Here is a 72,089-nt window from a genome sequence, read left to right on the forward strand (position 1 = left end):
AAATGCAGCATCTTGCCTTATCCCCCCAACAAGATTCTGCCAGCTCTGTTTCTACCAGTGTAACAAGCTCCTAGCCACCGGACTACTTGCCCCCACCTGGGACAAGTCTGCCTTCCCTCTTAAAGGGCCTGCTCACCTGCGGACAACAAAACCAAACCCCTTCAACCAACGGACCCTTGTCGAAATTCCCATTGTGGAATGCTCCGAGCTGAGAAGCGAGGAGGTCGGTTCATCCTGAAATACAGGTGGCCAAACCGGCTCTGGTCTTGATACAGCTTAGTCTCTATGCCAATCCTCTATGTGTCCTTCTTTGAGACAGACCTGGACCAAAACACTGGATCCAAGCCGAGCCGTGCTCTGGGAAAGTTCTAATCCACACCAGACCTCTGCAGCCTTTTGTTTCTAGTCTTTTTCTGGGAGTTTAAACCAGGAGCACGCTCACACCCCTTTCACACCACGACTGCCCCCGATTTGCACGGAGATTTTACATCAAGAGGTGGTCTAAATCCCCCAGAATCCATAACAAGATACTTCTCAGCTTAAACTCCATCAGACTCTGCTACTAGCTGTAAATATATATATATATATATATATATATAGTTTTAAAAATCACATTTCCTCAGGGTTGCCAGAAGCAAACGTAAATACAGAAGTTCAAAAGAAGAATCTAGTTTTTACAGCTGCATCTTCGCTAAATTAAAAAAAGAGAGAAGCAGAAGAAGAAGAAAAAAGGCAAATTGACCTATAACTTTTACAACAGAACAGGGCAGGCACAAGTAATTGTTCCAAAGCTGTTCTGGATGTTTTAGGAACTCTATCATTTCCAGATTTGACCAGCCTTCCTCCTCCCCCCTTTTTAATTGCATCATTTTAAAGGCAAATACCAGGGTTTTTGTAATAGCACCTATATGAGCATGGAGTGGCAATAAAATATATACGGAGCAGTTAGAAAAACATGCCATTTCAGCCATAACGTGTGACTAATTGATTTCTGAGCATTGCCTAATTGTGGGACACTGGTTAACTAAACAACAATGCATTTTTTTCACTGGCTCTGATATTAGCTCAGACTGTTTTGTGACTTTCCCCTCCTGAGAGACATGCTGTATTCTTAACCCTAAATCTAGGTGGGACGCTGACAGGGAGAGGGACTCTTGCTTAGTTTTCAAATTTTTAGTCTGAACATTCTGCTGGGTGTTATTTATAGAGCACAATATATTTTACGGACAGGTGCATCTTGGTGATCCAACCGCTGACTCCTTTATTTATTTAAACACATAAATAGGTTTTGAATTGTGAGTCCTTACGCGTATCATTTTTGGCTCTGGTTTAGTAGTGATGCATTGTGCATTGGAGAGAGAAAAATCGTTTGAAAAACTTGTAAATATGATGCTCTTCCAGGAGCCACTAATGAAAGAAATTCTACCGGTGGTCAAAATATCTCTTCTTCCATCCCCATAACATGGATCACCCGAACTGAGTCACATATTCAAGAGGGGCCAGTTATAAGGATTTGGAGACATTATCACTTTAGAGGAGGGTCTGATGAATTTCAGAACAAACACGCTTAGCCCTGTGGGTCTAGACCATAGGCTCCCAAACTGGGGGGCATGCCCCCCTGGGGGGACATGAAGAAATTCCCGGGGGAGGGGGCGCGAGGCAGCCCAGCCTCCCCCCGCCATCAAGTTTTGCTGTGCTGATCAGTTCCTTTTTTTTTTTTTTTTTTGCTCAACAGCTGTGTCTAGACTGGCAAGTTTTTCCACAAAATCATTTGATTTTGCGGAAAAACTTGCCAGCTGTCTACACTGGCCGCTTGAATTTCCGGAAAAGCACTGACAATCTCCTGTAAAATCATCAGTGCTTTTCCGGAAATACTATGCTGCTCCCATTCGGGCAAAAGTCTTTTTCCGAAAGACTTTTGCGCAAAAGGGCTAATATAGACAGCATGGTACTGTTTTCTGCAAAAAAGCCCCAATCGCAAAAATGGCGATCGGGGCTTTTTTTGCGGAAAACCGTGTCTCGATTGGCCACAGACACTTTTCCGCAAAAAATGCTTTTATGGAAAAGCATCCTGCCAATCTAAACGTGCTTTTCCGAATATGCTTTTAACGGAAAACTTTTCCGTGAAAACATTTTCGGAAAATCATGCCAGTGTATATGTAGCCAACAAGTTTTGCTGTTGGGGGGGGGAGGGGAGGGTTTTTCAAAAATCAAAAGGGGGCGTGATGCCGAAAAATTTGGGAACCACTTTTCTAGACAGAGCTTTGTGACACCGTTCGACCAATTGGAAGAGATACTCAGATCGTTTGCTGTGGGTTAATGATCTGATGGATCTAACCCACTTTTTTTGGTCATCGTTTTCTACCGGAGCCTGAAATCTCCAAATAGATTGGCTATTCTCCGGTGCTCATCAGATGGTTTGAAGACACAAATTCCAACCGCTGGGTTTTTTGCAAATGGTTCATTTAAAGCTCAAAAACTCCAGCTCTGGGGTGTTTTAGTTTAAGGAGTCAAGCTGATTTTCTGACACTCTCAGAAGCCAAGGCAGGCCCAAAGCATGTCCAGTCGCACATGCAGCACCGAAGGCACGCAACATAGAGACAGTCTTTGGTCTTGTAACTATTTAGACCCAGCTCCAGCTCGCGGAATTCGGAGGAATCAGTCACATGACACGGTATTGCCATCGGGGGTGGGCCATAATTTTTGCCAGGGGGCCACCTCACAAATTGTAGTAGTGGTTGTGGGCTGGGTCGTGTTCCCTGGAAAGGGCGGGGCCTCAGGCAGAGGGGGTGGAGCCTCCGATGGAAGGGGCAGCTCCTTCTAGGTGCCACGTGTCTCTGGTGGGGGGGAGGAGATTTTGCATGCTCCCCCCACCCCCAGGCCAATCACGACCTGGTGAGTGCATGAAGCCATTCGCTGGTCAAAACAGCTGGTGGCTCCTTCTAGGTGCCACACGCCCTGGCAAGGGGAGGGAGATGCCAGCTGCTTTGAATGGCGAATGACTTCATTCTGTCCCCTCCCCCGGATCTCGATTGGCCTGGGGGTGGGCGTGCAGCAAGGTGGGCCGGATCTTGCCCACCCCTGATCTACATGCAGTAGCTCCTCCCACTTTGACACCCCCGTTTCGGTGCCACCAGCGATGGGGTTTCGTCTGACGTTCTGGGCGGGCCAAAAAAGACGGGGGGAGGGGCCAAGCCTGGCGCCTCTGCATGTGAATAACAAACCAGAAGGGTCAGAAGAGTTACCCAACCAACCAGCCCATCTCAGACTAGGCTCATGCCCCACAGCGTGCAGTGTCCTCGCTGTGCATGGGGCTGGTACATTTTTGTAGTCCGTTGCTTGACCACCCTTTGGTTCTCCGTGAAACAGATCCAAGGGACCACACAGCTGACCTCTGGCAGGTTTATGGCGCTCAGCCAACAACAGGATCACACAGGAAAGTCCGTGATACCAGTGTCCAAGGAGCGTTCTTACGTTCCTCTTACAGAAAAGGTGGGCTGTCAAAATGACACCCCAACCTAGCTTATGCCCTACCTGGTTACCAATGTAAGGTACTGTTCACATCACCTGAAATTAGATGGAACCCATCAGCAGCCTACCTTGTTTTTTGGGTGCCATTGTGTTCCCCTTGTATGTGTGTTTGGAAGAATGAAGGAACCTCCTCGTCTGTATTAGGGTAGGACAGTCACATGTCTTGTCCTGTTCCTTAGGGACAGGCGAGGACTGCTAGGCCCAGCAGAATTTTTGGTGGTGACCAGAATGGGTCCAAGTCCTGTCCACGCCCCACCAGCCTGAGGTTCTGGGAGTTTGGGTGGGTGAGGGAGGTGGGCTCTGGGAAGGTGGCTTAGGGTACAGTTTGGGTGTTGGGTGCAGGCAGAGCCAGTCTTAGGAGCAGGCGAGCTGGGCAGTTGTCCAGGGCCGCGATTTTCAAGGGGCCATCGACAGAGATGGTCTTGTCCCTTATTTTTTTCTTAAACCATCTGGCAACCCTACGGGTGAGCCAGGCAGTCGCCCGGGGGTGCCAATTGGTTAGGACTGGCCCTGGGCACAGGCTCTGGGCTGGGGCAGGAGACAGGGGTAGAGGAGGGTGTTTGGGGTGCAGACTCTGGGAAGGAGTTTGGTTGCGGGGTACAGGTGGTAGTCTGGACCGGGGGTGGGAGTGCAGGAGAGGCTGAGGGGTGTAGTGCTTACCTGGGGCGGCTCCTGCAGTGACCCACACCCCCCTCTGACCAGAGGACAGGGGATTGGGGGCAGGGCTCCATGCACCACCTCTGCAGCTCCCATTGGCTGCGGGGAAACTTGGGACGGGGGCAGGGTGTGGAGACACACACAGCTTCCCCACACTTATATTAATACGACGCCTAACGTGTACGTATGGGCTAACGACTTACCAGAGCGTTCACGGTTAACTCTCCAGAGGGAAGACTCCAAATACCGAGACAACCCGGAATTCGAGGCGCTCCGGGTTTTCTTGTTATTGCTTTGCCATCTGCTGATCTGCCTTGGGGGAGGCGGGCTGTCTGTCCGTCCGTGTGCTGTCACTGCTTGGTGCGTTCTCAAAATAGCACGCTGGGAACAGGCTAGCGTCGATGTTAATAAAAGCACACGGCTGCATCTCAGGCTCTGCTTTGGAAATGCCCCCTAAGGAAGTGCCCTGGCTCCTTTCCAATTGTTTCCCTCATTAATACGGAGGAAGAAAGAGAAGACTATTACTAGAAATTGCAATATGCCAAGTGCACAGTGCGTTGTGCCCGTCGGCAGTTGCCACACCATTCGTGGCATGAACGTCTGTGGATTTCAATTTAATAGCCTGGCCAAAGAGAGAAGAAGCCATAAAACACCCTTGCAAAACACTTGTGTAAACACGACTTTATTTGATTCAACTGAAAACATATTTTGACTCGTCATTAGACAAACAAAGACTAAGAGCGGGTTATATGTTGATTAAGCTGAGAGTCATTCAAAGAGCCAAGAGAACATCTGCTGGCTTGAAGATCTAACTGCTGAAGAGAAATAAAATGTTGTTGCGGGTTGATTTTGGAACCCATCGGTCATTATCTAAGGGGTTTGTGATTGTGACTTTGCTTCAGACCATGGCTATTAAGATCTTCAGGGCAGCAGTAGGAATAGAACTATGATCCTCCTACTTCTAAAGTGCAGACCTCTGCCAACTGAACAAACGGAGAACTCCCACTAGCAGTTAGCAGTATAGGGCCTATGAAACACAGCTGAGCACTTCTGATAGCATCCGCTAAAGGGCAGTGGTTCACATACAAACTGGTCAATTCATTACAATGGCCACTTGCTCTATAGTCAAACTATGCCAGACAGGTCAATTTTTTCTTGCAAAATGCTTGAGATTCCTGTTTAGGCTAAAAATTTCACTGGCTGCAATTCAGAAGAAGCGGATGAAATTTTTCAACCAAAAAATAATTTCAGTGAAACTCTCAGCTATGGTGGTACCGACATATTTAGCAAATCCATGTCTTTTTCACCAAACTGCTTAACAAAATCCTCCAGGAATCCCAACCCGCACCCACCGAAAAACCAAAACATGTTTTGTCATTTTCAGAATGAAACATTTTAGTTTCTCTAAGCGACAGATGGTTCAAAATGTCTTCTTTTAATCATTTCTAAACCATTTCAAGGAAGAAATGAAGTCAAAACAAAGCATTTTCATTTGGATCAAAGGACACATTAGGTTCAACCCCCAACTGATTTACTTTTATTTTTAGAGTCATCAACAATTATGAATGTTTCTGGTTTGGGTCAAATCTGACACAAGTTTTTCCCCAACTTTTCAACATTGCCAATGAATTGAAAAATCCACGATTTGCCTTGCTCGCCTCAAAAGCGACACCAGGCAAGTCTAATTTCATTGCCTCTGAGATCTCCCGGGAACACCACTTTTCGGTGACGCCTGTTTGGAAGTAAACCCAACAAAGATGCTTATCCAATGGGAGCTACATACATGTTCCACCTCCGAGGACTTGTTCAGCGTCTCACAGCCCAGCCCCCGAGTGCTGTCTGGCAAAAACTTTGCACGCCCCAGAAAAATGTATGAAACAAGCATTCTGGCTGAGTTGCCTCGTGCGCTTCATTGCAGCTTCTTTTGGCCAAGCGAGCCGTGATGTCTCCATGCTGCCTGCTCTGATTTGCACCTCATACGTCACCCACGACTGTCAACACATCCGCCATAATCAACAGACTAATGAAACGTACAGACAGTATATCAGCATCTCCTTATATATGCGTTATGGGACTCTCAAACAACACGCTCCGTGGGAGCATATAAAACGTTTCCTGCTAGTCCAAGCGTCTCCACACCTCTTTGATTCAAGTTGTATGGCTGCAAATCAAGACCCGCCGCCCTCCTGAGTTTTAGTATTATTATTTGTCTCAGGGCGGAGGTCAGGGCCTGTTGTGCTGGGCAGGGAGCAGACGCACGAGATCTGTTTACGCTGCAGTAAAATACCCGCAGCATAGATGTTCAAACTGGAGCCCGGCGCTTCCGTCGACACTGCAATTTTGAGCCCTGCAACATGAGCCCTGCAAGTTAGTGGATCCAGTCTCGGTTGCCATGTGAGATGTGTCCTAGTGAGAGACGAGCAATGTTCCCTCTTCCCCCCCCCCATCCATGTGTTGAATAAATTTTATTATATGCACTGAGGCATGTGTGATGTGCACCACCCATAGAAACACATGCTGCCAGCTGTGGGTGCTCTGAGAATCAGATAGGCAGCACTGAAATCGCTCCTCGGTGGCCGCCAAAGAGCTCAGCTTGCAAGGAACATTGGAGACAGGCCCTGTCCCAAAGAGCTTACAATCTGAACAGACCTAGTGGGACAAGGGGGGCAGAGGCTCATAGAGGTAAAGTGCTTTGCTCATGGTCATTGGCAGCCCCAAGCTTAGAGCCCCTGGTGTCCCGACACCCACGACCATCCCTCTGCAGCCTAGCAGCACCATGTCACAGTCAGGTCATCTGCCCCGTACGCTGGACCAAATTGGATCTCTTTCAGGGCTAGCTCCTCCCCACTGAATCGAAACCGTCTGGAGGAACGTGTCAGGAGCCAGCCATGACAAAGGAGTCTGGTGTTCAGCCGATGTCCGAGTCACTACAAAGCTCTGGGTGTGTGTTGGGACCCAGCACCTTTGGATTTCTTCCGTCGGCTCCATGTTTTCTCCAGATAGCTAGGAAAAACTGGCCTGATCCAACCCTCTCCCCTGCCTTGGGCCAATCGTGGCTCCAAATCCAAAATTCATGACTCCGAATTTACCATCTTTTAGGGACTAGCTCCAACCCCCCTTCGAGCAGGGAAAGCAACAAGCTCAACGTTCTCCTGTCTGAGTGACACCAGAGCGAATTAGGTCATGGGAGTTAAGCTGCAGCACGGCTCCTTCCTTGCAATGCAAGGCCCTATCTAGCAAGGTGCCAAGCACTCAGGCCCTGTCTGTACTTATCATGCTGGAGAGCGATCTTCTGGTGTTTGATTTAGCAGGTCTAGGTAGGACCCTCTAAATCAAATGCCGAATGTGCCCCCAGTCAGCGCCGGTACTCCTTGATTCATGGGGAATAAGGGAAGTCCAAGGAAGCATTTCCCCCTTCAACCTCCCACTGTGGAGATGGCACCAAACTCGGCTTAAGATACCTCAGCTCCTGTTACATTATTAAAATAACTGGAGTTGTTAGCTTAGGCTGATCTTCCGGGTCTAGTACAGAATCATGGACTCATAACACACTAGAACTGGAAGGGACCTCGAGAGATCATCAAGTCCAGTCCCCCGCCCTCACGGCAGGACCAAGCACTATCTAAATCATCGAACATCTAAATCATCAAAAGCCTTTTAAGACTGCACTTGAAAGAGAATCCTCTGAACTGTTATTCATGCTTAAATTCAACACTTTACACCTGAGTCTGAATAAACAATCTAATTATCTTACCCATTACAAAGATAGCTTCCCCAATTATCACCTCTAATATCATTAGCTCACAGACATTTACCTCCCCCCGCATCCTCCTTCTGTTCTGAAATTTGATTTGTCCTTTTTATATGGATTCACTTTTTTCGATTGTATCCCTTTGGTATATATGGCCGTGCCAATTTTCTTCCACTATTTGATCTGAGGAAGTGGGTCTGGCCCACGAAAGCTTGTCACCTAATAAACCATCTTGTTAGTCTTTAAAGTGCTGCATAGTCCTGTATTTTGTTTCATCTAAATCAGTGTTTCCTAATTGGTGCTCCTTGGAACCCGCGAAGCGAAAGTAAGGGTTCCACGAGAACTCGGCACTCCCCAACCCCCTCTTAAAGAGACAGAGCCTTTTTTTGCTCGACAAATTGCATGGCGGGTCTTTTTTTTTTTTCAAGCTGAAAAGGGTTCTGTGGCCAAATAGAATTGATAAACACTGATCTAGCTCATCCCTAACAGATGTCTGTCCAATCTGCTCTTCAATATCTCCAGGGATGGAGATTCCACAACCTCCCTAGGCAATTCATTCCAATGTTTAACCACCCTGACAGTTAGGGATTTTTTTCTAACGTCCAACCTAAACCTCCTTTACTGCAGTTTAAGCCCATCACATCTTATCCTACCATCAGACGTCAAGGAGAACAATTTTTCTCCCTCCTTCTTGTAACAACCTTTTAGGTACTTGAAAACAGCTCTTATGTCTCTTCTCAGTCTTCTCTTTTCTAAACTAAACAAACCTACTTCTTTCAGTCTTCGCTTATAGCTCATGATTTCTAGGCCTTTCATCATTTTTGTTGCTTTTCCCTGGACCTTCTCCAACTTCTCCACCTTATTCTTGAAACGTGGTGCCCAGAACTGGACACAACACTCCAGCTGAGGCCCGATCCACACAGAGCAGAGGGGAAGAATGACTTCTCGTGTCTTGCTCACCACACTCCTGTTCATGCAGCCCAGAATCACGTTGGCTTTTTTTTTTTTGCATTGACCTGGCTTCAGTAGGATTTAAGGGCCAGCAGCCTCTTGCAGGACAGAGCTGCAAGGGAGAGGAAGAGGTGGCTTTGCACAACCCTGTGGCTTCCCCAGCATCTCCTCTCCTGGGGCGAGAGGGGACAGACTCTGGAGCAGGCCTGGCCCTCAGGAGCGATATGTAAACTTCATTGCACTCACGTGTCCGACCCAATAGAACTGAAGCGGCTGCCAGATGTCCTCGTTGGCCACTGATCCTTCACCGGCCAGTCACAGGCAGGGCTGTTGCAAAAAGGGAATTTCCACGGCTTGCATTCCTTTCCCCGTCCCGGCCCACACGCTCTCGCTCCTGGGGGAACTGTGGTTAGGCCAAAGAGTTCAGAAAGAGTTTTCTAATGGGAGACAAATGAAACAATGACATCAAAATAAACAAAGTCAGAACGGGCTGGGTCACCCGTAGAATTTGTGGGGCCCTACGCGATCCCCCCCATCTACCCACCCCACATGACTTGTTCCATGCACTCCCTGCCCCCGCACTGTGTTCTCCACACCCCCTCCCCATAGCACCTCCCCTGGGACAGTCCAGCAGGGAAGAGGTTAAATGCCTGGCTGCGGCCTGGGAGTTAAAACCCCTCCAGCGAGGGAGAGAGGAGCCCAGCTCCGGATGCCTAAGAGTAGGAAGAACAGGAGGCAGTAACATGGGTGGTGGGTGAAGGTAGGGCTGGGGAGGTGACCCCCGGCTCCGCCCCCAAGACCTCCCCCTCTGCCCAGGCCCCGCCCCCAGCACCTCAGGCAAGTGGGGTGGTGCAGCCCCAGCCCAGAGCACGGGGAGGGCGGGTGCTCGGGGGAGCAACTTTCTGCCTCCTCCAGTAGGCCTACAGCAGGGGTTCTGGGGATGGAATGTGGGCGGGGCAATGCCTTCCCTTGCCTACCGCACCTGCCACTCATGGGCGGTAACCAAGTAGGTAACTCCTCCCCCCCAGCGTTCGTGTGCTCACATCACTATAATTTGGGACAGCAGGTAAAAGCAGGTCGGCTCCTACATGACCCACTCTTACCTGCTGTTTCGATGGTGTCCCAAAATTTTAAGTACCCATATGTGCCGGAATCGTCCCGAACATGTGGGGCTCCCCACACACCAGCCTCCCTTCAGGGCAGGGAGAAAAAAACAAAGCATTGCATGTATGGAACACATCTGGGAAATTCCCCTGCCCTCCAGGCATTATTCCTCTCTCTCAGATGGGGGAAACTGAGGCGCAGAGCAGCGCCTTCCCCAGGACCGCACTACAAAACCTGTGGCAGGGCCAGAAGAGACTGAAACGTGACACCTCCATCAGTGCCTTCGCCTGTGCTCCCTATTCCTCTTTTAAACGAAGTCGAGGGCTGGTTTCACAGAGGTCAATGAAAGGACGCAGTTTAGTTTAGATGAGAGGGTTGATTCATACAGAAACTTATTCATGGGCTATTGCTTTCTCTTTCCCATCAGAACGAACACGGAGGGGCTGTCAAAGGCAAGCCATTTCAAGTGCATGAAAGGCAGTCCTCCTTCTAGCCCGTGTGTTACAAACAAGCGCTGGAGGCTTTTGACGCAGGCGATGGGGCAAACAATAAAACGAGCGGCCAACTCATACTGCCGGGACCCCCCCACTCTCACTGTGCTGTTGTTCTGTGGATGTTAACTGGGCAGATCGCGCAGTGAGATTCAACAACGGAATCACTACTTCTATGATCTGGTATACTTAGGGGTACTTTCCACCTCCAGCGGCTCGGGCCCAGAATCTGAAGCTATAGGAGCTGAGATAAAAGACAGCCTTTCCCTCCCTCCCATGCTGCACATGCTCTAGGACACAACACCTACAATGGTTCTTTACAGACTGCAGCATAAATGACCAGGTGCATTGTGGGAGGATCTCATAGGCCAGTGATGGAGAGCGGCTGCTACTCTAGAAGGCTGTTTGCATATAAATAGTCTGTGCATAAATTTAAGCAGGAAAATTAGAAGTTTCTAACCACCAGAGGTCAGAAGTTCTGGAACAGCCTCTGAGAGGGGACCAATAGCCTAATTAGTATTAAGATGGAGTTTGATAAGCATATTAATAATGGGATTATGTAATAAGGTTGCTGGCAATGTTCCCTCAAATCTTTTCCATCCAAGTGCGGAATAAATTTTATATTTATTGAGGCATGTGTGAATGTGCACCATCCATAGAAACATACACACCCAGCCAGCTGTGGGAGCTTGGCTAATCAGCTGGGCAGCATTTGAATCTCCTCTGCGCGGCCGCAAAAGCGCACGGCTTACCAAGAACACTCGTCGGAAATAGCGAGGGACTGAACTCTTTGACTGCCAGCCCAAGTCTTATGTTGCTGTGCTCATTTTGACAGGCAGGGTAGGTGTTTCCCATGAACTTTTCCCAGACCACCCCCTGAGTAGGGAGGAGACCTTTGGCCAAAAATATCTCCCTGTTTTCCTGGAGCAGGGTCTGGGTTGGGATTTAGGGAGGTCCATAATAAAATCAAGTTAATAATAATGATCATTTGTATTGCCTTATCCAGACCTTCCCCCTCCCCACCCCGCCCCCCCCCCCCACACACACACAAAAAATACTCTAATTCATCTTCCACAGCCTCCTGTCGGGTGAGTGGTTTTTCCATAGGGTGGCCTAACGTCCTGTTTTTAACGGGACAGTCTCATATTTAAGGTGTCCTGCAGATGTCCTGACTTTTCCATAAAAATAGGCAAATATTTTCTGCCACCTTCGCCCGGCCTCCAGCCATGCTGGCACATTCTGCTGCTGTCTGGAACAGTAGCCATTCACCCACCAGCAGTGTGTAGGGGAGTCCCAGTGGGTCCAGATAATGGGGGTGTCGCAAACCTGGTGGCAAGGAGAAGCTGCAGGGCTTGGGACCAGGCTGCTTCCTTTGCCCGTCTGTCAGTACCTCCCCATTGCATGAAGGCACTGGTGGAGGATAGGGCCCGTGGGCCATAAGTTCTCCACCCCGATCTAATCAACCTCTTACGGCCCCGATCATAGTTCCCTGTAGGCTGAGCACTTGGGCGGAGCAGAGCACCCACAACCGCCAGCATGTGTTCCTACGGGTGGTGCACATCTGCTCATGCCTGGGTGCATGCCACAAAATTTATTCCACACATGGGTGGAAAAATTGAGAGGGAATTTTAGCCTGAATCTATATGAAATGAAGAGAGGGTGTTTGGAGAGCGTCACACTGCCCGGAGTGGCTCACGACCATCAGAAACAGACACCTCAAACTGTGTTCTATAATTAGATTTCACGTAGACAGACTGGACTTGGTGAAAAATGGTCACTTGCATCAACAATCACACCCCACTCACACTGAATTAGTCACGTCCTTCCCGGGATCAATTGGTACCTTCGCTCTTACACCAAAGACAGCACCGGTAGCCAATTCAGCAATGAACTCGAAGGGTTGTTCAATAGGAAAGAAAAAGAAGAGAGTTATTTACAGGCGAAAGCAAGCCAACCCTCCCCACACACACACATACACATATGAGTTACTGGCTTACTGCCAAGAGTGACAGTGTTGCAGTGACCTGTCAATCCCAGGGCAGATGCGAGTGACAGCCCTGGGGGTTTTCAAGCTACAGTTTGGTGTCTCTGGCCCTTCAGAATCCAAACAGCCAATAGATGCAGTTTCTTCTTGTCAGGGATTTTTGTTCCCCACCTCCAGAGTTCGAGATCCTAGAACACCAGGGCTGGAAGAGACCTCAGGAGTCATCGAGTCCAGCCCCCTGTCCAAAGCAGGACCCACCCCAACTAAATCAACCCAGCCAGGGCTTTGTCAAGCCAGGACTTCGAAACTTTTAGGGACGGAGATTCCACCCCTCCCTAGGGAACCCATCCCAGCGCTTCCCCACCCGCCTAGCGAAATAGTTTGTCCTAATATCCAACATGGACCTCCCCCACTGCAACTTGAGACCATTGCTCCTCGTTCTGTCACCTGCCACCACTGAGAACAGCCTCTCTCCATCCTGAGATGATGCGATAAGTCCACACGCAGGTCTCCTTTTCGTCAGGGCAAGAAGGGATGGGGGGCAGGCTTGCGAGCAATTTTGTCCTCTGATGCTCCATAATGGTTTGTCTGGTGTCTATGGGCCTTCTTGTGTTGGCCAGGAGATAACACCTCCTGGTAGCTCACACTTGGTACCGCCTGGCTCATCACTGTGGGGGTGAACAGTTTTCAAGCACACACTTAACTATTGCCTCGCGACATAGGACGTGGATATTGTACGTGAGAGTCGTGCCTGGGAACACCGTGCAGGCATCTCCCAGAGTCCCTATTCATTCTTCCCAAACTAACGCCTATTTTGAGTAAACCTAACACTCCAATGGCCTGATCTGGCTAGGAAATTGTACATAGCGACGGCCTGCGTCTGGCCTGCCAGCATCACAAAGGGGACAGAGCGTTTGCTTCTCAGATCGCTGAGCCGGGGCAAAAAAGTTTGGGTAGGTGGCTGTCTGGCTGCGTTCACCTGAATTGATATTTTCCCGCTGCTCCGTTTGATGTGGAGACAACATTCAGGAGGCCTCAGGCTGACTAGCGTGTGAGTAGGTGACTTTTTTATTACTGAAATCAGACTCAAGCGGTCAGGTTTGCCTCTCCAACCCCCAGATGTTATTCCAAAATGACAGGCTTCCATGTTACCCCAAAACATCTGTCAATGGAGCTGAAAGTTACATGCGTCCCCTATCGTGAATCGCTCCTGCGCCTGACCACACTCATTTTGCCACACACAACAACCACAAGCAACGTCCTTCAATATAAAATCATTGATTTCTCATCTCACCGGAGCTTCCACTTTCCTAGCCCGGCCCTACCGAACAGGCACTGGGTCCCCTCAAAACAGCCAGTCACCACCGTTAAATGCAAGTCTCATTAAATGGGAGCAATTTGATAAAAATGTTCTTGCACAAGAAAAAAAATGTTTTGTCAAGTCCCTGGCAAAGCTTCATGCTAGCCTGACAGGATCCTGGCCCGAGCCCAAATGCTCAGCAGACGTTTCCTTCAGACGGCGCTGGGTGCGGAAAACAAGCGGTCCTGCCCCGTGGATATTTTAGGCAGACAGGCCCGAGACAACACAACCACACGGGAATCTGGGGACCAGGGTAGACTCTCCTGTTATCTTCAGACACGCCTCCTCCCCAGGTCCGGAGGAGGCCAGGGTCTGAGGTTAGCGCAGGGGAATGCTTGTAAACATGAGCCCCGTTAACGCACAGCATTGTTTACATTCAGCAGCTCATTCACGAAACGGCCCAGCTGCCAAAACGTTCCGTTTTTTGATTAGGGACGGGGAAGGCCATGGGCCTAAGACTCAAGGGGCCCAAATTAGTTTTGATAGATTAGAAACAAGAGGACTCACCCCTGGATGGTATTAAAGAACCTTTTATTATGGGCAGGGCAGCCTTTTCATGGCCTACGGCACTGGACTCTCTCTCTCTGCGCCAACCAAAAAGCTGCCAGTCATACCATCTGCAGGGCCTCTCCGTCCCATTGGCATGACATCAGGGTAGCACTGACCAAATCCTGCCAAGTGCTGTGCGCCCTCAGCTCATCTCCTAGTCAGATACATTCGTTCTCCATTTAATTTCTTCTACATTACCAGGTGCTCTAAGAGCTGCTCTCTTTTGCTAGCAGGCTATTAGATTGCTGTCTAGTCAGTCTGCTCAAGTGAAGGCACATGTGTACCCACCGAGGGACGACATTCCCTATACATGTTTCCATTTGTGTGCAGAATAAATTTTGTTATGTGCACCGATGCATGCATAGATGTGCACCACCAACATATACCCAGGTTGGTGGGTGCTCTTCTAATCATCTGGGCAGCATCCTGGGTGGCCACCCACATGCTCAGCTGACAGGGCACACTGCAGAGGAGTGTGAAATACAAGGCTCAATTCCAGAGTGTAAAGCGGGCAAGTCACCCCCTGGCATGACTTCTGGAGAAAGCTCTATTTATTGTTCTGCTGGGGCCCACTCCCTTGCTGGCTCGGGCAGGGGGCAGAATGCCAGGGGAAGGCGTTTGAGCCATCTCTGGATTGCAACCCTTTTATCTGTGGACACAGATGCGGCCCCATCACGATGGAGAAAGGCATCCCCGCATGGTACTCAGCAACCAAAGGCCATAACATCTGCCAGTGAATCCTGCCCGTGCACCCTTCTCCCATGCCACTGGATGACAGTCGCAGATGAGCAGTGAGGTAGCGGCTCACAGATGTCTATGTGCAGAGATGCTAAAGTCGGAAGAGACTCTTTCGCTAAAAGGCTTCTTCCTCGTTGAAAGAGGAAGACCAATTGCACAAAAACCCCTCTGTTCTTTCGATTCTCTTGTGTAAAAACGCGCTTGAGGTGTGGATGCTCTACGAGTTTTTGTGGGAAAACGGCTGTTTTTCTGCAAAAACTCTGAAGTGTAGACATAGCTTGAGAGTCAGAGTAAGCTTGACCCATCACACTGCATACACAAACCCAGATTGATAGCAGTCATGGTCAATACAATCTACTATTCACGTCTGATTAGGCCAACAAATAGCAAATTGCAAATCAGAGGTGAAGAAAAGTTTGCTTCTCTTTGGATCTCTAAATCAAGATAATGTTTAAAAGGGGAGTTAAGTGGAAAATATCTGGAAAGCAGGAAATGTTCAAAGCAACCCCAGTGTTCCCCTAAATCTAACTCTTGTTTTTTGTACTCATCAATGAGATTTCTGAGTTAATATTTCAGGGTTTGTCCCCTAGATGCCACAAATCAGTAGAGAATCCAATTTTGCCCTGAGACAGACACATGTGGGATCTACACATATTCATCTCCAGGCAAAATTTGGCTCACAAATACATATAAGTAAGCCTAAGAGATTAAGCAAATCCCAATACCCCTGCACATGTTTCAGAGGAGGAATAAAGTTCTTTGCATGTTGGAACTATAATAAATTCCCTTTCCAAGGAGATAGACACTTTCTAAATACCTGTGACAGATGGAAAGGAAGGAATGTGCAGCTGTGGTCAAGTGGCAAACAAGATGTTAGGGTACATGACAAATGGAGAATAATACAGAGAACATCTAGGCCATCAAATAAATCAATGATATGGCCTCATCTGGAATATTATGTGAACGGCTGGTCTCTGCTTCTCTCGAAGGATACTGAAGAACTAGAGAGAAGAGAGGGCAATGGAGAGGAGCAATGAGAATGATCAAGACCCTGGAAAAACTCTCCTAAGAGGAGAAGCTGGAAAGATAGAGGCTGTCACCTTAGAAAGGAGACCCATAAGAGGGGACACTTTTATGAAAGGATATAAAATAATGACCGGGGCAGAGTGAGTCACTAAGGAGAACAGAAGCGCCGAGACTCCTAAGAAAAGATGAATGGGACATTCCATCACATTACAAGGTGAGAAATTCAAAACCAAGACAAGGAAACACTTTTTCACACAATTGATAAATAAACTGAGGAACTCACTGCTACAGGATACCACCAAGGCCAAGAACTTAGAATCATAAAATCATAGAATACTAGAACTGGAAGAGACTTTGAGAGGTCATCAAGTCCAGTCCCCTGCCCTCATGGCAGGACCAAGCATGGTCTATATCATCCCTGACAGGTGTCTGTCCAACCTGCTCTTACACATCTCCAGTGATGGTGATTTCACAACCCCGCTGGGCAATTTATTCCAGTGTTTAACCACCCTGACAGGTAGGAAGTTTTTCCTAATGCCCAACCTAAACCTCCCTTGCTGCAATTTAAGCCCATTGCTTCTTGTCCTGTCATCAAAGGCCAAGTAGAACAATTTCCCCCCCTCCTCCCTGTAACACCCTTTTAGATACCTGAAAACCGCTATCAAGCCCCTTCTCAGTCTTCTCTTTCCAAACTAAACAAGCACAGTTCCTTCAGCCTCACCTCATAGCTCATGTTCTCTAGACCTTTCATCATTTTTGGTGCTCTTCTCTGGACCTTCTCCAGTTTCTCCACATCTTTCCTGAAATGTGGTGCACAGAACAGGGCACAACACTCCAACTGAGGCCTAATCAGCGCAGAGTCGAGCAGAAAAATGACTCCTTGTGTCTTGCTCGCAACACTCCTGTTAATGCAGCCCAGAATCATGTTTGCTTCTTTTGCAACAGCGTCACACTGTTGACTCATATGTAGCTTGTGTTCCACTCTGACCCCTAGGTCCCTTTCTGCAGGACTCCTTCCTAGGCGGTCGCTTCCCATTCTGTCTGTGTGACACGGATTGTTCCCTCCTAGGAGGAGCACTTTGCATTTGTCCTTATTGAATTCCATCCTATTTGCCTCAGACCATTTCTCTAGTTTGTCCAAATCATTTTGAATTACGATCCATCCTCCAAAGCTCTTCCAACCCCTCCCAGCTTGGAATCATCTGCAAACTTAATAATTGTACTCTCTATGCCATCATCTAAATCGTTGATTAAGATATTGAACAAAACTCGTCCTAAAACAGACCCCTGCGGAACCCCACTTGTTTTGCTTTTCCAGCATGATTGTGAACTGTTAATAACTACTCTCTGAGAATGGATATCCAGCCAGTTATATGCACCCACCTTATAGTATCCCCATCTAGGTTGTATTTCCCTAGTGTATTGATAAGAAGGTCATGCAAGACCGTATCAAATGCCTTAGTAAAGTCTAGGTATACCGTGTCCACCACTTTTCCCGTATCCACAAGACTTGTTATGCTATCACAGAAAGCTATTAGCTCAGTTTGACATAATTTGTTCTTTACAAATCCATGCTGCCGTTACCTATCTCCTTATTTTTTCCAGATGTTTGCAGATCAATTCCTTTATTACCTGCTCTATTATCTTTCCTTACCGAGATTCAAAGGCTAGCAGTACATTTGCATGGACAATAGGACAATCCGGATCCACAATATTTAATGTTTTGGAAGACATGTCACAGCTCAGCCTTCGGGGCTGCTTAAGTTGATCTCTGACAAAGGGGAGGTTTTCCTAAGGCGTATCTGATACAGAAGACCATCAGAGTCGAGATCCCGGATTAGATGGATTTCAGTCTGAGACAGTGTGGCAATTTCTATCTTCCTCCAGAGAATTCCCCTTAACCAGTCATCAAGTGAGAAGAGAACAGTGGGTGTAATTTTCAGTTGTGATTTAGAGATATGCCTTGAGACAGGACTAAGTTACATGTGAGAGCCAAGAATAATTCCACAGAAAGGGTGAATCAGAGGCGTTCATCTGAGCACCCAGGGACCATACAAGACACTGTGCCAGAAATAGGCCATGGCTTTGCAGGCCTGGCACTAACCATTGGACCACAGTGCTCGATAGAGCTTTAGACAAACGACTCCGTATAAAACACTTTGCACTCTCTGACAGTGAAAGTCTAAAGGATCAAGACAATCAGATGAAGGCGTTAGATCCTATTTGGCTGGAAGTCTGAGCCCAAGATTTTTACTTGTCTTGAAACAAATCCAGTGTCTCTTAACAGCTGCTTTGCCAGGAAACCTCAGGTGTGTGAGATGAGTCAGGTGTAGAGAGGAAGGTTGGTTGGTTTTCTCGAGGGATGATGTTTGAATTGTATCAGCACATCGCAGGGCTCCGGTGAAGACGATCCCACCTCCCACGAACCATTGTTGACTTGATCTCTTCTGCCAAACAGTTTGCTGAGTAGAGGAGAGCCAAAGCCCTCCCTCTCTCCCCCACACATTCTGGTTTCTTGCGAGATGGGTTTTTTCGTAGGAAGCCCGCCTGCTTTTTCTGCGCTGGATCATGGCCTAGCTCCATTTCTGGAATCTCCATGAAGCAGATTCTTAGGAATTTACTCACCATCCGTAGCCACAGGCCAGCCAAGCATCCCAGCTGCTCACGTGACTTTCCAGCATTTCAGGCTGGTGTCAATGCGATGTCATAGAATCATAGAATCCTAGGGCCGGCAGAGACCTCAGGAGTCATCAAGTCCAGCCCCCTGCCCAAAGCAGGACCAACCCCAACTCAATCAACCCAGCCAGGGCTTTGTCAAGCTGAGACTTAAGAACCTCAATGGATGGAGATTCCACCCCCTCCCTAGGGAGCCCATCCCAGTGCTTCCCCACCCGCCTAGGGAAATAGTTTTTCCTAATATCCAAGCTAGACCTTCCCCACTGTAACTTGAGACCATTGCTCCTTGTTCTGCCATTCGTCACTACTGAGAACAGCCTCTCTCCAGCCTCTTTGGAACCCCCCTTCAAGCAGTTGAAGGCTGCTCTCAAATCCCCCCTCACTCTTTTCTTCTGCAGACTGAACAAGCCCAAATCCCTCAGCCTCTCCTCATAGGTCATGTGCTCCAGCCCCCTCATCATTTTGGTTGCCCTCCGCTGGACCCTTTCCATTTCATCCACATCCTTTCTGTAGTGGGGGGCCCAGAACTGGACACAATACTCCAGATGTGGCCTCACCAGTGCCAAATAAAGGGGAATAATGACTTCTCTGGATCTGCTGGCAATGCTCCTCCTAATGCAACCTAATATGCCATTAGCCTTCTTGGCTACAAGGGCACACTGTTGACTCATGTCCAGTTTCTCATCCACTGTAATCCCCAGGGCCTTTTCTGCAGAATTGCTACTTAGCCAGTCGGTCTCCAGCCTGTAACAATGCCTGGGATTCTTCTGTCCTAAGTGTAGAACTCTGCACTTGTCCTTGTTGAACCTCCATCAGATTTCTTTTGGCCTCCAATTTGTCTAGGTCACTCTGGATCCTATCCCTACCCACCAACATATCTACCTCACCCCCTAGCTTAGTGTTATCCACAAACTTGCTGAGGGTGCAATCCATCCCCTCATCCAGGTCATTAATAAAGACGTTGAACAAAACCGGCCCTAGAACCAAACCTTGGGGCACTCCGCTTGAAACTGACCGCCAACCAGACCTCGAACCGTTGATCACTACCCGTTTTCCCAGACAGTCTAGCCAGCTTTCTATCCACCTTACAGTCATTTATCCAATCCATACTTCCTTAACTTGCTGGAAAGAATATTGTGGGAGACTTTATCAAAAGCTTTGCTAAAGTCAAGGTATATCACATCCACCACTTTCCCCACGTCCACAGAGCCAGTTACCTCATCGTAGAAGCTAATCAGATTGGTCAAGTATGACTTGCCCTTGGTGAATCCATGTTGCCTGTTCCTGATCACTTTCCCCTCTTCCAAGCGCTTCAAAATGGATTCCTTGAGGATCCCCTCCATGATTTTTCCGGGGACTGAGGTGAGGCTGACTGGTCTGTTGTTCCCTCGATTGTCCTTCTTCCTTTTTTTAAAGATGGGCGCTACATTTGCCTTTTTCCAATCTTCCGGGACCTCTCCTAATCTCCATGAGTTTTCTCCTTGTTTGGCATTGGGGGCAGGAGCACCGGCTAGCTGGCTCTGCTCCTCAGCCTGCATTTCTGTGGGTGTAATACCCTTCCGGGTCCTGTCCACGAAGATGCTAGGGGAGGATGCGAACAAGGGGGCCCATGTTGGTCCATTTCCTTGGCCTTTCCTTTCATTTTCTTCCTGAGGGGCCCCCAGAGAAAGCCTCCCAGGAGCTGCAGGATGGGATGGAGATGGGGGAACTCAACCCGACCTCTTCATCTTCCCCCTGCTCCACTCACAGGCCTTCAAGGGCCTGCACCAGCCTTCACCGTTCCACCTCCCACCATGTGAAGCCGGAGCAATCCACAGCCCCACGCAGGACAGCGAGCTGTGAGGGAAGTGCCCAACTCTGCTCAGGAACCTGTGGGAACCTAAGTCAGCCCAGGGCTTTCTCTTGAAATGTGAAAGGGAGCACCCATGCATGGCCAACAGCCCAGCAGCCAGGGCACTCAGCTGGGGCAGAAGAGGCAGGGCTCCCGTCCCTGCCCCAAAGCAGGCCATGCGGGGATGTGAAAACGGGCCTCTCACATCCCAGAAGCCCTAACACCTGGGAGGCAGGATGTTCCAAGGGACACACCGGCTGTGGTGGGATGAGCACGGTCTCCACTGGCAGATAAGCCAGCAAACGCCTGGTCTGATCATCTCACCAGGCTGCAAGTAGCTCTGAGCAGCACTTCGCTGTGGAGTGGGGCGAGGACTTAGGGAGCTAAGTCACAGGTGAAGCTACGCAGCAGCCGAGTGTAGAGTGTGAGATTGGTGGGGACAGCTTCATGCTGGACTTTGGGGCCTCAGTCCCCTTGGGAATCCACCCTTGAATCCCACTGAAATCCCCGAGGCTCCTCTGACATGTCCAGCAGGGTTCTGCTTTCGAACTTCCCCGAGCACTGGGCGAATCCAGGTGTGCGTGGGAACTGATCTGCTCTGAACGGGTTCCCCTAGTCCTTGCTGCAGTGAGGAACATGGTCCGAAGGGGGAAGGAGCTGGACAGGTCTTCAAGGGACGATCATCACCGAGCACCGTGCTATTCCAGTGACAAGAGGGAATGCAGAGCATTTGAGCCCAGAATTCTTGGTGAAGAGGCCAGAGAATTTCACCCAGTTCATAGAATAGAATATTAGGACTGGAAGGGACCTCGAGAGGTCATCGAGTCCAGTCCCCTGCCCTCACGGCAGGACCAAATACTGTCTAGACCATCTCTGATAGACATTTATCTAACCTACTCGTCAATATCTCCAGAGATGGGGATTCCACAACCTCCCTGGGCAATTTATTCCAGTGTTTAACCACCCTGACAGTTAGGAACTTTTTCCTAATGTACAACCTCAACCTCCCTTGCTGCAGTTTAAGCCCATTGCTTCTTGTTCTGTCCTCAGAGGCCAAGATGAACAAGTTTTCTCCCTCTTCCTTATGACACCCTTTTAGATACCTGAAAACTGGTATCCTGTCCCCCCTCAGTTTTCTCTTTTCCAAGCTAAACAAGCCCAATTCTTTCAGCCTTCCTTCATAGGTCATGTTCTCTAGACCTTTAATCATTCTCGTTGCTCTTCTCTGGACCCTCTCCAATTTCTCCACATCTTTCTTGAAATGCCATTCCCAGAACTGGACACAATCCTCCAACCGAGGCCTAACCAGTGCAGAGTAGAGCGGAAGAATGACTTCTCGTGACTTGCTTACAACACACCTGTTCATGCAGCCCAGAATCATGTTGGCTTTTTTTTGCAACAGCGTCACACTGCTGACTCATATTCAGCTTGTGGTCCACTATAACCCCTAGATTCCTTTCTGCCATACTCCTTCCTAGACAGTCGCTTCCCATTCTGTAGGTGTGAAACTGATTGTTCCTTCCTAAGTGAAGCACTTTGCATTTTTCCGTATTAAACTCCATCCTGTTTACCTCCGACCATTTCTCCAATTTGTCCAGATCATTTTGCTCTGGGATTGACAAAAGGAAATCGTCCAGAAAGCCTGGCTCTGATGATGTCAAGAAACAGAGAATCTGCCTTGGCGTAGGGAATTGACTCCAATGGTTAATCAATCCCCTGCACCCGGAAAAATGTGCCTTCGACATTGGAGGGTCTAATTATTCTACCTCTGTAACCAGCTTCGTGAAGAAAGGAGGTTATTGTGCAATAGTGTTTCACTGGGATGTGTGTTCAACGGTACACCACTGCCTTGTCAGCACAACACGGAAAGGTTACGTACTCTCAGCAATCCTATGGCTTGGAGGAATGAAGATGTTACTTTCCCTCATCAGTCATGCTCAGAGCTTGTGTCATTTTTAGTAAATTAGATTAAATTAAGGAACTAACTTCTGGCTGATGAGGCACTCGGGGAGAGAAGTTAGAAAGAGCCTTCTTGCTTGCTACCCACGTTATCCTAATTGCCTAATTATTCTTATCACAGTAGCAAATGAGGCTGACTTTACAGCTACCCTTGTAAACAAACTGCGAGCTGTTACAGTCTGCAGCCAGCTGGAGAGACATGTGGGCCCTGGAACTCTTCCTGGAAAAGTGGACTGAGGACAACCGTTACACCGAGGGAAGAACCGATAACGCTTCGGCCAGAATGCAGAGAGACTGGGCAAGCACAGTGAATCTGCACGACCAACGGTCTGAAACAACCCAGGAGGTGTCCATGTCTAACCTCAGCCACCCGCATAAGGACAGGCTCAAATTCCCAACCACAACCCCACTCCGGAGAACTTTCCCCTCTTCTCCTGGAGCAAGGGCCGGTTGACCATGGACTATCAAAGGAAAATATCCCGGGCTTCTGCCACACTGAGGCAGGGGATCTTGGAGCAATGTGTCCTCTCCAATGCTCTAGGGTCAGAAAGGCTGGGGCCACACGCCACCCACCCTCCCCATTCTCCAGAGCCGGGGAGGTTCCCATGGGAGGCTGGAGGCTTACCCTTGTGATGGGGAGGGGCTTGGTTCCTGTAGAGGGCGGGGCCTCTGGCAGAAGGGGCGGGGCTTGGGGCATGCCTTCCCCAGCCCTACATTCACCGGTGCTACTCAGGTGCTACGTGCATGTCGGCCCATCTGCTAGCAGGTGCCCAAGTGGAAGCCTGTCTCACTCCCTGGGTCCGAATTGGGAAGGCGAGCCCAGTGTCCACATGGCTATTTTAGCCTGCTAGCTCCGCGGAACGAGCGTGTGTCTAACCAGGTGGGGGCAGCCTGCCAGCAGAAGTGCAGAGCTTTCTACAGTGTCTTTGCTGACCAGGGGACCAGACTCACTGGGTCCATTATTGCAGAGCCTCGGCTAGCGTAAATCGATGTCACTCCGCAGCCAGCGACAGGGAGCCCCTCGAATGTGATGGTGCTCGACTCTCATCCGCATCAGTGGGAAAACATAAGTCCCGAGGTGGCCAAATTCCAGCCTGAGAGCAGGACAGCTCAAATGCCACTGCCGGGGGCTGGGTTATGGAATGGGGGTGCCAGGCAGCTCTGAAATCAAAATACAGGTTGAACCTCTCTCATCCAACACCCTCATAAGAACATAAGAGTGGCTAGACTGTGTCAGACCAAAGGTCCATCTAGCCCGGTGTCCTGTCTGATGACAGTGACCAATACCAGGTGCCCCAGGGGGAGGGAACACAACAGGGAATCATCAAATGATCCCTCCCTTGTCTCCCATTTCCAGTCTCTGGCAAACAGAGGCTAGGGACATCATTCCTACCCATCCTGGCTAATAGCTATCAATGGACCTAATCCCTATGAATTTCTCTAGTTCTTTTTTGAACCCTGTTAAAGTCCTGGTCTTCACAACATCCTCTTGCAAGGAGTTCCACAGGTTGACTGTGCACTGCATGAAGAAAATCTTCCTTTTGTTTGTTTTAAACCTGCTAGTTCTTATGTTCTTAGGTTCTTACCCTTAGAACCTGACCGGTACCGAACCAGAGAATTTTCAGACCACAGGATATCAATACGGTCCTAGCCACATTACCAACGCTTCCACTGCTTACTGGGCTCTGAGAAGACATGGAGGGGTAAATTCAAGCTAAATAACAGCACAGCACACTGGGAGCCAGGACTGGTAGCTGTAACGAACTTTATGGGACTGCAGGAAACTTGACCACACCCATGATAAGCGGACATGCAGCTAACTCAAATCATCCTGGACCACAGATGTTTCCAGACCAGAGAGTTCTGGATTAGAGAGATACAACCTATAGTTGCCATGTTCTATTACAGGGGCCTTCCATTCTGGGAGTGAGAGAAATGACTTGCAAAGGCTTTGACATCCTTTGAGATGAGAGCTTCCCCATAAGCATAAGATCTAGTGTTGTTAGAAGTCATGCCTATTACTCAATCTTGGCTCCCAATAAGAAAAAGGCTCATTGAAGTCCAGAATCTAAACAGTCTGACACCTCTCAAGTAGTGTCCTTTCCTGTTTCCGGCAGTGGAAGAACTATCTGTTTCTGGCATTTGCCTTTGCCAGAATGAATCAGTTGACGGTAAATAAAAGTGCCTGCATTTTCCTGCTGAGGTAGGTCTCCAGTTGTCGGCGATTTGAATTCCTGTAAAAGGATTTCCACTTCTGGAGGGATGTTTAAATAGAAAGCAGAAATACTCTCCGAAGGGCAACGGACACACAATTCAAAGGCAGCCCAAAGGAGTTGTCTTTTTTTTTTTTTCCCCACAAAGCTACAAAAGTCTGACTCCCCTCATTCCGAAGGGCCCGGTTTGTCTGATGACCTCCGTCCCCTCTTGCCTGTTTCCTGACAGGAATAAACTGTCAAGTATTCAGCCACAGCATGCAGAATCGCAGGCCAAACCGGGCCGAGAGCAGCATGCTCCTTCCTGAGTGAATTCGCCCTTTTCCCGCCATGCCTGAGCGCCGTTTCCTGGCTGGGACCCGAGGTAGCAAAAGGATGCTCCTTAGCACAGAGAGCTGCTGGGCTTCCAGCCCAAGATGGCATGGCTACTTTAAAGTGGCAGCTTAAAGTGACCTCAGCAGCCTTTCACAGCACCTCGTACTTTCGGAAATGAATAGACCCCCACGTTTGTTTCCTTAGCCGAGTACAGCATGTGCCTCTTTACTTCCTACGCGGGGATGTTTTCAGATGCGCCGTTTCCTCCTGTAATGCGCCCCGCTTAAAGAAGTATTGCAAAAGAACGGTCTCGCCTGTCGTATTGGTTACACGTTCAGAAAGGAGAGGCCTCACGTTTCTCTTGTATACCGAGTAGCTTCCCAGCCAGGCATGCCCCTGGTCAGGTTGGAACTAATCAAATGTACATATCCCCCTGGTTATGCTCTCTGGTATGGATACATGCAGGACAGGTTGAACCTCTCTAATCCAGAACCAGAACTCTCTGGTCCGGCAACATCCATGCTCCAGCATGATTTGAGTAAGCCAGATGCCCACTTAACATGGGTGTGACAAGTCTCCTGTAGTCCTATAAAGTTTGTTTACAGCCCCCCAGTCTTGGCTCTTAGTGCTCTGTGCTGTGATTTAGCTCGAATTTACCCCTCCGTGTCTTCTAACAGCCCAGTGAGCTGTGGCTGTGTTGGTAACACTGCTAGACCATATTGACCTCCCGTGGTCAGGAAAACTCTCTGGTTCAGAATCGGTCAGGTCCCAAGGGTGCCGGACTAGAGAGGTTCCACCTGTACATGGAGCAGTTTGCCATGATAGGTGGGCTTGGAGTTGTGTAGTTTAATACTCACCGAAGTGCTGAACGGGAAAGGCGCGTCAAGGGCTAGAAAGCCCCAAAGACTGAGCAATTCTAGACACAGCTCAGTTTTACCTGGTGGTAATTTACAGAGGGTGTCAGGTTACTCTGTGTAACTTTCCCCACTGACTGGCGGGGAGCACAAGAGGAACGGGCTGGCCCCTGCAGCTCCTGCTATCCCCGTTCTTAGGGGTACCGAGGGCTCAGAGATCAAGGGGGGGGGGGGGCTGAAGGGAGCTCAGCATCCTGCAGGAGGCTGGATGGAGTCCCTGCTGCCAGGGAATATGCCAGGAGCTGGAGTAGGGCAGCCAGACGTGACCAGCAGGCCAACACAAGGGGAAAACACTTGGCTGTCACTCCGAAGCCCTTTGCGAGAGACAAGATGGGCCAGTGGGGGGAAGCGCAGGGTACCCCACAGAGAATGAACAGAAGAGGGAATCATCAAGCAATCCAACCCCTGTTACCCCCAGTCTCTGACAAATAGACTAGGGACACCACCCCTGCCCATCCTGGCTAATATCCATTAATGGACCTAACCTCCATGAATTTCTCTAGTTCTTTTTTGAACCCTGTTAAAGTCCTGGTCTTCACAACATCCTGTGGCAAGGAGTTCCACTGGTCGACTGTGCACTGCATGGAGAAAAATTTCCTTTGGTTTGTTTTAAACTGGCTGATTATTCATTACATTTGGTGACCCCCAGTGCTTATGTGATGGCTGTGCCAGTTAGCCTGAACCTAGCACCATACCTTGCTTTCAGTGGTGTACGCACTGAGCATGCTGGTTCTAAGCTCCCACCCCAGACTCAGCATTTTGTGCCCGCCCCACATTCCCTCTAGCATTTTGTGCCCGCCGCACAGACCCAGTCCCCCAGGAGGAGGTCAGCTCACGTATCCCAGGAGAGCTGACTTGCCCACAGACATCCTCTCCCTCACCCAGCACTGCCCACCCACAGCAAATCCATTTCTTTTCCTCTCTGGCAGAAAGGACCACGCGAGAAGTTTTTTGCCTTATGGCCAGCTTCCCTACTAGATCTGCTGACACCCGGGCAATGCCAGGCCACACGCCAGTCACCGGGTGTGGGATGAGTTTGCAACTTCGCACAGCTCGGACTTTTGCAGTTCAAAGCAAGATAAGATTGTGCCTCATTATTCAGTTCCCATTTTTTTCCTCTTCTCAGCCACAAAACTCACCCTGCCCTACCACTACCCCGTTAGGCCTTTGGAGCTTTTAAACATTTCCTTTTCTTTTTTAATTGTACGACACTCAAGCCAGCTAATGTCACTTACTCAGAAGCCGGAGTTGTACTTCCATGGAATCCAGGCTGTTGCACACAGCTGTGGCTTGGGGAAACCTACCCACCACTGTGGCTGTCAGCGTGTTGAAATCAAAAGTGTCGTCCGTTTCAGCCAAATGCCTCAGACTGTAGCAACACACAGCGTGGCTGCCATGAGTCTGCCTGTGTTTTCTCCAGTCTACGTTACCCGAGATTTTCCAAAGGGGGAACCTAATGTTATTTTCTGACACACCACGTAGGACTCTAAACATGGCTAACTTTCACAAGTGCAATGCACCTTGCACCTTCTAGTAAAGCCAGCGGGTGTTGCCAGGAGCTCATTTTTGTTTTGTTTTTTAATTATGCCACTTAGTTATGAGCCTAAATATGGACTTGACGACTTACCTCTAGGGTCCTGAAGCTTCAGGGGGTAGCCGAGTTAGTCTGTTACAGAAAAAAACAACAAATGGCCTGGTAGCACTTTAAAGACTAACAAAACATGCAGATGGGATCATGAGCTTTCGTGGGCACCGCTCACTTCTTCAGATGACCGGAGTTATGAGTTTAGGATGCGCAGACCCAAAATAAATAGGAGAGCGGAAGGGGAGGTGGAGGGAAAAAAGGGAAGGATGGTGGGAGAGGGAGCTAGAGGGAATCAATAAGTATCTGAAGATTGGGTCCTTAAAACAAAGGCGATAAGAATCAAGGTCAATTGACAGTATCCTTCCTGATCTAGTCCTGTTTGGTAACATTATGCCCTCTCTGGGTACAGCTACGCCCCCCGCTGGCCTGGGTCAGCTGGTGCAGGGGTTTCATTGCAGGGTAGACATACTCATAGTTTCATAGAATCCTAGAACTGGAAGAGACCTCGAGCGGTCATCAAATCCAGTCCCCTGCCCTCACGGCAGGACTGTGTACCATCTAGACCATCCCTGACAGGTGTCTGTCCAACCTGCTCTTAAATATCTCCAGGGATGGAGATTCCACAACCTCCCTAGGCAATTTATTCCAGTGTCCAACCACCCTGACAGGTAGGAAGTTTTTCCTACTATGCAACCTAAACCTCCCTTGATTTTTGGGTTAGGGGCCACTTGGGGGCTGCACACAAGTGAGAAGCAACCACTCCACCCCTTCCCTTCTCCTTCCCCTCTCCCGCCGAATTCCTGGCTCACCATGAATTCCATCCTTCCCCTTTGCAATTTCCCCCTTGCCTCCCAGAGCTCGAATGCTGCGAATCAACCAATCAGCACCCCAAAAGGGCCGGGGGGGAAAGGGAGGAGTAGGTAGGTCTGAGGGTCCCAGTGTTTGAGAGGCATGGGGGTAAGGGGCAAATGGGGGGGGAGTTTGCAGGCCTCATCGAGAACCCTGAAGGGTCACATGTGAGTTGCCCACCACTGCACACCAGCAAATCGATTGACGTGTCTGAGTAGGGACGGCTCACAGAAGTCACAGCAGCAGAAGCGCGGCTGGATCAACTTTGATCCAACTCACCACGCCTCTCTGAGTCTAGCCACGCGCAGGAGAGGGCATCGTGTCGGGCGCCCCTGCTCAGAGCCGCTGTCATATCTTACCGTGGCCAGACTGACGACAGCCCAGGCGAGAAACAGGCGTCTCGTCTCACATATGGTTTCCTTTAATTATTGCACAGCTAGATTTGGTTTTTCCAGGCCATTTCAGGGGTAAAGATTGGGAGATACTGCACATAATGGGATATATCCCTTGAACGGAGGCCAATATTCCCAAACAAATTCCCGATCCTCAGAAAAAGGACTTTCTCCTGGGGATAGCACTATCTGCGGTTTCAATCTCTCACATCCTACCCAAACGTTTCCTCATTACCAGCTCCGGTTTCCTTGTCACCACACAGTTTATCCAAGCTCAGATTTAATCAGTAGCAAAACATTCATCCGCATGAGCCAGGGCAGGGTGGTTTTTTTCACCCATTCTCAAGAATACCTCCAAGTTTGCTAAATATTTGCTAAACAGTTCCCAAAACATTTCCTCACTCCTTCTGGCCTGTTGCAATCTTTGGCTTCTTCCCTGGGCTTATATTTATTTATATTTAATCGCAAGGTTTGAGAGATGTGGTGGAAAGCTATTTTTGCCCTTGGGCTGGAGGCTGATGAGTTCGAGACCGGGCTATAGAACAAAGCCGGCCATTGTGTGTTCACTACCACCCTTTATTGGTGCGAGGGAGCATTGGGCTGGTAAAAATATTTAACCTATGCTCTGCTCTTCAAAGGCAGGAATGTGCAATCTCCTTCACTATCTCATTTGCAACTCTGTGGCTTATGAATACCACTCTGTTAGATTTCAAAGTGCTTTACAAACATGATTTCATTAAGCCTTACACCACCACTCTGAGATAAGAAAACAGCCTCATTTCACAGGAAGGGAAACAGCATACAGAACAGGCCAAGATTATCCACCGATTCAGTGCGCCAAGCCCGGGAATAGAACTTGGAATTCACAGGTTCCTTCTCTAACCACTAGACCCCACTGCTTCTGTTTATGACCTACATCTTCTCTTGTGGTGTCTGCTTATCGCTCTTTTGATGGTACATTTGCACTGTCAAGTGTCCTTCAAGGAAAATAGTTTGTAGCATCATGGTTGGACTTTCTTGAAGTAGCAGTAGCATCCGCTTTTTCCAAGCATTCCCCTTAAATATTTCCAGGTCTGAAATGAATAATAGAGTCAACAGTGCCAGTAATCCATTCTCGAGCCTACCACAACAACAGCCGATAAGCAAAAACCTTCTGAGACTCTAGACAGAGGACTGCTACAGTTTTAGAGATTTTCCCAGAATGCATCTTGGTGTGTGGGGTTTGTGGAATACCACTGAGTTTTGTCTGAATGAACAGAGCGGTGCTCCCAACGCTACAAGTTGCATCCACATGGTGGTTTTTTGTTCGTTTGTTTCCCAGAGTTTTTACTCTACCCCAGATCTGAGGAGAAGTTGTCAAACGAGAAGTTGGGTAACATTTTTTAGCCAACCGTTTTCGATGAAAAAATGCAGATTTGTGAAGCAAAGACCTCCCACAAAGTCTTGTCAGTTTGGCTGAATTGTTTCCGGTGGGGGAAAAACGCAGAAAAACCAAATGCTTCATTTCGACATTTTTGAAACAAAATATTTTGCTTTTCCAGTTTAAAATTAATTTGCCTTGGAGTCGTTCCTTTAACTGTATTTAAAAATAATAATAAAAAAATTCAAAATGGCTAAAATCTAACCAGGGGGAGGGATAGCTCAGTAGTTTGAGCATTGGCCTGCTAAACCCAGGATTGTGAGTTCAATCCTTGTGGAGGCTGTTTAGGGATTTGGGGCAAAAAAGTTTGTCAGGGATGGTACTTGGTCCTGCTGTAAAGGCAGGGGACTGGACTTGATGACCTTCAAGGTCCCTTCCAGTTCTAGGAGATAGGCAAGCTCTATTATTTTAATTTAGTTGACAAAAATCAAGCCCACGGCTCGAACAGCAAGTCAGTGCAATCCGGGAGGATCAGCACGTTTCACTAGGCTGTTGCTACTTAGAGAGTCACGTGTGTGGCCACGGCTGCACCCCAGTGCTAGGTCACTCACATGCTAGGGTGACCGCTTTTTTCAAAATGCAAAACCCATGAAGGAGCCCTTCCCCTAGCCCCGCCCCTTGCCCCGCCTCTTCCTTGTGACCCCGCCCTCTGCCAGCCCAGAAGCTGGGCAGTGGTAAAAGCCGCCCAGAGACCCCAACCCATTGTGGGCAGGGAATCGAAGGTTTCAAGAGCAGCCCCCAGCTCACGTCCCTGCCCCCAGATTTTTTTTAATCTGGCCCAGCAGCGGATGATGTCCCCCTCCCGAGTAAGAGTGGCACAGAGGAAGGTGAGGAGGCAATGGGACGCACGCATCTGGAACAGCAATGCTGCATTGGACCAGTAAGCCATTCTTGCTAGGCATTTGGCTCCATGCAGGAATCCCCTCGCCCTGCGTGGTTATATCCTGGGCCTCCAGTCTCCAGCCAGCTGCAGGCCAGAGGGCCAGAGGGCCAGATCCCAGGGATGAGGAGGGATAATGCTGCAGGGATCCCGAACTCTTCAAGGTGCCTATTGTTATTGGCCAGTTTTGTTCTGTTCAACGCGCAGCGAGCATGAAACCAAACCCTTCTTTTGTAAGGCACAGGGCTGCCTCCGGACAGAGGGAGGTATCCAATGGCCTCCCCCAGGGCCCACCCCTAGGATCGGGACTATCCAGCCAAGTTCATTAACAAACAGGGCGGGAATGAAATTCCACAGGGATCAATTTTACAGATAGAACAGAGCCAACAAGAGCAGCGATAACTGATCAGAAACAGAGATCAGGAGAGCCCGGAGGTCTGCACAGACCTGCGGGAAAAGGGAGTTTAATGGGACAATTAGCAAGTGTAAGACAACACAACTGCGTGCTGGCATAGAAAGAAAGAGGCTTCAGGCGGAATTCAGACGGGAGAGAGTCTTGGCCGATATTTATTCCTCCGAAGAACATGTGAGTTCACCATTCCACGAGGAGATTGCGAGGTTCTCACGGACGCGGGGGGCACGAGGAAGGACTCCACTGAAGCAAGTGGATTTACACGGGTACCAAACCAGCGTGCAAGACACCAGAACGGTTCTGTTCACAGCAGAAGCGCAGAGACGTTGGATACAAACATAACACGCTCTCTGGAAAGTTGCCCGCTCACATGCCGTTATGGTAGGACTTTGACGCACAAGAACAGACACACACAAAGCAGGCAGCTCCTTCAGGCACAGAGGTAATACTCATCCATGATGCTCTGGGCTGGCTTTCTGCCAGCTGATTGCTGAAGACCCAGTTCACTCGCTGCCCTACCAGCTGGGCCAGGAAACACCCCTGTGAATTTCCTAGTGCCTACGGCAGGGGTGGGCAAAGGAGCCTCCATGGGCCAGATCCAACCCGCGGCTGCCCTGCCACTCCCCCGCCCCCAGACCAATCAACAGCTGGAGATGGGGGGAGCACACAAAGTCTCCTTCCCCCGCCAGGGGAGCGTAGCATCAGTGGGAACCACCAGCTGTTTTAAATCAGCTGGCGATTCTCTAGGCACTGGGAGGGCAGGAGGCAAAGACTTCACGCACTCCTCTGCCCCCAGGCCAATCAGGATCTGTGGGTGGGGGAGCAGGAGAAGTCTGCTGGCTCCCACCCCTTCTGGAGCAGCCCGGGGACAACTTCAGACATTTGTGAAGTGGCCCCCTTTTAAAGATTATTACCCACCGCTGGCCTAGGGAAAAAGTTTAGGGCCTTAAAAAAATTCATAATTGATCTGAAAATAAGAAAACTGCTAAATCAAACTGAATAATTTGCCAACTCGACTCAACAAACAACACCCAGTTACATTGTAGGCGATAGGGCGTTTCTCCCTTATATATTTATACATAATTCAGTTTAAAGGCCGACTGTCATGAGAATGTCTAGGGTTGCCAGATGCTTTCACAAAAACTCCCGAACATGGCGGGGGGAATTACTGATTGAGCAAAAAAAAAAAAAAAAAAAAAAAAAGGCTGCTGTGCCTTTAAATTGCTTTGCTCCCCACTCACCCCACCCCTGCCAGACACAGCAGGGGAAAAATGTCTCTGCGGACTTCGGTCTGAGAAAAACAGAAGATGCCAGATATTTTATATGTCCGGTATTTTCTGTTGTTTTTTTTTTACCGGACAGACGACACAAATACCCGACCCCCAGGCGAAAACCAGACACCTGGCAACCCTAAGAGTGTTTAGAGCTTACGAAGGCCTTAATCCGGCCCTGCTCACAATGGGAATGTGATTTGAAATTTGCCACAAGGACCTGGCCTGATGTGCCTTACTGGCCCTGCACGTTGCCTTAAAGAATCAGCACCGGATACATGCTACAGCACTCTAGTCTCCCCCATGTGACAATCAAAGGACACGGATCGGAGAAGAGGACTAACATGAGTGAACTGAATGAGGCCTGTATTCCTGTTTGTGTCCCGCAGGGACTATAATGCTTCCTGCCTTAGAAGGACCAGGCAGGATTAATCATAGAATCTTTGTAAGGCACGGGGCTGCTTCAGAGCAGAGGGAGGTATCCGATGACTTACCCCAGGGCTCAGTCCTAGGACCAGGAATATCCAGCCAAGTTGGATCTGGAAGGGACCTCGAGAGGTCATCAAGTCCAGTCCTCTGCCCTCACGGCAGGACCAAGCACCATCTAGATCATCCCTGACAGGTGTCTGTCTAACCTGCTGTTAAATATCTCCAGTGATGGAGATTCCACAAGCACTGAGAACCTTGTAATATTATAACGCTTTGATACATACGATTAATAATTTAGATCTATATGAACAACGAAAAGTCCTGTGGCACCTAAGAGACTAGCAAATACCTAAGACCCACTTCATCAGATGAGTTGGGGTGGAAATAACAGAATCCAAGAGATATTTAACCGCAAAAGCCGTTATCTGTCAATTGTAGGACCCGTGGTAATGAAGCTAATTAAGTGGGCTGGATGTATCCCATTCATAGCTTTTGATGTGAAAATGTGGATGTTAAAGGCAGGGGAAATTGGCTTTGTAGTGCGCTGACCAGTTAATGTCTATTCAAGCCAAAGTCGCTAGCATCGAAGTTGTAAATAAACTCCAGTTCAGCTGTCCCTCTCTAATTGGGTGGTAAAATTCCTTTGCAAAAGGATGGCTATGTTTAGATCAATGATTGAGTGACCAGCCTAAAATGCTCCCCTACAGATTTCTATATGTTCCCATTTCTGATGTCTAATTTGTGTTCCTTTATCCTTTGTCACAGAGACTGTCCGGTTTGGCCCACACACATGGCAGAGGGCCCTGGCTGGCACTGGATGCTGTAGATCATGTCAGCGGATGTGATATATGATACATTATCCATTCTAGATGGCCTGTTGGCTGAGGTGATTTATGAACAGATTGATTATTCTAAATGACACCAGCATTGCTGGCAGTGGTCACAGATTGATAGATCTTGTCCAACTAATTGATGCCTCTTTTTTGCCATGGGCGGGAGCAGGAAGGGGCAGGCCAGCTGCCAGAAGAGAGGCTAGTGAGCGGGGGACTGGTCCCCACAGGGCCCGGCAGCATGGGGAAAGCACAGCGAGCTGCCCCAGCTTGCTCTGCTCCACCGGCTGCTTTGTTCAGGGGAGGGAAGGGACCGCCCCCACACTCCCTGGCGGGAAGCAGAGCGACATGGCAGGGGGAGCAGAGCGAGCTGGGGCCATGTTGCTCCACTTCTCTTGCTGCTGCCGTTGAGTGGGGGGAAGTCCGGGGGGTCCCAGCCCCCCTGCTGATGGCGCTGGTGCCATAGCCCTGCTAATCAGTTGGGGAATGAGGGGGAAGATGGTGGAGCAAAGGTGGGGAGGGGGCGGAGCAAGGACGGGGATAGGCGGAGACTGAGGCAAAGGACACCAAATGAAATTAATGGGGAGCAGGTTTAAAACTAATAAACGAAAGTTCTTCTTCACACAGCGTGTAGTCAACCTGTGGAACTCCTTGCCAGAGGAGGCGGTGAAGGCTAGGACTATAATAGAGTTTAAAGAGACGCTAGATAATTTCATGGAGGTTAGGTCCATAAAAGGCTATTAGCCAGGGGATAAAATGGTGTCCCTGGCCTCTGTTTGTCAGAGGCTGGAGAAGGATGGCAGGAGACAAATCACTTGGTCATTGTCTTCGGCCCACCCTCTCTGGGGCACCTGGTGCTGGCCACTGTCGGCAGACAGGCTACTGGGCTAGATGGACCTTTGGTCTGACCTAATATGGCCGTTCTTATGTTCTTAAAGGGGGGCTGTTCCAGCCCTTTCCTGTGCTGGGCGGGGGGTCACATGGCCAATGCCCCCCTGTCCCTCCTCACCCGTCACCCCTGGCTGAAACTTTGTGGCAACAGACCAGCTCGCACTCCCTTTGCATTGGGAAGGAGTCTTGGCTCCAGGATGAAAGTTCTTCTTCGAGAGCAAGGCAGAGGCCTGCTCCAGATTAGCAAACAGTCTGCTAGCCAGGGCACCCCCCTGAGATGGAGGATTCAGGAATTTGAACCTGTCTCTCTCACCTCCTCAGCAATGGCCCCAAGCCCCAGGCCACTCTGGGGCAAGGCTGCGTCTGATATTTTTGCGAAAACATTTCTAAAGGTCTCGGTTTCCTTCGAGTGCAGAACAAACTCCAGTTTCAAAACCTGGACATCTTTCCTGAAATGGAATTCTTGTCTTCCAGCCAGGCCGACTCAGGCCATGAAGAAATACCACAGAGATGCCCCTTTCTGAACCCAGCAAGATCGGCTGTCTCTGCCCCTCACCCCCCACCCCTCACTCAATTCATAACACAGCCTGTCGTACGGGGAATGAGTTCCTGTAATTGTGAAATCCGAGACCTGCTAACACAGAACGAAATAAACTCTTGCCTGAAACGGCTGGTCCCCTGCCGCCCTGTGAAACACACAGACCAGCTTTTCTGCATCGGGCTCGGAACCACTTTATAAAATAGTTTTATAGAAATGTGGCTACATTATTAAAAAGAAAGCGGCTGTGTCAATGAGCTTCGGAATCCACCGGGAGAGAAAGCATTTGGCGTTCTTTTAAATAAAACAACCCGGGTTATCTCCCTCTGCGGGATTCTTAAAATAAAACTCTATTAGAGGAGAGGGATTTGGAGGAGATGAAATCTTCTTCTTCCCCATAATTAAAAATGTCAGTGGGAAGTAGCACTTAATAATATTTTACGGAGCTTTTAAATGGTCTCATCTTACCAGTTTAAAAAAAAAACAGCTTAGAAAATATGTAAGAGACCAAATCATGATCGAATTCTGGATTCTGCATGCATCTGACTGAATTCCAGCTGAAGCCCACAGTAAACTCTTTCGGGCACACCCTGTCAATGTATTTATTACTACGATGGGGCATTCGCTACGCTTTATGAAAATATGCTTGTGATGTGAATAGGACAGAATGAGAGATACAGTGTGCAAGATGGCTCATGTAAAGCGTCATTGGAGAGGTTATGATGTACTGACTAGGATATCCCATTTGTATGGATGTATCGAGTTTGGACCTGAAATGAAGCATCTCTCCCGTGCATATTTGCTGCTTTAGGTCCCACTCACGGCTGTTATTTCAGGGAATACAGCCAGACAGGCTGATGGTCCATCAATGTCACTACCCAGTGCTGTGCACCCAGTCAGTCAGTGGAGCACCTGTTATATACCACCCTAAATGCCCGCCCTCACTCTCAGGGAGTGTGGATCATGCGGGTGACTGAATACGAATATACTAGCGTCACATCGGACAACATCAAAGCTTCAACTGTCAAACCAGTTGGTTGTACGGGAGTGTGCAGGCAATGTTCTCATGAATACTTTACTTCACTATAGTTGCGTGACTTCTTGTATTTAAAAATTTAACCGTGACAAATATAAATTGACTATGATCGATTAATCTATGTGCAGTTAAACTCAATGTTGATCTCATGACCTTGTTTAGCATTTGTTTATTATTATCCTTCCTTATTTGTGGTCTACTTTCTCAGCTCCATATACAAGACTGTTAGTAGGGGTTCCACAACATTCTTTCGAGTTTAAAAGGGTTCCATGGCCAAATAAAATTGGGAAACTCTGCCATAATGCCACTGACTCTCAGATGATGGAGTCAGCTGACCTGGTCACTTGATACTAACCGGCATCTTGGACTGCTGAAGTGTTCCATGCGGGAGATCAAACAAAGAGATTCGGGACTGCTTTGTGAACATTTTGGCTGGTCCTCTAACCACTGTTTCCGAACTTCGGCCACCCCTGGCAAACTTCTGAAAGCTAGTCGACTGAACTGACTTACCAGTCACTTAAGATATTTCTACGCCAGCATGGGGGGTGGAAGGCAGGCCTGGAGTCTCTAAGGAGTCTATCCAAACTACAGTAACGCTTTGCATGTACAGCCTTTATAACGTGAAGGTTTCAAAGCACTTTCTAGAAGCTGGCTCAAGTATTATCCTGGATTTACAGATGGGGAAGGAATGGCTACATGATTAGCCCAAAACCATACAAATGAGTCACAAGGAGACCCCATGTTTCCTGAGTCCCATTTGAAACCCCACCACACTGCCAATCTAGACAGCAAGAGAAAGAAAATGAAGATTGCGCCCCAAAGGAAAGAAGTGGAAAAACAAACATTCAGGAAACCAAGTGCCCAGGAGTTAAGTGCTTGTCGGAGCCACAATGCATGAATTAAAACAAGCTGATAAGTTTGTTTCAATGTCAAGGCAAGTTGCAAATTTATACAAGTGTCTTGCAAGACATGAAAAAGTTATTCTAGCATGGATCTTCGGCAACAGACAGAGTGAAGTATGGGAATCCGCAATGACATATTTTGTTCACTAAGCTAGGTATTCTGTTTATTGGTTTTCCAGCAGCTGTTTTATTACTCTGGAAGTTGCATGTGGATTGGTTTGACAAGATACATCAGTGGATTCCTTCTCAAACCCAATGACATCACATGACTGTTGAAAGCAAGTGGAACAGCCAAGTGGAAAATGTCTGTATCTAAATCAACATGTACAGGGGAATTTTGGCAAGGCTGAAGGAGTTGAATGTAGCCAGGACACCACGATTCACATCCCTGTGCTTTTGGAAAGAAATCCTCAGTAAAGAGGGTAGGCCTTCTGATTTCCACTCAGCCGTGGACAATGTTCCCTCTCATTTTTCCATCTGCGTGGAATAAATTTTGTTGTGTGCACTGAGCCATGTGCGGATGTGCACCACCAGTAGGCACACATGCTGCCAGCTGTGGGTGCTCTGCTAATTGTCTGGATGATATTTGAATCTCTCCTGGGAGACCACCCAAGTGCTCAGCTTACAAGGAACACTGGCCATGGATGCTGCTTCTATTAGTATGGCATGTCTCTACCACTGCATGATGCAAGGAGCGTTTTACCCTGCAGGTGTGCTCAGTAAAGCAGGACAGATAATATTTTTGGAGTGGAAAATGTTGCGAAGAATGAAAATATATTTTTTATCCACATTTTCCTTGAAAAATCTAAATGTTTCCCTCTGATGCCCCAAATGGTTTTGGGCAACCAAAAAAAAATTGGCCCAAATCTGCTGCAAACTGAACATTTTTTCAATGTTCAACCCAAAGGCTGGTTTCCCAAGAAAAAGAAAAAGAAAACTTTGCAAGGAAAGCAGATGCTTTCTGCGAACATGTGTTGTAATCAATACCCCCGTCCCAAAAAATTTTCATCAAAAATGTCCAACCAACCCTAGTGCCCTCAGTATCCAATGGGAATTGAGGCCCCACATCATGTTGCAAAACTAACTTCATGTTCAGGGAAACATGTCTTATATAGTTGGCCATCAACACTGCTTCCCAAAGCTCTAGGGGCCTTCCACAGCACAGCTACCCAGGACAGCCTGTACTCAGCTTGTGAGATGGAACCGGCTCTCACACAAACGGAAGCCTACGTCCCCACGAAACAGCCGCCCATCACGTGCTCTGTGATGGCAGAAGGGGACACTCGCTCCGGTCCTGGACATGATCTCACCCCGACCTCGGTAGTTCAGAAGTGATGTGGACGGTGTAAACCCAACCCCTTTGACTAACTCGGGACAGGTCTGCGTCAGACAGCCTGCCGCCGCGGGAGGAACGGAGTCCAGTTACACCCACAGAAACACTCAACGCACACACTTAAATTGGGCTCCCTGGATCAGCTTAATTCAGTGATTAATAGAAAAAGTAGGAGCAAGATCCCAAACTCCTTGTCCCTCCTTTAATCAAAGCATCCCCCTACCCCTGTGTAAACCGTGCAGGCTGCAAAAGCACCTTGTGTTTATTCTTTTTGCTTCCTCGTTTTGTTTTTTTGTTTTTTTCAGTGAGATCCTCTTGGATCTCCAACAGATCATGGGCCTTTGCAAAATCAGAGATGGCCCCTGCCACGGCCTCTGCGCCAGCTACTTTCACGTGGGCAAGCTGAGAGCCGATGTAACCCACGCACCTAGTGTCCCGTGGAGTGGCGCTTAGACCACGTACAGCGAGAGATAAGAACAAGGGAACTCTATAGCCGTAGGCCTCCTCTGCCGCATTGCCTCTTCCGGGGGAGCGATCTATGACCCTGGCCTCTCTCCTCCCACGCGGACTCTCTTTTAAGTGGCCGGCCTGGCTCGGAGGGAGTCCTCGCGCGCTCGCTTTGAAGAGAACAATCAGCAGGAGCCGTCCTGGCCAGGCAAACGGGACCAAAGAGTTTCACGGGGCGGGGGACTGGGTAAGGCGATGAGTGTGGATATTACTGGCAGGCCCAGATGACGCCGCAGTGATGTCCAGGAATTCACCCATCAGGTTAACCACCAGCAAGGATGAAGAGCGATTCCACCCTCAGCGACTCCACATCAACGCACCGGGTCATCGTCTGGCATGACATCCCCGGGCGGTGTCCCAGGCCTGGCCTGAGCAAGGAAAACTGGTGCTGTGGGCTACGGGCATAATTCTCCCCCCGACTCAAGGCTTTCACCGGGGACACTGAGTCACAGATATTCTGCCTGTAGCTCAGCACGGCTGTGCCTCTTTCCCCAACTCTGATCAGTGGTTCAGTGGCATGGCCAGGCTGGGGTGTCATTCCCTCCGCTGGCTGATCAGCAGTGGAAGGGGGAAGATCCATCACCAGGAGGGGCGGGGATAACCTGTGGAACTCCTTGCCACAGGATGTTATGAAGGCCAGGACTTTAACAGGGTTCGAAAACAGAGCTAGATAAATTCACAGAGGATAGGTCCATCAGTGACTATTAGCCAGGATGAGTAGGGATGATGTCCCTCGCCTCTGTTTGTCAGAGGCTGAAAATGGGTGACGGGGGAGGGATCACGTGATGATTCCCTGTTGTGTTCACTCCTTGGGGCAGCTGGCATTGGCCACAGTTGGCAGACAGGACACTGGGCTAGATGGATCTTTGGTCTGACCCAGGATGGTCATTCTGATAACCTGAAAATCGTGCCGTGTAACGGGAGGAGAGGGGTTCTAAGCACTTGTACAAAGGAGGCTCGTCGTGCACACGCCCGGCTCATGCAGCCCGAGCTCGCTGGATTATTTTGTTCTATCGTTTCCATCCAGCTCTGGGATTTGCCCGTGTGGGGTCTTCTCTCCCCCACGGGGGTCCCAGAGCCGCACCTCTCTTGTGCCTAACGTTCGCGCTGCCAAACCTGGAAAATCAGCACCACAGGACCACAGACGTGTAGGACCGGAAAGGAGGTCAGTAGGCCAGTGTGAGCAGACAGCCACCTCACGCAGAGGCTGGTCCAGTCATTCCCGTGAAAATTTGGAGTCTGAGGGGCAGAATGGCCCACGGGGCACTTAGCGCTGGGGAAACAACAGTGAGGTCCTGTCTCTGCTGAGCGAGCGCAGGACATTCTCTAACTTGCTCCGTGCCTCAGTTTCCCCCGCCTGTACAATGAGGAGAATCACGCTTGCCTACCCCCAAAGCATGTGGTATGAGAATACATGGATCGAGAGGGTTTCCAAAACTAGGTCACGTATCTGTGAGGATCTGAACTCTCAGGCTGTGTCTAGACTACACCTCTGTCGACAGAGAGATGTAGATTAGGCACGTCGAAATTGCTAATGAAGCAGAGATTTAAATATCCCACGCTTCATTAGCATAAAGATGGCCGCCGCTTTTTTTTTGACGCAGAGCTTTTTCGAAAAAATGGCAGTCTAGACAGGGATCTGTCGAAAAATAAACCCTTTTTTGACTGATCCTGTAAACCTCATTTTTTGAGGAATACGGGATTGGTCGAAAAAGGGTTTATTTTTCGACAGATCCCCGTCTAGACTGCCGGGGGGGGGTTGGGGGGGGGAGTTCAAAAAAGCTCTGTGTCGAAAAAAAGCAGCGGCCCTGTTTATACTAATGAAGCACGAGATATTTAAATCCCTGCTTCATTAGCAATTTCGACGTGCCTAATCTACATCTCTCTGTCACCAGAGAGGTGTAGTCTAGACACACCCCCATTGTCCTGTGCTCACCACATCACGGAGAAAGGAGGCAGCAGCTAGAGATGGATTTTCTTCCCCGCACTGTTTGAGTTCACAGGAGCACTGCGTGAGGCCCCCGTTTTGCAAACACTTTCAAACATGTGGCTCAAACACACCCACATCCGTAAGTGCTTGCAGATTCAGGCCTTAATCAGAATCGTAAGCGGTGACTGTACTTCTCACTCACTCGCCCAGCTCTGTCCCAAACATGCAGAGCCGAACACAATTTGTGGCCAACGCAGGCAGCTTTTCCCTCGTCGAATAATTGCGGGATGAATACTTTTTTTTTTTTTTTTGCAGTTTGTCCTGTGCCCTGCAGTATCTGCAACCAGATGGAGGCACGTGACGTCGTACCCCTCTCTGGAAATCGATTCATCCTGGCAGAACAGTGAAGTTGTCATCTCCGTCTAAGGCTATGTCTACACTACAGAGTTTTTTCAGGATACCGGAGGTACCCCGGAAAAACTGTCACATCAAGAGACCACGTCTGCTTTTTCAGAACAGTTTCCGAAAAAGCGGACGCGTTCTTTCGGAAGCCCTGTATTCCTCATTTTATGACGAATAAGGACTCTTCCAAAAGAGGAGGTTTTTCCTCACATTTGGCTCCTTGTAGATGGGCCAAATGTCAGAAAAGCCTCTTCCAAAAAAAAAAAAAAAAGCAGAAAATAGTTTGCAATTTGCGTATCTTTTTCCGGAAGAAGATCGCAATGTAGTTGTAGACCAACTGGGCTAGGCTCTTGCGTCGCTCTGGTCTGAGACTCCCAGTAGCTATGCTCAGATCCGCCAGCAGAGGGTGCTGCGAGCCAGGTATGGGGAAGGGGCTTTTCATGGTTGGGTGGGTGTCGGGACCCCCCCATGGCGGGAACAACAAGGCAGCTGATTGGCCTAAAAATCTGAGCGCAGATGCCAATGGGTGTAAAAAAGGCTAACATGGGAGCAGGGATAGGGTATGCTCAAAAGCATCAGACTAACGCACGTGGATGGTGTCATGAGCTTTCGTGGGCACAGCCCACTTCTTCAGATGACCGGAGTATTAAAAGTCCAGATCCAAGGATAAAAAGTATCCCCAGTCACTGTACTGTGAAGTCACGGATCATGCACGGGGAAAGGGGCCAGTCTTGGAGCTCTTTGAAATAAGCAGGAACAGGCCAAGAGATGGATGTTCCCAGAAATGAGAGACAGTTCAGGTACATAACGGGCTGGGGGCATTGGATCCCCCAGCTACAGGGGGGTGACTTATCACTGATGTCCCCCTTCGCCCTCTGAATAAGGAGAGGAAAGCAGGCTTAGACGGCAGTGGCAGGGTTGCAGAAATATTGGTGGTGCCCAGACTGCTCGGAGTCCACCTGCCTAGGGCAGTGGGAGGGGGTTTGGGTGCTGGGGGCGGGTGCTGGGCCAGGGTAGGGCATTGGGGTGCAGCACAGAAAGGGAGTTTGGAGGCAGGAAGGAGTCTGGGTGCAGGCTCGTACTCTGGCATAGCAGGCAGGACCGGAAGATGGGCGGGGGGGGGGAAGTGGATGTGAAGGGTCAGCAGGCGGGGCTTGGGGGAGAGACCCGCCCCCACAGGCTCATATAACTTTCTGCCTACGGGCTTATATGGGACTTGAGTGATGTGTGGGCTTTATGCTAGTCATCTAGGGGCACATTCCCCCCCATGGGATCAGCAGCTGGAATCCTCTGTCCGTGGAGATGGGAGAGTCTGTCAGGCCACGATTCAGCGCGAAAGCTGCTTGGATTTCAGCGAGATCCGGGGCTGTCAAGGGTGGGATTTTCAAAGCATACGTCCAGAGCTGGTTGAAATGGCTGTTAGCTAGGCTGGGCGAGGAGGGTCTCTCTGGCCTCAGTTTGCCAGAGGCTGGGAATGGGCATCGGAGAGGGATCGTGTGAGAATTCTTTTGACTGGAATTTGTGTTTTTGACTAAAATCTTTGCGGGAAGCATCCACTTTCTTCTGTTTGTCCGCGTAAAAAGCAGATCTTTTCCTATTCCTTCATCAAAAAATGTCCAAAATTCCCCTGGACCGTTTACACAAGAACATGTTTTTAATCCATATTTTCTACAGGAGGGTTTTTTTTTCCCTGCAGCCAGCGTGGCACCAACAGCCAGCATGGCACAAACCTCATTCACAGGGTGGGTAACTCATTTGGAAGCTTTGAAAATCCATCCCGAGGAGGGATAGGGTCAGGATTCGGAAAAGTCCGTCCGCCCCCCAGCCAACCCGTCATTTCTACACACGCTCTTACTGACGTGCCTTCTCCAAGGGAAGTGTGTGTTAAATGGCATCACCCAGAGACCAGTTGTGCTCGGCACTGTGTAGATACAGAGACTGTCCCTGCTCTGAAAGGCTGGGACGCTAAAGCCACAAGTAGCCAGAAGGCATCTGGTGTGGGTACACAATGTACAAAGGCGAGAACCTACCTGCTGAGCTGTGGGGATGCTGTTCGCAAGCAAAACCTCCCACTCAGATCCAGGCTTAAGTAGGAAGGGCTCTATTTCCTACCACCTAATTGGTGCTGCAGTGGGGGAGGTGTAGGTTGGATATTAGGAAAAACTATTTCCCTAGGAGGGTGGTGAAGCACTGGAATGGATTCCCTAGGGAGGGGGTGGAATCTCCATCCCTAGAGGTGTTCAAATCCTAGCTGGACAAAGCCCTGGCTGGGATGATTGAGTTGGGGTTGGCTTTGGGGCTGGACTCGATGACTTCTGAGGTCTCTTCCAGCCCTAAGATTCTACCATTGGTCCTGCTGCCACCGTCTCTACCACTAGACTTTCCACTGCCCCTGCTGGCAGTCTCAGCAGAGAAGCCAAGAAGACACTGGACTATGGAGACAAGCCCCCCCTCACCCTGAGACCATGCCCCTGAATGCCTGGTGGGAACTTCTGCTGGACCTGGAACTTCTGCTGCATGTCCTAGTGGGAATTTCTGGTGGGAACTTCCCGGGACAGGCCAGCTTGCAGCCCTAGAGATCCCAACGCTCCAGCACGTGTCACGAGCACTGAACTCCCAGGAAGTAGTCTATGAAGACGAACAATTGTCCTCCAGGTCCCCTGAGTCCCACCCCCAGGCCCACACCGTAACCACCTTGGAACGGATCCCTATCCGATCCGAAAACGGGGCCGGCCTTGTGACATCACAGGCCTTTCAAGCAAGGTCGCCACAAGAAAGCAGGCAGATTGCCATTGCTTGAACGGATGAAGTCATTGCGCAGAAGGGTATATTAAATCCAGACATGTCCAGCATTTAACTCCAATTAGGCTTTGCCGGCCCGGGGCTTGGCAGGGAGCAGGTCTGTGCTAGTGATCTGGATTGTGTCAGCTTCCCCGCCTCCCAGCCCTGAACTATCTGGCAAGCTGACGGTGGAATGACCTGAAATAATAATGGCCTTGACCTTTGACATTATTTTGGCTATTACTCACACATGGTGTTTTTCTGCTCACGGATTGCTCACCATTTTCATGGGCTACAAACAAGCCAGGCGTGTGGGGGTTTCTCTCCTGGCCGCCATCCAGCCCCGCTTGCCCCCCGTGTTCATATCACCGAGGGATGAGCTGCAAGGGTCTGAGATCATGCCTGCAGAACGGTGACTCAGCACAATCCTCTGTGGGTCCAAGCTGAGTAATAGGAGAGACGGGCTGGGGTCACGCACATGCCCGGAGTGTGGTCCTCGGGCAATACGTTCTGCTCCTCGAGAGTCTCGCTGGAAAGCACAGTGGGCAGATGGATGCGTTTCGTGCCGGCTCTATGCCGGCAAGGGGGGTTACGGCTTCATTCCATCCAGAAACAGCCCGGCGGCTGAAGGATTCATAGAATCATAGAATACCAGGACTGGAAGGGACCTCGAGAGGTCATCAAGTCCAGTCCCCTGCTCTCATGGCAGGACCAAATACTGTCTAGACCATCCCTGATAGACATTTATCTAACCTACTCTTCAATATCTCCAGAGATGGGGATTCCACAACCTCCCTGGGCAATTTATTCCACTGTTTGACCACCCTGACAGTTAGGAACTTTTTCCTAACGTCCAACCTAAACCTCCCTTGCTGCAATTTAAGCCCATTGCTTCTTGTTCTATCCTCAGAGGCCAAGATGAACAAGTTTTCTCCCTCCTCCTCATGACACCCTTTTAGATATGTGAAAACGGCTATCATGTCCCCCCTCAATCTTCTCTTTTCCAAACTAAACAAACCCAATTCTTTCAGCCTTCCTTTATAGGTCATGTTCTCTAGACCTTTAATCATTCTTGTTGCTCTTTTCTGGACCCTCTCCAATTTCTCCACATCATTCTGGAAATGTAGTGCCCAGAACTGGACATAATACTCCAAGGCTGTGTCTAGACTGGCAAGTTTTTCCGCAAAATCATTTGATTTTCCGGAAAAACTTGCCAGCTGTCTACACTGGCCGCTTGAATTTCCGGAAAAGCACTGACGATCTCATGTAAAATCATCAGTGCTTTTCCGGAATACTATGCTGCTCCTGCTCGGGCAAAAGTCTTTTTCCAAAAGACTTTTGCGCAAAAGGGCCAGTGTAGACAGCACAGTACTGTTTTCCGCAAAAAAGCCCCGATCGCGAAAATGGTGATCGGGGCTTTTTTGCGGAAAACCACGTCTAGATTGGCCACGGACGCTTTTCCACAAAAAGTGCTTTTGCAGAAAAGCGTCCGTGCCAATCTAGACGCAATTTTTCTGAAAATGCTTTTAACGGAAAACTTTTCCGTTAAAAGCATTTTCGGAAAATCATGCCAGAGTAGACGTAGCCCAAGTGAGGCCTAACCAGCGCAGAGCAGAGCGGAAGAATGACTCCTCGTGTCTTGCTCACAACACACCTGTTCATGCAGCCCAGAATCGTGTTGGCTGTTTTTGCCTCAGCATCCCACTGCTGACTCATATTCAGCTTGTGGTCCACTATGACCCCTGTATTGCCCAGTGACCACACTCCAGGCGTGTGCATGACCCCACCCTGCCTCTCCTATTACTCAGCTTGGTCCCACAGAGGATTGTGCTGAGTCACCGTTCTGCAGGCATGATCTCAGACCCTTGCAGCTCATCCCTCGGTGATATGAGCACGGGGGGGCAAGCGAGGCTGGAAGCACTATAATTCACGTGCTTCCTGCACAGAGACCTAGGCAATCATAAATAGTCATGAATGCATCGGTCGCTCCCGACGCGCTTTGCAAAGGCGGTCGATGTCACTCCCTCTCAAAGCGGGGCTGTGGACGCTGGGGTCCACGACTGTCTGGCAAGCGGGACGCAGGCTTGGGGCTCTTCCCGTCTCCCCCGCAGCAAGGAGTCTGTGCTGCACTCCAGTCCCACACCCCCTCGTGAGGTTGGAAGACCTGCACCAGCTTCCCACTGCAGGGTGGGCTGGATCTGGAAGAGGCTCCACATGCTTCCTCCTCCCCCTCCTCGCAACCCAGGAAAATCGCTCCCCTGGAGGCTTTCCCTGCTGCTCCCACCGGCCCCTCCCCGTCTGGCCGAGTGTGGGTTCCCGCACAGCCTCAGTTTGGGGGCCGAAAGCCTCTTGAGCAACTCGGGCCACGTCACACTCCCTTCCGGGGTACACACTTATTGGGGTACATGCCAGTGCCTCTGCAATGTCTCTCTGCCTCTCCATCCGTTGCCCCGCTCTGGATCAGAGTGGGAGGGGCCAGCGTCTGCTCCCAGCCCTGCCTGTGTGGGGCAGCCGGCTCCCAATCCCCACGGAGGTGAAGCAGCCCTCCGCCCACGGCGGGCTGCGGATGGGGGCTGCTCCCGGGGACTGGTTAACCGGTACCCAGTAAGGGTCATGCTTACGGTTACCCATGCTCACTCTGCTCAGGAGAACGACTGCATGTGGCACCGTACATCAGCTGTTGCAAAGCGCCTAGACCAGTGACGCTCGAGCGGCTCTTCAGTTCAGCACCTGCAGCTCTTTGCCGCACGTGATATTAAACCAGCGTGACTGCAGGACTAACCAAGCGACGTCACTAAGCAACCGGGAGGCCTTTCCTACAAAATAGCCACCCTGGGTCAGTCATCTTGCCGTGAGGATTATACATGTGTACGAACTAAAGATTTCCCATCCCCTGTTTACGGACGAGTCTAGAGCACCGCAGTAAGCGAATCCCTGAGGGTTGGTATCACAGGTCTAGTCTCTCCTGAGCTGACTTCAGAAAATAGCCCCGGGCACTCGAAAAGCACCAAATTCCAGGTTCCGAGCACAAGAGCTCAACCTACACGAATGTCCGACCTAAACCTCCCTTGCTGCAGTTTTAGCCCCTCGCGTCCTTGCTGTGTTTTAAATTCCTTTTCAGACTCGGGCCGGTTGGGAGGTTTGCTGGGCAACGTGAGACTGGTTGGGAATTAAACAGGCTCTCTCCTTCCCAATCCTACCCAATGCAATTCCCACCCGCCCTTTCCATGGTTTTCCTAGGCAGTATGCAGGTAGATTTTACATGGCTCTGTAGATAGCCTGAGGTCAGAGTCTCTTTTTCATGCCTTCTTCTCCAGGCTGGCCTGGCTCCCCTCCACTTCAGCCTGGGCTCTGCGGCCTATGAAGCATATAATCCGGTTGTCAGTTCATAAAGCGTGGTTTACTGCCCAGAGAGCGGAGGACTGATGCTAATCAGTCTGTAGAAGGTGTGTTGTGGTGGGCCGCAAGATTATCCTTCCCCACGAACGGGGAGAACAGCTGCCGTCCTCACCATATGCCTGCCCCTCTTGGGACGCGGCTGGGTTACAGAAAACGAAAACCAGAGCCCCGTAAAGGTTGCTGTGTTTTTATTGGCCAAAGTAGCTCCATGGCACAGTGGATCGGGGAGGTACATAGGGAAAGTGGAACGGCTGCCTGGCGGTTACCCTGTCATCCTGTCCCATTCCATCACTGCTCCTAGTGCTTGTGGGTATTTTGCGGAATGTTTTCGTTTTTCCTCAGTTGGCTGAGAAGCATCCCTGCTTTTCAATGAAATCAACTCTTCCCCCCTGCAAAAAACCTCCCCACTGTTAAGGATTTGTGGGACAGATTATCACCTGGTTGGGGTTTTTTGTTGTTATTGTTGTGGTTGAAAAACCAGAAAAAAAATACAGAATATTTATGCTCAGCACAAAGCCCATTTTTGGCCAGAAAAATAGTTGCATCTTGGAAGTTCCTCTCACACTGGGCACAGGGTTCACTTTTTGGTGACACCCTAATGCGTTATGTGCGTTCAAAGCATAAGAGCAGGTCTGATGGCAGCCCCCCAAAGCTCAAATTCTGAACAAGACCCACAGAGAGATGGAGGGTAGGCGAGAGAGGCCCAAACCCATAAGGTATCCCGATGGAGGCTGTTCACAGACACTTTGACTGATCTTATATAGTGGGGCTGGCTGCCGTCAGATTGGCTGTGGGCATCAGGAGCCAATGGGAAGGTGGCAACCATGGACAGAGACCCGCCCCTGCGTGAGTGATGGAGAAGCGTTTGGGCCAATGAGAGGTGTTGTAACAGTGCTGCTCTTCCGGTCCCAAGTTTCCCTTAGTCCCCAATGACAGGCTTCAGCTCTGACCCAGACCACCCGGCTCTGTTACTACCTCCCATTGGCCCAGGTATGCCCTGTCTCCACCCCCACACGGGCGACCTGGCCAGAATGTGATTGGCTCTCAGCTCCAATCAATGCGGAGGGCCTGGGTGTTGTACTCCTGCCCAGCCCCGCTCCAGGGCCAGATCCTCTCAGGATTGGGCCCTCAGGCGGGAAACGGGCAAAAATAAAACAGGGTTCCCTCTGTGATTTCGGCACTTCGACCTCCTGTCTAGACACATCCGCGGCTCTCCAATTCTTTCCTCAGCTCCTCTTTCCGCACTTTCCCTTCCAGGCCCTGGAGGAAAACAAACCAAGCCCTCCCTGACATTTCCGACTCTTGGGAACACTTCTGCTGCGGCTGGGGGGAAGGGTTTTTGGGGAAGTCAGGGGGTCCTTCCAAAGGGCTGACAGGTCTTTAATCGGCAGAGGGTTTGCTGCCTGCTGTGCTCGGAGAGGGAGGCCATCTCGGCTAACACATCTGGCAGCATTTTCAGCTGGACTTGGTTTCCTGAGGGAAATCCACCGGGCAGAGTGGCTGGAGCATTCTGCGCCGCCTACAGACAGCGTTCAGAGTGGAGCCTTCTCAGGCCGCGTGCTGAAAACTGCATTAAACCGCTCCAACGCAACAAGCAGAGAACCTGCCGCCAATGCAGGAAGCTTCTGCAGGCACCTGATCTCCACGCTTGTCAAAACGTGTGTAGGCTTAGTGACAGATACAATGAGAATCCAACATCATGGAATGGTGCCGGTTTAACCCCTCTAGTCCGGCACCCTCAGGACCTGACTGGTGCCGAACCAGAGGAGGCCAATACTGTGTAGCCGCGTTACTAGCATTTCCACTGTGTACTAGGCTGTTAGAAGACATGTAGGGGTGAATTAGAGCTAAATAACAGCACAGAACACTGAGAGATAGGACTGGTGACTAACTTTATGGGACTACACGAAACTTGGCCACACCCATGCTAAGTGGACATCCGGCTAACTAAATCATGCCGGACCACGGAGGTTGCTAGACCAGAGAGTGCCGGACTAGAGAGGTTCAACCCGTACTACACAGCAGAGACTCCAAAGAACGGTCCAGTGTAAATAAGCCTCCTTAGAAGCAGCCACAGGTAAAACTGCCAAACTTAGAAACAGGTGAGAGGAGCCGTTAGCCTTCAGGTCTCCGTCCCTGCATCCTCCAGTGAGCCAGTTTTCTGTTAAAGGCTCCGCCACCTGAGGACCCATGTCCCCCTCAGACTGCAGGGCCCTCCCCTAGGGGGACTGCCCTGCCACAGCGCCCTCACACCCTGGGGTCCGCCCCCTCAGAAACCCCCAACTCTTACACCCACCATGCCTCAGTGACCCACTGCCAGTCTTCCTCTAGCCCCTGTCACAGGGGAAAACCAGTCTGACATGGCCACTCAACATTGGCAAGGGGGGTCAGGGTTGACCTGCTGTCTTCGGCTGCCCCCCTGCAGCCCTAGTAGCCTCAGGCCTTGCCTCAGGATCTGCCGCCTGGTAGTGGGGTCAGACCAGAGCTCCTCAGCTCTACCTGCCTTTCCCCAGCCCTGCTCTGTCTCAGGTACCCTCCGTAGCTTCCTTGGCAGCCAGGTCCCTTCTGCTCCAGGGAAGGAGCAAGCGTGAGTTTTCCTCCCCTCCAGGAACCCTTATGTATACAGCCCCAGCTGGCCCTTCATTAGCTGCAGCGTCGCCTGTGGCTGCCTGTCTCTCAGCCTCCCTAGACTGGCTTCAACCCTTGCAGGGCCAGTGCGAGGCAAACGCCCCGTCACATGCACCCATGAAGAACTGGTGGTTCTGTTTCTCTTCCGTGCACCCCACGCCTCGGTCTGGGTCCCCTAGCCTCAGAGAACTCAGTGACGGGTGGGATCCAAGTCCAGGAGAAGAGTCTGGTAACGCCAGACTCCACAACCCCAGCGCCCGGTTCAAACAACCCAGCGATCCCAGAGAACCGAGGAGACCTGGCTTTCAAGAGGCTGTTAGCAGGGAACAGAGGATGGATGTGGGGTAGTAATCCCATCCTGATGACTATCTGGAGGCCTGTCATTGTGCAAATACCAAACAGCAGAGCCCCTGTGTCCTGAGCAGTTACAAACTCTACTCCACATGCAGGGCCCAGACCTATCAGCTTTTGGAAAACTTAGGTCTCACATGGATCAGAATTATTCTCCTTCCTCTCCTTGGCAGCCTGATTTGCCGCTCTCCAATTCCAGTTTTTCTGTGCCTCAGTGCTAGAGTCTGAGAAATAAAGTTGCCGAACAATTACTCCCTTCCAGAAAGAGTGTTTTATGTTTGAATCTAACTTCTGGGTATCTATGCTGGGCACCTAATGCTCCCAAACGCATGAGGAAGCATTACACACGCAGTCTGGTGTCCTGTTGGAGTACGTCCCACCTCAGCCGTGCCCACAACTTCAGTTTTACCGACTCTTGCAATTTGATCACAAACCCTGCGATCTGTGGTGGCGCTGGTAAGCCCCTCGTTACTGGAATCACGTGATTAACATGAACATCTCAGCTTGCATTTTTGGATTTACCAAGTAAATTTCCAGACCAGTTATGAGGAAAACCGAGAAAACGTGAGCCCTAAAGGCTCATAAACTAAAAGACAAATAAAAAGAACCCATATTTATTATTTTTTAAAATCTCATTTGGGACGTGTCTTGTGAGTTTTTTCAATCCTTGAGGTCGGAAATACTCTACATGCCATAGACATCTGTACACGGGTTAAGTGTGCGAAGCATTGCGAGACCATGAAGGAAGTATATGGTACAAGTTTAGGTTTGAGGGGCTCGCGCTGTGTCTATGGAGCAGTGAAAATCATCTGTAGCATGACATTGGGGGATGTTTCCGAAGGAGTCTTATACCATGACACTAATTTATCAACAGCTCTAATTTCACCCAGTGCTGTGGAAGGCAAAGGGGACCGTAAAGGGCAAACAAGACACATTGTCCTTGACTTCTGTCCCTGGTGGTATTCCCAGAAGCCATCTTGATCCATACCTGTCTTATTCCTCCTTATTCCAAGGACTTCTCTTAGGAGACATTAATACAAATCAGACAACAGGATGTGAAATAAATAACATACCCGCCAACTCAGGACAGTGCTGAGCCATTATCCAGCTACTGATAGCTATAAATATCTGTAGAACGCATTCAAACACACCTCAAGGAGGTTGAAAAGTCAAACATGCAAGGAGGTGACACAATTAAGGTTGCCTGCATAACCTTAATTTGACCCCTTTGTGTGTACATGCTGTGCGCCAACCTTTAATTACATGATCACATAGTATTTTTCTTTCTGCAGAACCCAAATCTTTGCACGTGTGAACTGAATTTTTCAGAACTTTATAATTTGGCCAGATTTGGGCTGATTTTTACAGGGATGGCAAGAGGCACATCCCGGTCAGTTGGGCAACCCCACAGCTAATTTTCAAGACCCCACTCTGACATGAGATGCTAAGTTTCCCTATGCCATGGTTGTAAGAAATTTTCAGCATGGGAAAAACAATGTATTTTCCCCAACCTCATTCTCTCAAGTGGCTGAACTGCTTTTGTGGAAATTTTCCAGAAGAATTTAGTCGTAGGCTGATATCTGAGATGGGAAATGTCAGCCCAAATGGTTAAAGTTCAGGAAAATTATAAACAACTCAAAACAGGGTCTAATAGGGGAAAATGTTAGGTAATCCTAACTTTAGGTATTGCCACCTATCCTACCTGTAATAACTACCTATAATTAATAATTGGGTGGGTAGCTGGGTAGGTAGGTCAGTAAGATAGATAGATAGATAGATAGATAGATAGATAGATAGATAGATAGATAGATAGATAGATAGATAGATAGATAGATAGATAGATAGATAGATAGATAGATAGATAGATAGATAGATAGATAGATAGATAGATAGATAGATAGATAGATAGATAGCATGTATGGGAATAGAGAGAGAGGGATAGATCATTAGAGTGTAGCATGTATGGGAATAGAGAGAGAGGGATAGATCATTAGAGTGTAGCATGTATGGGAATAGAGAGAGAGGGATAGATCATTAGAGTGTAGCATGTATGGGAATAGAGAGAGAGGGATAGATAATTAGAGTGTATGGGGATAGATCAGACACACACACACACACACACACACACACACACACACACACACAGGAGTGGTTGTTCTTTGTGCAAAAATATTTAACCCCTTTCCTCTAGACAACAGTTATAAATGAAACAAAAATAGAACTATGCAGCCCAGAAAAGGTATAAAATGCCAGTAACAGGAACAAACCTTGCAAGGATGAGAGAATGTTACTCACTATTCTTCCTAAACAGGGGCGGCCCATCCATATAGGCGAACTAGGTGGTTGCCTAGGGTGCCAAGTTAAATGGGGTGCAATGGGGAGCCGAATGGTGGTGTAATTCTGTTGAGGGGTTTGGAGGTGGGGATGCCAATTGCTTGGTTCGCCTAGGGTGCCAGTTGCTAGCAGCTAGTCTAGGGCCGCTCCTGTTCCTAATTACTCTTTTAAAAAAAAGACATCCAAAATTCTCTCCGAAAACAGTCTTGAAATCTAGCCGACGTTTCCATATTTGCTCTCTACACAGTGTTGATCCCTTAAAGAGGCTGCTGCACAAATTCACACACCTACCATGGAGGGGTGTTACTCCAAGTGGTCTGCCGACACACTCTGAAAAAGCTGCCAATAGGCCACTCCGGTTTGTTGACTTACTGGCTCTGCAGCCATGTAGCGTCATGGCTCCCAACACCCCTCAGAGCTGTTATCTTAGGCTCAACCCCCTGAAGCTCTCATTGGCCAGGAATCGTGACCAATGGGGGCTGTGGGGTCACTGCCTACAGGCAAGCGCAGGACAGCACCCAGAGAGACCTATCCTCTTTCCTCCCCAGAGCCTGCACCACTGAAGGGCAGCTGCCCCATGTAAGTGCCCCACACCCCAGCCCCTTACCATAAGCCCCAGCCTCCATTGCAAACACCTCATCCCAGCCCCATCCCAGAGCCAGTACCTCGTGTTGTCCTCACCCCCTCCCTCACCCATTCTCCTGCCTTAACCCCTAGCCCCCTCCCACACCCTGAACCCTCATTTCTGGTCCCACTCCGGAGCCTAGGCAGCCCCACAAAATCTAATCACCCTGGGCCCCCAGATTTAATCCAGCCCTGGGGATGCAGGGACTAACCCTGCCATGCCTCACAACCGTGACGGCTGGAATTATTTTGTTCTTAAATGAAAGCTATAGCTCTCCACTCTCCATTTGGCAACCACGCTATTCGACGGCCATTATATCTGAGGAGGCTCGTTGCAGTGGGGCTCGAAACAGGTCCAGGGAAAAAATTCAAACCCTTGTGGGTTACAACCTAAATTTAGCACACGCAGCCATCGGTAAGCACAGAAAGTTGGAGGGCTAGACGCTTTCTCAGTATTCAACCAGATAGAGCCAAAGAAATGTCAGAAAACCAGGGCAAAACTTCAAACAAGGAATCCCATTTCAGCGCTTCTCACTGTAACATATTCAGCGGATGCTCTTAAAGCTCTCTCAGATACTGAACCCTAACCCTTTCAGTGAGGGGAATGGGCCTGCGGAGGAAATATTTTGTTTTTCTTTTCAGTCCCAGGAACAAATCTGCATTTTATCAGCACTTCCCAGTGCCCCTTTCCATATGAAGTTGCAGGCATGGCTCATGTAATCTAATCTAGCCATCTAACTATCTACATGATAGATGGAAGGAAAGAATATTGTATTTACTTTCCCATCTGAGGCGAAGGGCCAAACTTTGCTCCTCTTAGTACCACTGTAAATCTGGAGTCACTCTCTCAACTCTACCTCGCTGTAAAGGAGAGTGGAATTTGGCCCCAGAGGTTAACCAGTGCCAAAAGGCAAATCATTTGCTTTGCTAATGAACCAATGAATTTCCCCTCTTCTGCAGCTACACAAACAGCAACCACTTCATTACCCAGTCAGGGAGCTAAAGAATGAAAATGTATTTTCTGGGATAACAGTCCTGGGATAATAGTCATGCCTGAGAACAATTCAGGGCTTTCAAAAAGCTACCCACGGATCTGGACTTTTAATACTCCAGTTATCTGAAAAAGTGGGTTATACCCACGAAAGCTCATGATACCATCTACATGTTAGTCTTTAAGGTGCTACTAGACTATTAGGCTACGTCTACATTGGCAAGATTTTGCACAAAAGCAGCCACTTTTGTGCAAAATCTTGCCACCTGTCTACACTGGCCGCGAGTACTTGCGCAAGAACACTGGCGTTCTAATGTATAAAATCAGTGCTTCTTGCGCAAATACTCTGACGCTCCCGCTCAGAGATAAGCCCTCTTGCACAACTGTTTTTGCTCAAGAGGCCAGTGTAGACAGGCAACATCAATTTCTTGCGCAAGAAACCCCGATGTTTAAAATGGCCATCGGAGCTTTCTTGCACAAGAGAGCGTCTACACTGGCACGGATGCTCTTGCGCAAAAGCACATCATTTGCGCAAAGGCACATGCCAGTGTAGAAGCTCTCTTACTTAAATACTCTAATGCAAAAACTCTTGCGTTAAAGAGTATTTGTGCAAAATCTTGCCAATATCGATGTAGCCATAGTCTGTAACTAGAAAATTTTAAAAAACCCAACGAACTCGGCTATTCTGAAACCTTACACCCAGTTAATCAGATCGTTCTAAGGGTCGGTGCAAAGTAGATGAGAAGCATCCACCTCATCTCCCTAATATCCAAATTCTTTCAGAAAGTGCACTTTGTATCCAAAAAGCCCCGTGCGTATTTTACATGCTGCGTTGGGAGAGTATTCATGGTACAATTTTCCCTGGGAGGTTTGTCTTGGGGAAACTATTATATTTCTGTATTGTCTTCTAACCTAGATGTACACTACCCTTTCACACAAATGCACATCCATATCTAGACCTACACAAACACAAATGGGATTTGTAGTAAATAGTGCTTCTAAATTTAGCACATAGAGCCATCGGTAAGCACAGAAAGTTGGAGGGCTAGACGCTTTCTGAGTATTCAACCAGATAGAGCCAAAAAAAGGTCATAAAACCAGGGTGAAACTTGTAACCAGGAACACAATGTGTATCTCTATTTCGTTGGACAGGCACCATGAAGGCTGCTTCCCAACCTACTGACCAGGGCTAAATGTGACAGATTCAAGTACGTTTGAAAGATGTGCTATTAGGGAATAAAAATATCCTGGAGACATAGGACACAGACTCTAAGCAAACGCTAAATTTGCACCATATGGTACTAAAATCAGGGTAATATTTATCTTTAAATATTATCGACAGCTACATACCTCCAATCCCTTTTGGGCTGCACTGTAGTTTAGTGGCTAATCATGATTAACTTCTTAGATATTCATCAAAACACACTCCAAATATAAAGTCCTCATTTTATAGATGTCTAGTTCTTGTTAAAACTGACTGATGAGTGGCAAAGTTTTCATCCCAACAAATTTCTGTAACATTCCATTCACAGGCACAAACCTCTATATGCTTTCAAGGAATTAAATCTTCTTGCCTTTCCACTGATTGGGCTGTGAATACTCAGCAGACACCTTGAAGCACTAGAAGTTAATACCTGGGACTATTTTTCACTTTTTACGCTAATTTTCTCCAAGACAACCTAGTTTGATTGAGTGCATATTTACCCAGTTATGTGAGTGCATAGGGGTGAATGTTATATGAAATGGACAAAAATGTCATTTTCCTATAGATAAAAGGCAAAGGAATCCTTTCAATCAGAAGGACCTGGAGTTTTAAACTGAGAACAAGAAAGAACAAAAGTAAAGTCTTCATGAGACCAGGAACACCAATGTATACCTCTCTGTTTGCATTGAACTGAACACAAAATGGCTGCCTGTCTCTCCAGAAAAGAAAGGCAAGAGGTCTAGTGATCAGTGCACTAGCCAAAGTTTCCCTTCTCCATCACAGTGTTTTTGTGGCCTTGGGCAAGTCACTTAGCTGCTCTGTGCCTCAGTTTCCTTTCTGTATACTGGGACTAATAGCACTGCTTTGCCACACAGGCGTGGTGTGAGGCTAAAGATGGTAGTGTGTGAAGGAGGACATAATGGGGGCAAGATAAGTCATTTATAAGTTTCAGACAGCAAACTTCTTACTGAATTAATATGAAGTACATGCCTTAAAACTCCACCCGTTCTACAGGAGATGCTGTGAACAGCGGGTGAATAGAACTGAACAGCACAGAGGCCCTGTAGGACAGATGGAATTTTAAGGCTGTGGGACAAGACAGAGAAAGTAAAAGGCAAACGTTAGCCAGTTAGATCCACCACAGAGCAGTGCTCTTGAATGTAGCCCATCTACCACGTCTTGTCAGCAGCAAGAAGTTCTAGGTTCAGGTTTCTAGGGATTGTGTCTGAAAACCTGGAATTACAGCTGCTTAAACCCACACCCAAAAACTGGGAACCTACATACACCACTCTGAGCCCCCTTGATGGGCAACTCTTCCCCCACTCTCATGCACATAGTCAAAGGCTACGTCTACACTGCAGGCTTCTTGTGCAAGGACTGTTTTGCACAAGAGCAAAAAGCCTGCAGTGTAGCCAAAGAGAACTGGAAAAGGAGAAGGGGACAACAGAATGCATTTGGGAAAGCCAGCAATTAATAAATTAACAAACCCTAGAGCATTTTAACAATAGTCCCACCTTCAGTCCTCTGGCAGTTGCTAGTGGCTCAAACAGTCAATTTGTCTGTTGGAACTTACCACAATCCAGCTGAAGTGACTTCACCTTTGATTCCTCAAACAGTCAATTTGCTACACCCCAGTCTTTCAGATAAGTTATATCTCTCCGCACTTTCAACTTCTGCAAATTCATCCTTTTTTCCTTTCCCACCATCTCTGAAGTTTCCCAGGACTACTTTTAGAAACATCTACCATACTACACCACCATTTTAATTCTGCCCCGTATTTAAAGCATAGCCTCATCGTGGCTCCTCAACCCAACTGTGCCTGACTTCACTATTGGTTACAGTGACCCCGCTGAACACTTGCTGTCTATTTTCTGTCCTTTCATTTCCCAACAGGGACAATAGAACTTTATTGCCCCCAGCCTCAAAACTTAACCGTACATGAAGCAAAAGTCCCCCAAATGTCTCATATGCAAATGATATGCAAATGAGGGCTGGCCCATTCAGTCATTCCTCTTGGTCTCCAATAGGTGGCAGCAGAAAGCTCCCTTCCCTATGACCCCCCACCCAGCTTTTTGCCCAGTTCGCCAGCAGGTGACAGTAGAGAGCTCCTTCTGTGGGGCTTCAAACCAAGGTTCCTACCATGTGACTTACAACACAAGTCACTGCCTTGGATCTATGGGGTGTGAATCAGTAAGGGCTCTGTCCCCCTCTAGGAGCTGGGCCACACAGAGAAGCTGATGAATTCGCTGCCACCACTATGCTAATAGAGGAAATGGAGTTTCTAGCTCGGGCAGTAGAGACTCGTGCTTTTAGATTCAGAAGTCGACGGTCCTCCCAAAATACTCATGTTACCCGAGGTACGGAGCACGCCGGCTCAGATCCGGCGAAGTGCTTAACTTGAATCACATAAAAACCCTCTTGGCCTCAGCGGCGTAACTCACGTCTGTGAGACTAAGCACCTGCCTAAGCGTTTTGCGGGATCAAAGCCATCATGAGCCAGCGGAGGAACCAGGAATAGGACCAAGCAGCCTCCCTCGCTGAGCCCTGCTCTAACCGTGGAGCACTGCCTGTCTAATGAATAGAAAAGGTAACAGGGTGTATCCATCACAGTGCCCCTGGAAACGCTGTTCTAGAGATGAGCCCAAAGAGACCCAACGTGCACGATAGATCAGATCTGGAGGTAAACGCCGCAGCCTCGCTGCCCTATGCCTCCAGGGTCTACACCAGCCTCCCCAGAGGCACCATTTGCACTGCTGGGATGAGGGTCTCCAGGGGAGTCCCCCCTCCCAGAGACATAGATGCTCCTGCTCTGCAGAGAGCAACAGAGATGCCACCAGCTGGATGGTTTCTTGTGACCCTTCTTTCCAGGGCCGGGTGACGGCTGGGACAGCTGCTACACAATCATGTCAGCGCCAGGCACCTGACGGTTCCCAGATCTCCTTTGGCAACGCCATTCTGCTGACAGCTTGTGTGTATCGGTTCACTCTCCAGCTGTGTGGGAAACCAGGGCTCTTTGGCACCATGCTCATGGGACATCTTGGCAGAGTCCCCCATGAATTGCAGCCCTCCTAGTGGACCCTGGATGGGTCCGTTGCGGGGCCTCATGACAGCGGGGAAATCCCACCCATGACACCAGGTGTGATCTCCGGTTGGCCACAGAACAGGTCTGAGCTGTGTGGCCTTTCTGGACACAGACACATCTGCACTCCGCCAGTCGGTCTCACCAGTGACTTCAAAGAAGAGTGGACCAAGCCAACAGGTCTCCGTGGCCCGTTCAGTCTGTAGGAGGCACCTGCCCACCGGAGATGGTGGTTGGGCTGAGATGACTGAACAGTTCTGGAGCGCGTGGCCAACACAGACCCTACCCAGAGCCCATAGAAATCAGTGGAAAGCCCCATTCGCTTCAGAGGACTTTGGCTCAGGTTCCAGGAGCATCCTCTTCAGTGGATACAGAGTAAGACTTGGCGGGAGTGTTGAGCACTGGGGTGAACCAGCTCGGAGCCTTGACACGGGGGCTGACGCCTTCCCCACCCACCATCAAGAATGCACCCGCGTCTCCATCGCCACAAGCATGGAACCTTTGTCCCTAGACCTGAATCTTGCCTCCCGTGTCAAGTGATGTCACTCCACTTCTATACACCTGCCAGGTGGCCCGCTCCAGGGTGGCTCAGGCGTGGCGCTGGCGTTCTACAACAGTGACTTCAGTAAGGGGGCTGGAGCATATGACTTATGAGGAGAGGCTGAGGGACTTGGGCCTGTTTAGTCTGCAGAAGTGAAGAGTGAGGGGGGATTTGAGAGCAGCCTTCAACTTCCTGAAGGGAGGTTCCCAAGAGGATGGAGAGAGGCTGTTCTCAGTAGTGACAGATGGCAGAACAAGGAGCAATGGGCTCAAGTTGTGGTGGGAGAGGTCCAGGTTGGATATTAGGAAAAACTATTTCCCTAGGAGGGTGGTGAAGCACTGGAATGGGTTCCCTAGGGAAGTAGTGGAGTCTCCATCCCTAGAGGTGTTTAAGTCTCAGCTTGACAAAGCCCTGGGCGGGTTGATTTAGTTGGGATTGGTCCTGCCTAGGGCAGGGGGCTGGACTTGATGACCTTCTGAGGTCTCTTCCAGTTCTATGATTCTATGATTCTATGATAAGTGGTGGAATAATCTGCAGGGAAGATGGGAAATTTTTTCCGCCGATGCTGATTCATCAAATTAACACGGCATCAGTGTCATTTGGCTAGTAGGAAGGTGGCCATGGGGAGAACTTGCCCTATGGAGCATCATACTCCAAGATCTTTGACACTGATGCATCCTTCTTAATGACCTCGGCATAGGAACAGGGAGCAGTGTACGGACCAACGCTATGTCTACAATACAGAGTTTTTCTGGGATACTTCTGGTATCCTGGAAAAACTCCGCTGTGTCCAGGGAACGCATCTGCTCTTCCAAAAAAAATATTCGGAAAAGCAGACAGACTCTTTAAGAAGCCCTGTAAACCTCGTTTCACGAGGAAGAAGGGCTCTTCCAAAAGAGGAGGTTTTTCCAAAATTTGGCCTAGTGTAGATGGGCAAAATATCAGAAAAGTCTCTTCCGAAAAAAGAATCGGAAAAAGGTACACAAATTGTGGAGTGTAATTTGTGTACCTTTTTCCAAAAAAGAAGTATAGTGTAGACATAGCCCAAGTTGGCAGAGGACACAAAGCACAGGAGAGGTTCCCAACACTTCGGAGGACAAAGCCACAATCCAAAGGAAACTTGATGAACTGGAGAACTGGGCTACGGACGAGGAAATGAAGTTTAACTAAGACAGAATTAAGGTGCTACGTTACGGAAGAAAACCCAAAGACGCACAGAGTGGCAGGACAAACGGCTTGGCAGCAGCACTGCCAAGGAGGATCTGGGAGTTGCGGTGGATCCTGACCTCAACGTGAGTCAGCACTGCGATGCCGTTGCAGAAAAAGTGAATGCACGTTTAGGTCCCATTAACCGAGGCGTAGCCTGCAAGTCTCGGGAGGGGACGGTACCACGCTGCTCGATCCTGGTTAGGCCTGGGTCCAGTTTGGGTCACCAGTGTCTAGGAGGGACGGAGAGGACCTGGAAAGGGTCCAGAGGTGAATGACAAGGTTGATCCAAGGGGTGGAACGCAAGGCATGGGAGCAAAGGATGGGGGAGCTTAGCTTGGAATATGGGACAACGGTAGGACATGATAGCGGTCTTCAAACACTTCTCATTGCCCCAGACAGCAGGACATATGGGTCCACACACGCTCAGAGCTGACTTGGGCAGTGGTTGCAGCAGGAGCCCATGGGGCAGCCCATTGCTCAGAGCCAGGGTCAGCACAGACCTGCCCCTCAAATGCCCCTCTGGGGGCACTGCCGGACTGAGAGTTGCCCTCTGCTCCAACTCACATGGGACCTCAGCTCCACTCAGCATCTCATCCTGAGTGGGCCCATGGAGCCCTGCGATGCATCTGACGCAGGACCCCACACGCCTGAGCCACAGAGGGTGCGAGTCTCTTGCACCCCCACGAAAGCGGGTTTTCAGCTCTTGCATTTCACTCTGGAGGTCCCTGGTTCAAGTCCCAGCATGTCAACCAAGGTGGTGACCCCATAGTGTCTGCCAAGCCCCACCCCTACAGGTCAGTAGAGGGAGGGGCTTACAGATGCACGGCCCTCTCCCTCTACAGCTGGCTTCTCCAGGTTGGGTTTGAGACACACACCTGGGATGTCTGAAAGGCGTTTGCAGCAAGGCACTGCACCTGAAGATGAAGAAGGCCCCAACACTGTCAAACCAATTTCAATTCACCCCAAAAGCATGATTTCAAAACCGAGACTCATCCGCCTGCAATGAGTAGCCACGGTGTAGCACGGAGATGCTGTAAAAATACCAGTGTCAAGTCACCTCACTGTTTGCCTGAACAGATGTCTGGATTAGCTAGCATCTCGGTACAGCTCAAAGCCACCCCACTCTTGTCTGGGAGGCCTAACACAACTGGCTAGTGACCAGGAACTACTCAGGAATGATTAGAAAACATCTGTTCCCATGTCACATGTCCCAGCCGCATTCCACCAGGTTTGGCTCCACATTACTCTTTCTATAAATGTCTGGTGAATTGCTCCCTCAGGGAGCCTGCTCAGCTTTGGAAAAACAGAAGTAGAAAAGGGGGGAAGGACTGGAGGCGCGGGCTGCATTGCAGATTCAAGGAAGGCAGTTCTCTGCTGACATATCTCACCAAATGAATTCCTTTCTTCTGCTCCTGGAGGAAAGATTTATTGCTCTCAGACAGTGTGGTAGTCCCTCCCCTACACCCATAAACTGGAGCCAGGCCTTCCACTGCCTCTGCGCTATTAATGTCACTGGTGATAAGCAAAAACAAACTGAGGGAAACAGCCTCAGAAAACAATCAGAGGAGGCATGTCTGTAAGCGAGTGCATCTGGAGACTTAGGTCATATCTTCACTACGGGGAAAATCGACACTGACGCGATCGATCTTGTAGAGTTTGATTCAGCAGGTCTAGTAAAGACCCGCTAAATCAAACTCAGAGGGCACCCCCATCGGCACCGGTACTCCTGCTCCTCTCGAGGAGTAAGGAAAGCCAATGAGCACATTTGTTCCTGTCAGCCTCCCATTGTGGAGACCACGCAGAAACTCAAATTAAAGTACGTCAACCCCTCTGTGTAATTAACGTATCTTGAGTTGCATATCTTAATTCAGCCTCCCCCTTTAGTGTAGCCTCACCCTTAATCTTACCTCTTGTAGTTCTGTATTTATACTACTAATCCCAAGCTCAAAATATTCCTGGAGAACTAAGTGATAACCTGGCCTTCTATTTCTCAGTGCTTTTCAAACATTTTGCTACCTGGCCCAGCCACTATGGTGGCCTGCAAGGCTAACGCTTCTTCTGTGGTTACTAGACTTATAAGTGACTCTTAGTTCTTAGGCCAGGAATCATAAGAGCTGAATGTAGCTGACAGCCACAAACACAAGGGGCAATGTGGAAATGTTCCCTCTAATCTTTTCCATCCATGTGTGGAATAAATGTGTTATGTGCACCGAGGCATGTGCGAATGTGCACCACCAGGAGGAACACAAACCTAGCTGTGGGTGCTCTGGTAATCAGTGGATATTAAGACCCAGCGGTGCCCCAAATTTTCGGGTTCCCTACAGGGCTGCATATTTTGCATATGGGTAAGGATTGCCCTGAATAGGGACTCTCAACCTTCATGCCATTTTTGTCTAGGTCATTATCAGGCCAGTATTGCCCTTTATGGACCTTAAGGGACCTGTGGACCTCACTAGTTTCCAACTCATCAGCGAGTGGGGGGTTTAATCAGGTGAAAATGCTGCTTGCTTTCCCTGCTGCCAGGAACACCACCTCAGACCCACGCCTTGTAGTGCAAGTGGGGAGGGGAACCTAAGACCTCCATTTCAATGGCTGACAAGGAGACCTCACTATGTTCTTCAGTGAGTCACAGCAGTTTTCTCCTGCATCTGGATTCACGCGTCATGTCGGCACTGAGTCATTCCTGGCCACTGGGGGGGGAGGCCGTCACCAGCTGCTTGTGCTCACACTCTAGAGAATGTTTCTGAGTCGGGTTTGCACCCCTCCGGGCATTTTCAGGAAATGGGAATGTTTGTGAGTATGTCTAGCAAGAAGGGCTGTCGGGAAGATGTCAAAGCGTGCTGCGTCTGGTTTTGCTTCAGATAAGCACTCGGATAAACGCTGGTGAATCAGTCCCAAGCTGAAGCGATTCCAACTCCTGCAGTGACCACATCAGAGCTGGAAAGCTCTTGAGAACAGAACTTTCTCCAGAGATTTCTGAGTGGTCTGGATGCCACGCCAAAACAGCTGCCCTTACGGTGAGGTACTTCTGTTGCCAGTGCTGGCCAAAATTCCTGATGAGACCATTCATGCTAGGGTCATGCGGAAGAATGCTCTTTCTTATTTGTCCTCTTTCTAGCAGAACCCAGTCCTTTCAATATCTATCTCCTCAGACAGAATTTTTCCAGCCCCTCATCTTGCTTGTTGCTTGTCCCTGAACTCATTTCTAAATGTAATAGAGCGTTTTTGAGGTAAAGTGCCCACAATTGAACCCAGTGCTTGGGTTGACCATGTCCGGCGAATTGATACGATGGCATTACAATATGGTCGATATTTTCCTCCATTCCTTCAGTCTCATTGGAAAGAGTCATGAATTAGGCTAACTAGGTTAACTGCCTTGCTTGGACATGACTGCTTAGGCCTGGGCTACTTTTAGATATTAGCTCAGCCTGCCTATGTTGCGCAGAGCTGTGAAAAATGTCACTTCCTGTGTGCCATAGTTAGTCTGGCCTAACACCCAGTGTAGACATGGCCACCTCTCAGAGAGATGGATTAACTCCCTCAGTGGAAAAACGATATGGGAAGAGTTAACACAACGGCGCTCCCACATCACAGGCACAATGCCACAGACATGCCATTGTGCCAGTTCTGGGGTAGACAACCCCTCAGGCCACTTTACCCCATAGCTCTACACAACCTTTGTGTAGCAGTTTAACTACCTCAGCTGAGGGGTCATTGTACACGAGGTGTACCGGTAGTTCGGAATAGGAAGCCTAGTCCGAACTACCTAGTTTGTGCCCCGTGTAGCCGCGCTGCACGGGGTTCGAACCAGTGGGGATTTAAAAATGGCGGCTCCCCGCTTATGCAAATGAAGCCCGGGAAATTCAAATCCCGGGCTTCATTTGCAAGTGCGGTATGCCTACATTACCCCGCTAGTTCGAACTAGCGGGGTAGTGTAGACATACCCATAGTGACTTCTTTTGGGTAGGCATCTAAAAGTTAGTTTGACACAACAACAGCCATCAGAGGTGTGAAAAAGCCACACTCCTGATAGCTGTGCCTAAGGCCACGTCTCCGCTTGTGGGAAGATCAACACTGCGGTGGTCAATCTTCAGGCATTCGATTTAGCAGGTCTAGTGAAGACCCGCTAAATCAAATGCCTAGGGCGCCCCCATCAGTTCCAGTACTCCTACTCCTCGTGAGGACAAAGGGAAGTCGACAGGAGTGTTTCTCCCATCGACCTCCCACTGTGGAGATGGGGCCAAAACTCAGCTTAAGGTGTGTCGACTCCAGCTACGCAGTGTGGTCCTCGCCTGGGATGTAGATGCAACTCTACCAATGGAAAAATGCTTCCATTTATTTATATGCTGTCTCTTGGGGAAGTGCTGGTCCCCAGAAAAGCCCTCTTCCACTGTGTAGGCTGTCTACTCTACAAGGTTTGCCAATATAGCTCTGACAGTGCCATTTCTGCAGTGTAGACACAGCCTAAGTGGACAAAGATTTGGAGGAGGGGGCATTTGGTTTTGGTCTAAATCTTGCTGCTGCTTCTTCTTTTTTTTTTTTTTCCTAATTGACTTTTTGACTTTTTTTTGTTCTCACCACAATTTTCCAGCTTTTCGAAGTAGTGTCTAGTGTCTCTCTGGCAAGTGTATTTCCTCCGAGGATGATTCCTAAGGCAAAAGAAGGCAAAAAGGGGGCTTTTCAGCCCCACCTCCCCCTGGTCAAGGTATCTCGGTTCCAGGCCACGCCGTTTGGAATGTGGTGCAACCCAGGTGCCATTTCACAAATTCTTGAGGTCACCAGGGTTAGGTGTCAGAGCTCCGGAAGAGAAAAGGGGAGCGGGGGGGAGGGGGAATATATCATCAGCCATTCATTGCCTTTCTTCAGACTCCGCCGGCTGAGCAGCAAAGCCGTCGCTGGTAATAAAGTGGAATACGACAGCTTGAAAGTGCTGCTCCACTGCGTCACCACCTGCTTGATTTCCCCAGGGTGTAAACCGATATGCCAACAGCCTAGATCATTTCCATGTGCTGGGGCCAGCATGAGTAGGAGGGTTCCTTTAAGTTTTACTTACAAGCCATGTGCAGAGGAGACGTTGTGTTCGGAGGCAGCTCTTTCCCACTCACGTGGCGTGTACGCTCGCAAAGAGGCGCGTCCGTCAGCAGCGTTTACATCAGAAAACACAATTCCAGCAAAAGCCACATTGCCAGTGGGGGAAAAGGTCCATTTTGGCAAAAAAAAGCTTTGGTTTGCCAAGAGGGAGATTCACAAGGAGGCTTTTGTGTGGGGTTGCTCTTTCAAAACGCCGACAGGCCATATCTGTATTACGAAATGTTGATTTGAGAGGAAAACTGTTGCCTCGGCGTATTAGGATGTTTTTGTTTCATCGAAAACACCAGTGGTTTCCATTCAACCCGTTTGCACCTCGTCAGAAGGCTGTGCTCCGTGAAATGTGTCTGTATTGCAGCTTTCCTTTTCAATTCAGGGAGGAAATGGGTTTGGAAGGGACGGGATTTCCTGTCTGATGATAATTCCGTGTTCACCCAGCCCTGACCAGGAAACAGTGATCAGCGACAGAGTCAAACTAACGGAGGCCAAGTCTTTGAGAGGATCCCAAAGGACTCAGCTTTCAATAAGCATTTGCTGTGTTTCTGATTCGCTGCTTTGCCAATACAGGTTGAACCTCTCTAGTCTGGCACCCTCAGGACCTGACTTGGTCCGAATGAGAGAATTTGCCGGACCACGGAAGGTCAATATTGTCTAGCTGCATGACCAACACTTCCACTGCTTGCTGGGCTGTTATAGGACATGTAAGAGTAAATTAGTGCTAAATAACAGCACAGGATGCTGAGCGCCAGGACTGAGCACCAAACTTTATGGGATGGCGGGAAACTTGGCCACACCCATGATAAGCGGACATCTGGCTAACTGAAATCATGCCGGACCACGGAGGTTTCTGGTCCAGAGAGTTCTGGACTAGAGAGGTTCCACCTGTACTACTTCCTGGGTCCTGAACATGATCCGTGAGTTCTGCCTTAATCCACTCTCAGATACGCTCTGTGTTTCCTCACCAAGGCTAGGTTAGGAGAAGCCACCATCCAGCAGCGATGTGACCGAGATGTCAGGACATTCGTGTCGGCGATCCGCAGCATCTAGCACAATGGGCACTCTTCTCAGGGTGGGGCACCAATATATAAAATAACGATAAAACACTAAAGCACAAGAAAAAATAAATAACACATTTCAGCGGAGGATTTCAAGGACAGCAGACGGCCTGTGTCATGGTACCCGTGCGTGGGTGTGTGGGGGCTGTTCTGGACATTATAAATGTAGACAAGGTCCAGTGTGTTTCAGCAGCAGCCCTGGAAATGACAAGTTGAGGGCCACAAACTGTGGCATGTCGGGAGAACTTCCTGGTTCCTGCCAGGATGTGCCCTCTGCCCCCAGCAGGGTCTGAGCCCGGACTGAGATGGGAGCACGATGGCTGCAAGCCGAGAGGAGGCTGCTGGACTGGAACCCTGTTCTGTGTTCGGTACAGAATACAGTCGGGTCCTAGTGCTGCCTCTGAGTGGGTCTGGTCCGAGGTGCGCACACCCCGACACACAATGCAGAGCACTCCAAAGAGCTTGAGGCCTGATCTCACAGAGTTGTGTAAAAAGTCGCAAGGCTTCCCCGATGCTGAAGAACCTCACTCCGGGCTGGTGAACAGGAAGGGCTCCATAAAGATAAGAGCCACGTTCCAAATTTGGATTCAGATCCGCCCCGGCGCTCAGGGATGTTTGGAGCAGCGGTTTCGATTCAGGCCCATGTCTAACATAGGTTAAGCCAAACCTCTGTCTCCTTCCTCAGAAATGTCCCCAAGTTCCCCCAGCCCAAAGGCAAGAAAGATAAGGCCCTCTGGTGTCAAACTCCGGCCCCACCCTTGTCAGGCCTTCAGGGACGGGTCATGGAAATGCACCTGTGAAATACAAACGAGAGGTGGCCATGGATGCTGACAGAGACGAAGAGTTGCCATGGGGATGAGGAAAGGCCGCTTGCTGATGGGGAGAGGTCTAGGTCTGAGAGGGAAAAGGGAAGGGCCAAGAATGTCGCCTAGCCACTGAGGCAAAGCCGGGAGGCTGGTTCCTGTAGAATATAAAGGCAAAGTGCCCCCAGAATCCACATGGGAAATCGCCATGGCAACAGTCTGAGCCCGGCTGTGAGACCTGGCCAGAGATGCTAAGCAGAAGCCACCAGCGGGCACTTCTCAGAAGGGAACGCATTAAAAGCTCTGAAATTAACTCCTGAGCTGCAGCCAGGCACTGCAGGGCCTGTCGTGACGCCCTTTCCCACATGGAACAGTGCACTAGTGCCGGACACCAGGACCAGCAGTGCCCTGGAAAGCAATGGGGCCCAGGTTGTGAAGGACACCGTGTTCTACCCGCTCTGGGCCATGCGAGGCCGGGAGGACCCAAACTTAGCTGCACGGTCCCCTCCCAGCACAGGCCTGCTCTGAAAAGGGAGCCTTCAAAACGCAGCATCGTGCGGTTCGGTATTTATTGCCAGTCGGTGACGCCAGAGGAAACGTCCTAAGGCTACAAAGAACCCGCCTTGTATGTCCCCCCTGCGCGCAGACAGTCAAGCGAGGCACTTCCTAGCTCAAGTTTGCCCCCAGCAATGCAGTGGGAGCAGTGATGGGACGTGGGCTAGGGTAGCCCCCCGCAAGGAGACAGAGGGAGTCATGGGGGCTCAAGAGAACAGGTCTGGAAGCCAATGACACCTCCCTTGACATGACCCAAGCTTCTGGCTGAGTGACTCTATCCCAGGTCTTCTCCAGCACATGGGAACAGCTGGGCCCTCACAGCCCGGGCTAATGCACAGGTGATGGAGGAAGGTGACAGAGGAAAGATTGACCTCCCCCCCCCCAGCAGAAAGCTGGGTGCCTCACCTCCAAGCATGGACAGCAGGACATTCCAGGTGGGACAGAGGGACCACTGACCCATCTATAGACCTACGGGCAACCTCTGATGGCCAAAGAGGGCTGAGTCAATGGGCTGAATTTGGGCGGACAGACAAATGAGCTTCACCCGAAATCGTTGCCAGAGGTCTCCCCCCGCCCCCCCAAACCAGTCTGGCTCAATCTGATGGAAAGTTGAAAAAGTCCAGCCCAGGGATGCCACTGGCCTATCCCTGCTTTGGAAACGATTTGGAAATCACGTTGGAAAGATAGAGTCTGCAATTATTAACACGGCAACTTTAAAACGGCAGGGTGGGTCTGTTTGTAGGAGGTGGTATGAGGGATGTGTTGGTTTAACTCCACCCTGCTGTGGCGCCAGGCGCTAGCCAGAGGCCTACGAGGCAGGCACGTTGAGGTTGAGAATGCAAGGATCTTGGATGTCTTGAAAAAATCTGTTCATGCGTATTCCCGGCCAGGCCACCGTCTGGGCAAACGGTTGTGTCAAGGCATGATTGTTGCTTGTCCTCCACTAGCATCTAGAGATCTCAGCCAAGATCCGGGCCTCAAAGACACTCCTCCAAGGAATGTACCATCTACATCGATAAGCCAGACAAATGGTGCAAAGGGATTTGCCCAAGGTCCCAGCCGGTTCATGACAGAACCAAGATCAGAATCCACATCTATCATCCAGGTCAATGCCTTGTCCGTAAGACCACACAGCCACCCAACTTTAATGGAGTTATTCTTGATTTACACCAGCAGGGAAATGGTGCAAAATCAGGCCTAGGTCCCTTTCTTTAAGATCCAGACTGGACACATCCAACCCAAATGGTGTGCTGTGCTTCTTTATGCATTAGGCAGCCACACAGGGAACCTATCTGTCCAGTAGAGGTACGGACGTGTTCTTCTGCAAACTCGTTTTCTTCATAGAATGCCTACGGGAAAGCAATACTGTTAGTCCTTCGTATTACAGATGACACAGGCAGCCGGTGTGATAGGCAGGAGAAGGCATTGCCTTCCCAAACCACCAGCCTGACCCGCCCACCCTCCTCCCCCTGAACACCTACTGCAGGAGTACTGGGGGCAGACCCCAGAGCACCCGCCCTCCCCATGCTCCAGGGCCGGGGTGGCTGGGGCTACGTGCCCTCCTCCTGGGTTCCGAGGAGGGCAAGTTGCGTGCAGTCCTGTAATGTGGTGTGTGGCCTGTGCAGAAGGGGTGGGGCTGGGGGCGGGGTTAGTGGCTTGCCTCCCCCAGCCCTGCCTTCTCCAGCCCCCCACGACCGATGGCGTACTGAGGCACACAGAACAGTGAATGACACACGTTTCCATGGGTAACAAATCCCAAAATATTCCTGCCTCCAACCTCCCTAGCCTCATGTCACTTCTCCTGGTCATAATTATCCAGATCATGGGGTAGAGAGCTCCTAAATTCATCTGGAAAGGTGGCCCAATGAAATGCCCTTTTAAAATACATTCACAAGGCTGGCATCTGCGGTCGAATTTTGCCGGCATTCCAACAAGCAGCAGGTTAATATCAGAATCAGCTGCTAGCAAGAAAGAGTGGGGTTTTTCCCACCTGCTCCTTTCCAGACAAAAAGCCCCTCTCAAGTAACAAAAAGCCCCTCTGAAATAAGCACTGAAAAGAAACACAAAGCTGGAAGTGCTAAGTCTCCATTGAATTCGTTGTCGGCCTCTTATTTATCAGAATGGTTGAATCCCGTGGCTGGATCTGTTTGAGGGTTTGCTCAGCAATCCAATTAGGCAGAGATGGAGGCATTTTTATTTAATAAATAGCTCGGCTGAGCCATGCATCGGTGGGTTGCTCCGAAAGAAAAAATAGAGGTTGAAACTCGTGATTGATTCTCCAACTCTCCAGCTGGGCTCGTGTGAATTTCCCTAGTAAATCCAACGCTGGCAACCAGCCGTGAGGAATAATGGGGAGTAGGAATAGGAAGAGTCCATACAGATGCATGCGCTGTGTGAGCTGCTTTCAGAGAGAACCTGTTTCTTCGAGCCACAAGTCGTTCATTTAACCCAGGCTATCGAATTGCTTCACAGAGTGCAGTCTTTGGCAGAAATGTGCCGTGCTTATTGGACCTAAACACTTGCCCCCACTGTAGGCTCAAATATCCAAAGTAGGCAAAAGTTCATAAAACGGCAAAATGGCCCTCTGGCCGTCTGGCCTGCTCAGAAATTACCGGTGGGAAATAGGCCAAGTTGTTTTCGGTCAAAGAATGTTACCTACTGTATATTTGAGAGCGTTTGTGCCTCTGTCTGTCCGTCCGTCTGTCCGTCCGCCCGTCTGTCCAAGAACTCCTCTTAAACGGTAAGAGCGAGGGCCACCCAAATTCAGGATGTGGCTTCCTCTTAGCCTGACTTACAGCAAGGTCAGCACTTGGTTGCGCCAGGTCAATGGGATGTGTGCAGAATGGGATTGTTTCTCATCACATGGAAAGGGAGGGCTATGATAGCAGGGACAGTTATACCGCAGAATGATCACAAGGGGGCAGCAAGCATGGGGGTCAGCTATCCTCCATGATGACCACGGGAGGAGGGGGGAACAAGCACCCCCCCCACTGCCCTAACAGCTCCAGAGAGCTGTGGAGCACACACCTCCCAACCCCCTGCCCTGACTCCTGCCCCACATACCCTCTGCCCTATGCCCCTCCTAGCCCCTCAACCCTGACTCCTGCCTCACCCCCCAACACTGACTTCTTCACCCCTCTATCCCCATCCCCCACCTTTTACCTGCCCCCTGCTCCCAAGGACCCAAGCAATGGCAAGTAAATCTAGTAAATAAATATAAGAAAACCAGAAGAAGAAGCTAGGAACTAGGTTAGCCCAAACAAAAGGGGACTAATGATTTAATTCAAGGACTCTAAAAATCGTGCTTAACACAGAACATGTGGCGTTGGACATTAATCAAAATTGGTATGAGAAATATGAACCCTATCTGGTGGATAAAATAGCACGGGGCCAAACGATCACATCTACTTTCCCCATTGTTGAGTTTCTTTAAAAGAGACTTTGGGGGAAATAAACATTTAATCTCTCAGCCCAACTTACATCCCAGCCAGCGACTTCTCATCTCCCTGGACCTCAGGCCTGCAGGAACAGATCTGACCGAAAGGCTGCCTTCCCAAGAGGCTGCCTTCGTCTTCAAAGAACTTTAGTTTTCACTCATCAGTCCTATGATCGTATCGTGATCATGCATCCCAGCGGCATGTAAGTCCCTGTTTTGCTCCTTCCCCTTTGTGCTGTTTTTCCTCCCCGCCTATCTCCTAGCCTCCCAACTTCACCAGATCTGAACGCTGACGGCACCCAGCTAAACGAGAGGACCACGACCCTGTCCTGTCTCCAAAGAAAAGACACAACC

General features: G+C 49.5%; 1 long non-coding RNA gene across 1 annotated transcript; it reads right to left on the minus strand.

Moving 5' to 3' along the window:
- Positions 1–4,576: 4,576 nt before the first annotated feature.
- On the minus strand, positions 4,577–59,403 carry LOC112544969 (uncharacterized). Its single transcript, XR_012905531.2, has 3 exons — positions 57,543–59,403; positions 9,137–9,327; positions 4,577–6,535 (listed from the first exon to the last, which is right to left on the minus strand). It is a non-coding gene; the product is annotated as an uncharacterized LOC112544969 (long non-coding RNA).
- Positions 59,404–72,089: the final 12,686 nt, after the last annotated feature.

The sequence above is a fragment of the Pelodiscus sinensis genome, chromosome 8 (assembly GCF_052426305.1).
Source record: "Pelodiscus sinensis isolate ZL-2025 chromosome 8, ASM5242630v1, whole genome shotgun sequence".
Classification (NCBI taxonomy): domain Eukaryota; kingdom Metazoa; phylum Chordata; order Testudines; family Trionychidae; genus Pelodiscus; species Pelodiscus sinensis.